The sequence below is a fragment of the Rattus norvegicus genome, chromosome 17 (genome assembly GCF_036323735.1).
Source record: "Rattus norvegicus strain BN/NHsdMcwi chromosome 17, GRCr8, whole genome shotgun sequence".
NCBI lineage: Eukaryota > Metazoa > Chordata > Mammalia > Rodentia > Muridae > Rattus > Rattus norvegicus.
Genome location: NC_086035.1, coordinates 7,836,489 through 7,905,387, shown reverse-complemented (window position 1 = coordinate 7,905,387; position 68,899 = coordinate 7,836,489). Strand labels below are relative to the sequence as shown.

Here is a 68,899-nt window from a genome sequence, read left to right as displayed (position 1 = left end):
CTTGGGTATCTATATTCCCTAATCACTTCTCACCCTATTTTTTTTTAGGTGGGGGTTCACTCACTGAACTTGGAGCTGTCCATCCAGTTAGACTGCCTGCCCTGAAAGCCCAAGGGGTCTTCCTGTCTTCAGCCCCTTCGTGCTGGGATTCCAGGCACAAACTGCTATGCCGAGTTCTTTCCATGGGTACCGGGGATGTGCACTTGGGTCTTAAAGATTGTGTGGAAAATACTTTCTGGACAGGCCATCTCCTAACCCTTTTGCACATATACTCTTATATTGCACACATGCATGCATAAATGAATGAATGAATGAATGCTAAATCTAAAGGTTGATTTTTCTGTCCCAGGAAGAAGGGAGTCACACCTTAGTACATAGTAATTGAGGGCCTGCATTTAGTCGTGAAGCAGAACTTAATTACAGTGGGGTATGCAGACTTTGATCAAGTCCTGACCTGTGAGACACGAATCCCAGCAAGGCAGGAACTGGATGTTCTCTGAGCATGGAAGGGAGAGCCACAACGCAGACATGGTAGAGAGGGAGGGAGGGAACACAGAGGTGGCAAGGGACAGCCTTTGTGAGAAACACATATTTAAGAAGAGATGTTGGTTGATAAGTAACAAGAGAGTTCTCTGGTACCTGGCGTGGCATTCCAGAAGTTTCCACGGTGGAGGGACAGGGGGCCATGTGCACAAAGGCTCTGATTTGCTAAGAGCGAGTGGCACCTGAGGGTGGGAAGGTACCTTCTGGACAGGCTGTGGGAGGGGTTCTGGATTTGATCTTAAATCCAGTGAGAGGCCTTGAAGGGCTAACATTTCCGCCTAAATTTTTGAGGCTAGAAGCAGCAGACAGCTCACAGGTACGTAATAGTGAGCTAAGCTTGGATCTAGGGCTGATTGACGTCAGACATGAGGACAAGAGGGTGAATCTGAGGTAGTTTCCAAGTAGGAGCTCCAAGTCTCGATGCTGGATTGAGAGCGGGGGGGGGGGGGGGGGCGGGCTGCCCTCTGGAACCAACCCCAGCCACACGGCAGCCACACGGCAGCCACACGGCAGCCACACGGCAGCCACACGGCAGCCACACGGCAGCCACACGGCAGCCACACGGCAGCCACACAGCAGCCACAGGCTCTCTGCAGCCCCTTGATTTTTCTCCTAGCCTCCCTCTGAGGTTCTAGATTCCTGCCAGGTCCCTACTACCGTGTTACATATTCAGAGTTATCTGCTTTTCTACTTCAAAAAGAATGACCCGGAGATGGCTTAACAGCTAACAGTGCTTCCTGCTCTCTCAGTACCTTGTCGGCAGCCCACAACCCCCTGTAACTCCAGCGTGCATCGGGCCTCCTTGGGCAACTACACTTATGTGCATAAATCCACCCACCCCACCACAACTGCTGAAGGGACAATAATAGATCTTTTAAAATGACACACAGACACCATAATCACTTAGATTTTTATCTATACCTTATCCTTGATGTCTAACGAATGCTCAATACCTGATAGGTGGTCAGTACATGTTTACCTTCCTCTTGACTTTAGGGCTAAGTAATTAAATAACAGCAAAGGGTCTGGTTGACCACCGCCACAGAGCGAACCACAGTCTCTGTGCGCTGTAGAGCGAGATGAGTTTTCCCTCACGTGGCTGTGAATCTGCTCGGACAGCTTGTCGAGTGGCTCCATGTAAGGAGCTGTTGATGTCAACTCCATCGTATGTGTGAGGATGTGCACTAGGGGACCCATGCTGTCCTCAAACTTGACATCTCCCTGCTTCAACCTCCAGACTATTGAAATTCTAAGTAAGCGTCACTATGTCTGGCTCTGGGCTTGATCTAAAGGTAGGTAGCAAAGACCTCTCCCTGGAAGCATCAAACACGTTGAACAACTGTATCCCACCATGTTCTCTGCCCAAGTCACCACAGCAAGTTCCCCTAAGAGGCAAGGAAGCAAATCCCACCATCCACAGTATAAGATACCTCGTGCCATCCATAGCAAGGACGGACAGAAGACTCGTACATGTCAACACATTCTATCATCACGGCTGGACGTGGAGAATCGCCATCTCCTGCTGCAGGGAGGATTGGGGCAGGGTCAGGCAGCGGGGGTAGGGTGTCAAACATCAGAAGTTCGAATCTGTGCCTAACAAACCCAGTGAGCCTGCCATGGTGGTAGATGTCCCAAGAGGTGGAAGTTTATCTTGCAGAAACAAAAGCAGATTGTAGGAGGCTGGTGGGGAGGGGGTAGCTGGTGGGTCAAAGTGCTTGCTGCTCAAAGCTGATGACCTGGGCTCAGAGTCCCAGGGTACACAGAGCACTGCAACAGCAACAGACATTGAACCCTGCGCGCTCACACATGCACTTGAGCAGAGCACATACGGAAACACACATGCACATGCATACACACATGTATGCACACACAAACACATATGCATGCACATGCACACACATGTATGAACACATGTGTACATACACACGTGTGCACACAAACACATGCACACATGCAGAAACACATGTACAAACACATGTGTGCATGCACATGTGTGCACACACACAAACACACATGCACACATGCAGAAACACACACATCATACACATCACACACACACACACACACACACACACACACACACACAAAACACACGCAGGAATAGACCCAAGTGGCTAAAGTATTTGGAAAGGGAAAGTCTAAGGAGCATCTCTGAAGCCTCAGGTGAAGCTGGATCCAGAAACTCAGACTCTGGCAGGATTTGTTACCTTGGCTCTGATTCTCTGTGTTGGCTTCGTTTCCAAACAGATTTCCTCCATATGGTATCAAGATGGTCACTGTTAGCCTCAGAACCAGCACAAACAGTGAGAGGGAAGACTTTTTTCTCTCTTGACATCCTGACATCTCTCATCTGCCTAAGGGATGGTATGTGTCTGTTAGCTTACTGTCCATATGTGAGCTAATCACAGTAGCCTAGAAGATGCTATGCTAACCTCCTGAGCCCTGGGCCCCACCTCTTGGCTAGGCAGTATGCACTGGGGTTAAAGTAGGAAGGGAATGGTGTCCCAGAGGAGAAAGGAGAATGAGCATCAGGAGGTAAGAGGGCAGAAAATAATTCTGCAACTACTGCCCTATGGTAGGGAAGCTGTGGGTGAAGGTGGATTTAAGTGTCTGGAGTTCATTAGCCACCTTTGAATTAAACACACCCATTTAGAAATTGTATAGCTTAATGGTAGGTACAGCACTTGCCTAGCATATGCAGGCCCCAAGAATACACACCTCTCTGTTTCTCTGTCTTTCTCTTTCTCTCTCATCTCTCAGTCTGTCTCAATGTCTCTCTGTCTCTGTCTGCCCTGTCTCTGTCTCTGTTTATCTCTCTCTCTAGATCTATCTATCTATCTATCTATCTATCTATCTATCTATCTACTTACTTTGCAACAGATGATATCAGAGACCTTTCAGATGAATGAATCACCTATTACAATGTTGAGAAACAATAATCTAATATCCTGTAAAGTGAATACATTTCATGTAACTAATGCATTTGCTAAGAGTATATGGGATTTCTGGCATATCAGCAGGAGGCAGAACACCATTTAGCCTTTGCCATGTGTCAGCCACTATTCTGGGTGCCTTGAAGGCTCCAGGCATTTAATACTCAGGCTAATTCTATTGTGTTGATATTCCGGTTGTCTCTGTTTTATAGGCCATGGGACAGAAGTAGGAATTGGCTAAGTAGCCCTCTCAAGGTCACACTATAGAAGTTATATGGCCGGACCTGTTTCAAACCAGCAGTCTGGCTTCAGAACTCTTGTGATTTAACACTGCAGACAGCGGAAGCCTTCCTGGAGACACTCGTCTTTTGTCTCCTTCCTCCCTCTCTTCAGTTCCTTCACACTCCCAGATTTTCACCTGCTGTTCTGGATTTGAAGTGCGGTGCACATATGGTTTGACTCCTCTGAGATGCAGTCTCTGAGGATGTAAGCTGAGAAGACAGAGAGCCTTGGGAGTTAGTGGAGTTAACTGGGAGGTGCTCGCCAGCAGGAGAGAACAGATGCCGCTTAAACCAGAGAGAGATGAATGTTCCCTCCAAGCCCGGCTGTGGAGAGCCTCTTTGTTTTACGACTCTGGGTGCAAGCAACCCTTTTAATTTCATGTTTTGGATTCCAGCCACAGGAAGTCTTCTTTAATGTAGCAGATGGCTGCAGACAGGCGAGTCAGGTTCTTGCCTTCTACATTAAGCTGCCTTCCCCAGAGAGGAGTCTCCTAATTACAATGATGTGGGGCGGGTGTGTGTGTGGGGGGGGGATGGGATAAAAAGAGGAACAGTAATGTGACATAGGCACACTAGTTGTTTACCATGTGTAAACAACTACCGCCTTAAGTGTCTATAAGTCCGTGCAAGTCAGACCATTTGGGAATCCAATGAAAGCCATGAACTTTCTCTTTAGAAAATTCATCCATCGGTATACACATAAAGTGTGCTCATTAATTGTGGGGGCTCATGGATTCTCTGCTGTCATTCCTGAAACTTCAAAGACTTTCCCGGGCTTTGAGAAGACACAGCTGTCATTTCTTAGTTGGTATCATCGTCGTTGTCGTCGTCCTCTTCTTCTCCTTCTCCTTGTTCTTCTTGTTGCTATTGTTGTTGTTGTTCTTCTTCTCCTCCTCCTCCTCCCCCTCCTCCACTTCCTGTTCTTGTTCCTCCTCCTCCTCCTCTTCTTTTCCTCCTTCTCTTTTTCTTAGTGTGTGTTATTATTTCTGCTTCCAAGTTATGAATTTTACCTTTCCATACTTTCCTTTTGATTTTTTGAAACTGTGCAGTCCAGGCTGGCCTTGAACTCACTACCGTCCCATTTCAGCCTATCCAGCGCTGGGGTTACAGGTGTGTGCCGCCACACTGGGCTTACTGATTAGTGCGGAAGCCTTCGCGTTAGAGTTTTACTGGAAAATACTTTCAATTCTATTTTTAAAAAAATCACTTTAGCGTAATTGCCAGTTGGTGCGGGCCTTTGGTTTATTCTCTATACTTTTTAAGATTTATTTTTATGTGGGCATGCACATTTAAGTGCAATTGCCCACAGAGGCCAGAAGAGGGAGTTGGTTCTCTTGGAGCTGTAGTTTTAGGTGGTTGTGAACCATCCCACATGGGTTCTGGAGTGTAACTAAGGTCCTCTGGGAGAGCAGTTTCAGCTCTTACTTGCTGGGCCGCCTCTCCAGCCCTGGTTTATTCTCCTAACTAACATGAAACTAACATGAAACTTCTAACTAGCCAGGCTATAGATGCTCTCTTCTCCCTGGCCTGTGTGTGGTCTTCAGGAGTGGAGTCTCTGTAGCTTGCTGGCTTTGGAGACCTGCTTGCTGTAGCTGTGCTTCTTACACTGTTTCCAGTACAATGGATAGAGGCTGGACGTGGTCTGCCAGCGCAAGAACACACAGAAAGCTCTCACAGTTTGAAATGGAGGTTTTCTTCTACCTAAGGATCCTGTCTGCAGAACATATTTAAACTGGGGTGTTTCTCCCTCTGTTCCATAACTGTTTGAGGATGGCAGGTGTCTCTTGGGGGCTGTGAAGGTCTGGATGCCTGTGACAATGTCACTCCCTGATGCTTCTGTTGGGTGATACCGCCAAACCCTGAATTCTTCCACTGTATGTAGGTATATTAGGGAGAGTCTTCTGAGTTACCGCAGAAGCGCGGATTTGAAATATTTATTAACAAATTTCCAGCCAAACCCCAACTTGCCTCAATTGTTTTGCATTTAGAAATAAAGTGTAAGAGAAGATGATACGTGTGGTTTTCCAATTTTCCTGAAAATTGCTTGCTTCTTGGGTAGGGAAACATGTAAGGTGGGAGTGAGCCATGGATAAACCCTTTAGGCTAATTCTGTTTATCAGGTGACTAACTTAACCAGTTATTGAAAAGAGTTGGGGAGAAAGGACCCGATTTCTTCTTAAAATGTATGTCATCAAATTAAAGCATCTGGGGGCTGAGGTTTCTTGCTTCTTCACTTCAACACTGAGGCCGTGTAGTCCTTAGCAGAAGGAGGTCACTGTATACACTTAGGACAGTGGTTCTCATCCTGTGGGTCAGGATCCCACGGGGGTTTGAACAAACTCACAGGGGCTGCCTAAGGCCATTAGAAAACACAGATATTTGCATTACAATTCACAACAGCAGTAAAATTCCAGTTATGCAGTAGCAAGAAAAATAATTTTATGGTTGGGGGGGTCACCACACCGGAGGAACTATATTAATGGGTCACAGCATTAGGAAGGTTGAGAACCACTGATTTAGGGTGTTTATTCGTCCCTGGCATCTACCTGCCAGGGTCTCATGGCCATGCTGCCTGGGACGACGGAGAAAGTCTTCAAACTGCAAGTAGGGGCTACCTTCCTTGGTTGACAGCTGCAGGGCTTAATGATCCACAAATAGATTTCTCTATCGATTAAAAAAAAAGTCAGGCTCCAGAAGCTGGTGACAGTCCAACCTCAAATATATATATTTACATATATTTGTAAATATTTCTATATTTATTTACAAATCTCGATGTCCCACTGCATGTGTCACGCACCATCTGTTCAGATCACACTGTGCCACCCTTGTCCCTAGATCCAGTTGACTATCCTAAGCACGACTTCCTTATGCCTCTGGCAAGCCCGACAGATTTCTACATCCTGTGAAGTTTAGGCTGCTTCTCGGTTCCCTGGAAGAATCCTATTGGCTGAGAGTCCCCATCCTTCCTTTCTGCGTCATTATCTCTTGTAACTGAAGGCTGGTCTGAATGTACAAAGCCACCTGAGAGCCTGGAATCTCACGTTGATTTGATCAGCACACAGATACACAGTTGAAGTGAAAACAGTCGCTTTGAGGGTCATACCCACGATTCTGGGCAGGACCCCGGTGCTCACAAAGCGCCCTTACAAATATGCACACGATTTGTTTATAGGATGATATTTACTAGTTTTTCGAAGTGAGGAGTGGTATACACAATAGTAAACAAAGGCCTCTGCAAACATCAATTCTGAGAAACGGGCATTCTTTTGGTAGGGTTATAGGTACTTCTGGGAGTTGTAAATCCATGCCAGGCTCCACAATCCATGCCTTCCAAGAGCCGGTAATAGCAAAGAATCAACAGCAACGAATCAGTAAGCACGATAGAGTCGACACACACAGAGTCCTCGTTCACAAAGTTTATGGTGTAGTAAAGATGTTTAAGATGGAGACCTGAGATTGCACGTTGATGGCCCGCAGGCTATATTGGGACCGTGGGTTTGTTTTGTTTGGCTTGTACTAGGGTGAGTCTTCTTAGTGTCAAAAGGAAAAAAGGGGGGGGGCGGAGATCAGGGAGCCCAGGAAAGAGACAAAGAGGAAGCTGATCAGATAAATGTGTGACTTCCTTTTTGTATAAAAAGATAAATTTCCAACACTCTCTGAAAAGCCAGAAGGTCTGCCAATACTGGGCCCACATTCCCGCATTTCGCCCTGCAGATGGTGGGCTACAGTCTACAGCTGCTGCCTTCCCTTGGTAGGAGTCCATGTTCTTTAGTTCCCCAGCTCTGAGATTCTCTCCTATCATCATTTGACATGGCTGCTTCGTTGCATGCTTCCTCACAGCATTTATTTACTCTTTCAAACAGAAACAAGCCGTTGGAGTTTGGAACAACATAGAAACTGCCCCATTTATGCATCAAGTGAGGTGACCCCGGCTCAGGCCGTGGCAATAAAAGTGACGAGAGACTGTTTAATTGGGGCATACAGAATTGGTATTAGAGCATGGGATTGACGGGAAGAGGTTTAAAACAGTTCCAATTTATTTAAAAAAGAAAACAGGGCGATCAGTTTTGAAGACTTTAAAAAAAATAAACACAAAACTATTTAAAAAGCTTTCCCTTGCTGTCCAAATCCGGTACCCTAGTACAGATACCACACATATTTCTGGGAATGCTGACCCTTTGGAGGGAAAGAGAAGCCAGACAGCCAGATTAGGGCAGAGCTACCCTGTGGACAGAGCGTGCACCTCCACGCCTCCACTTGCTAAAGCTTGAGATGAGAAGATCCTGCTTCCAGATGTGGGGCAGTGTCCCGTGAACAGCTGGGACTGTGTCCTCAGAAATGGACACTCGTCCTCAGCTCCGGGTTCAGCACAGTCTCCACCTGCGGAGGATTTTCCCCCCTTTGGGCGGGATGTTATGGCTGCATCTAGTAAGCTGTGCAGTATCTGATGCCCAGCAAGAGGTCTCTATTACGATTTTAAAAACGGCCAAGTTGTGGATGGAGATACTTTGTAACGCTTTATACTGGCCAGAAAGTCCTCCCTCCAGCTCTGTAGAGCGAGGGTGACCGTTTTGCTAAAAGGCTTGCCGTGGACCGCAGAGGCCAGGCCTCGGCCGCTCCCGCCGCGCATGCGCCAGCCGCCCCCTCCGCCCGCCCCCCCCCCCCCCCATCATCCGGGTCCCCGGCGAGCGGGCGCCGAGCGCTTGTCCGGCAGCCGAGCTGCTAATAAAGTTGCGGCGCGTGCACAGCGCGGCGACGGCGTGAGGAGAGCGCGCCCGGGCGGCTGGGAGGTGAGTGAGGGGCCCCGGGGCGGGCGCTCCGGGCCGGGCGGAGGGACACGCGCGGCTGAAGCGGCCGGCGTGCGGGCGGAGGCCTAGCGGGTCCCCGCGCGGGACGGGACGGGGCGCCGCGCGAGGCCCGGGTGCTGAGGAGGCCCCGCGAGGCGGACGAGGCCGCTGCCACCTCGGCGCGCCACCGACGCCCCAGCCCACGGAGCCGCGCAGGCGGCCTAGGCCGAGTGCGCGCCCCGCCGCTTTGTGTCTGCGAGATAAGGATCGGCGCTTATCGGTGGGAATTACACTCCGGCCCGCGGCGACCCGCCCCTGCGCCCGCCGGTCCGACCCACCGCCGTTCTGGGGACGCCGCCGAGGCTCTGGCGCTGCGCTAAACTTAGTGTGAGGAGCCGAAGCAGCTTTTGTCTCTCGCCGGGTCCCTGTGGTTCACTTGGGCATGCGTGCCCAAGTTCATACTCCACTCCCTCCCCCTACCCTTTCTCCTCTGCGCTGGTGGCAGCGCTGAGCCGGGAGCCTGAGCTTTGAGAACTCCCCTGTGACGGCCGTCTTCGGTCAGAGCATGCTCACTGGCCCGGACTTTGAGTTTTGCAGAAAGAGCTGGCCGAGGATGGTCGAGGTATTTGGAGGTGTGCCAGCTATCCGGAGCGTGTGTCCGGACTCCGGGGGTGATGGCACCGGCGTAAGGAGTCCCCGGCCAACCTGGATGGCCGAGCGCTCTAGGCTAGATCTTTATCGCGATTGTAAAAGACGATGTTTCCTGAGCAGCTGGAGGTGGGGGGCGTAGCGTATTCCTGGCTGCTTTTGCAGTTTAAATGGGTGTGGTGCTAAGTATATCTTGTTTATCTTTCTGTGGAAAAAGTTTTCAAGTCTGGTGGAGTTTGTCACCTCATGCCGGTTGCCTAGCACTATCAAGTGGATCCCTACCTAGCAACAGAGAGTGGGTGATCGCGGGAGCTTGTTGGTTGCTTTTACAGAAGCTAAGAGGAAAGGGTGCATGCGATTTTTCTTTTCTTTCTGACAGAGTCTTGCTATGCAGACCTTGAATTTAGGCCAATCCTCCTGCCTCAGCTTCCAAGTGCTTGGGATTACAGGAGTGAACCATCACCAAGTATGGCTGTGTTTTTCTTTTTTTAAACAAAGAGCGCTGGGATTTTCTTAGTGTATGCGAGTTACCGTTAAAGTTGAAAACCCAGTAGGTTTTGAAACGCTTTTAGAGTAGTTCAGTGTTTCGGCTAGAGGCCAACCCATAATGCCTGCCGAATGTCAACAGTTCCTGTATGAGAACAGGACAGTCTCACACTCAGCTGCTCTGTCAGAGGTTATGGGCCAGATTTTGTAGGGAAGGAGTTAGTGGTCAGTAGTAACAAATCACATTATTCGGTTTACCCTTTTTGGTAGCATTTTTTTCCCCTCTAAAACGAACGGTGAAATTATAAAAGTCCAAAACAACTCAAAAGACACAGTTTATCAAAATCTAACCTATTGAAAGCTTGTATATATTATGCTTAGAGGAAAAATAATTTTGTAGTCAGGCATGATGGCCCACACCTTTAATTCCAGGCCCGTAGATATATGTGTGAATTCTAGGCTATCTGGGGGGGGGGCTACATAATGAGGCCTTGATCGAAAGACATTTCATTTTGTGTATGATTGATAGGTGGTGACTTCCGTGGCACCTCTTTTCTCTGCGCTTCCCCACTCAGTCTTTAGATAACTGCATTACCACTTCAGCTTCTGCTGTGTCTTTGTCGAAAATGCCATTCATTTTGTCACTTCCTGTAGGTCATAGATGAATCTTCTCAACTGACCCACCCACGCTTGCTTGTTTCCTTCTTTCCTTCCTTCCTTCTTTCCTTCCTTCCTTCCTTCCTTCCTTCCTTCCTTCCTTCCTTCCTTCCTTCCTTCCCAGACAGGAGCTCAGGTAGCCCAGGCTGGCCTCAGACTTGCTATGTAGTTCAGGATGCCCTCCTGAACTGCTACCTCTGCCTCCACAGGGATTACAAGCCTGTGCCATCACCTCTGGTTATCTGTTTTGGTTGGGTTGCTCTTTTAGCTGCTGGAACCTGTATACCCTACTGCACCAAACATTCTGACTTTTCTGTGTCCATATGATAGGATAGCACCATAGTGAAAAGAAGGAAGAGAGCAGGGAGCCTGGGAGGAGTGAGACCCTTGTGTACAGTCTAGCTGGAGCTGCTCAGCTGGTTCTTTGTGGTGGTCGCCACAGAACTGGGGAAATGATGTGTCCCCCCCCCCACCCCCCGCAAAGTTATCCATTGAGTGCAGTGTGAAACAGTGGCAGACTATGGCTAATGAGGTTTGAATCAGATTGTTGTGTGCTGTTGGTTATGTAACATGGTGAGAGTATTATGAAAAGTTGCAGTCTGTGGCGAGGTAGAGAGAGGCAAGTAAATTCTGCTGACCCTCCTTCTTGGGCTTTAATTTCTGGCTGAACCTGAAGGCACTTTAGGCTGCAACTATAATTATACCTGGGCAGTCTGTTTCCTGTTTGCATGATGGACTCAAACGTCGTGATTTCATGTGGTGATCTCTTGCCCTTCGTGTTAGAGGCAGATTGTTTTCCCTGGTGAAAACATTTGTAACTCAGGTGAACAAATGTCTTTCAATGTTTTGAAGATCAGGTAGTAAAATTACAATTTTTTCTTCTTAGTAACATTGAAATTTAACTTAACATTCTTTCCACATGCATATTCTTTGATGGTAGGTTTTAATCTACCAGGGACTTGTGCAGTGTGGATCATGACAGCTCTTGTTGATAACTCACCAGTGTTTGCTCTTTCCTGATGTACATGGTTTGGCAGTGAGAGCCACATCAGAGCCAATCTCAAGCCTTCATTCCTCTGCTTACTGTCTCTGTGTTACATTTATTTCTGTCCTATGTTCTTAACCTCCTAGTGCTCTGTAGGAGGGACATTGTATTTCTTCAGGTGTTGAAGGCACCTTACTTAGATCCTGTGGTGTGTCAGCATGCCTCCAAGGGGTCAGGTACTGGCCAAGTTTTCCCTTCTGTAATAGACAGTTTTAGCCTGAGGTTTGATTCTTATCTTCAGGAGGGGGCCTTCTGGAAAAGTTAAAGCTAGCAAAGTTGGATCTACGGAAGCTGTGGTGCACAGATTCAAGAGTCTTCCTCACTAAAACATGACGAAGGCTGGTTCTTCAAGCCCTGGAAGTTGACCTGTGCCTTTTTACACCTTGTTTTTCCACTTCTGAATATTAGCGATTGGAATTCTCAGGGCAGGGGCCATCCACTTATTACCACCACCGTACATCTTTTACCTCCAACCAAAGCGTGAATGCCATGTGTATGATTACTGAATGGAACATTTAGAAGTCTTTCAGAAGAATTGTTAAAAAACTAGATTGTTAGGATTCTCTAATTCCCCAATCTTTTATTTTTATTTATTTTATTTTTTTAAGATAAGGTCTCTCTGTATAGCTCTGGATGTCCAGGAACTCACTGTGTAGGCCAGGCTGGTCTCAAACTCACAAAGATCCACCTGCCTCTGCCTCCCTAGTGCTGGGACTAACAGCGTGTGCCACTGTCTAATTTCCAAACCTCACAGGTCACATATTTTAAACCTTTATTGTTTCACAACTTAGGATGATGTAATTACAGAGCATTAAGGTTCTTCAAAATTAATCAGCTAGTTTGGGTTCTTTATGTAGCTTTGATAAATGTGTGGATGTGCCCACACATGTATACAAACACCTTCTTTCTAGCCAAGTCGGAGGTTTTGGTTCAATTCTAACAGAGGTCATTCCAGTAGTTACTCTCTCTGCCTTTGTTTACTATGTCTTAATTTTGTTGGGATTATGTTTTGGGGGGAGGGGGGAAGGAGAATTTGTTATTAGGACAGTTCTCTTATGTGATCCTATAATTTTATTTCATTAGTTATTAATATTAATGTGCATCTTTGTAAATAGATTATGTTCTTGAATCTTTTGTGACTACAACCTTTGTCTGAATTGTAACTGATTTCTAGCTTGGTATTCCATAGACATTTGGAAAAAGGTTGATCTTTTGTGAGATTTCTGACTGTAGCTTTACCTTCTGATCTGCTGTGTGCTGTTTTGTTTAACTGAAACTAGTGAGAGCAGTGGCACCCACAGCCACCCAGGCCCCCTCAGAGCAGGTGCTTCAGGAGAGCCCACATTTGGCACGGTTAACTTAGCTCTCAGAAGATAAGTGCTTTCACAGAGGATTTTGTTCTTCCCAAAGTACTGGGGTCTGCCTTTTTTCCTAGATGGTGGGCTCATAACTTGAGGTTTGATCATCCTGGCATGTACTCCACGGAAGACAGGACAAGTAGAAATACTTAAGTCTGCTAACTTCCCTTATTTGCATCTTCCTATTCCCTGAGGTGAGAATCTTAACTTATCCTCTGTTTCCACTCTTTACAGTTGAATCCAAATTAAATGATGGCCAGAACAGAAAAGCTAGCTAGACTGGTGTGTGTTTGTGTTTCCTTGTGCTCTCAGGTGCACACAGGGTGCTGGAGAACAGCATTGCAGGACATTGGAATGGATGCTACAGACACAGCTGTCTGTGCTCCAGAGATTGTGTTGTGTTGAAAGGAGAGCTCTGTGAAGTAGACTGGCCAGCTCTGTGTCTGGCTGTGTGCCTGCAAGCCCGTACAAGCACAGTCTACTTCTGGTGGCAAGGCAGGGCATCTTAGACTCTGTGGGGGTGAGTGATACGTCTAGATCAGGCTCTGCTTAATTAGAGGACTGACAGAAGCTGATTAAGCTTAAAGAGTGGTTAAAAACTGGGAAACAGAAATCTGGATGTGGGGGATAAAAAGTTATAGACAACTGGACACAAAGAGAATGAACATGATTTTGCTTTGGGAAATGTCAGGACACTGTTTTCATCATTCAGAGGACTTTGAGAGCTTTACAGAACTTTGGGTGTCCTCTTTTAAATTTAATTTTTATGTGCTCGAGTATTTTACCTGCATGTGCATGCCCGGTTTCCAAGTTGTTCAGAAGAGAATGTTAGTCCTGGGAATTGAACCTTGTTCCTCTGCAAGAGCAGCAACTACTGAACCACCTCTCCAGCTCATCTTGATGGTTTTGAAATTGGGAGTCAGAATTGGGGAAAATAGTGAAGTTTTCTTTGTTCCTTTCTCTAGGAAGACAGTGTAAGTGCTCATGTGACTGTCACCTCTCTCCCTTACAGAGTTGTGTGAAGAGTTAGATCTGTGACTCTAGAGGAGCTGTGGGCACCTGCTCTGTTGGAGCTTTCCTGCCGACAGTCCTAGGTGCGGCCTGTGCATCTGTCCAGCCTATGTGTCTGTCCCGTGTGATTGTTGGTAACTGGCTACTGGTTTTTAGGACCAGAAGGGTAGGAGCTTTTTGACACTGCATCCTGAGTAGCCTAGAAAGTTAACTTGGTTGTATATCTGCAGCTAGCTTGCTTCAAGTAACTTGATTCCCAAACTTTTTGATTCCCAAACTTGCTGCCTAACCTGGGATTCCTGATTAAAATGTGGGAAGGTTTTGTTTTGTTGTTGAGATGGGTGTCCCTGTCTATGGAACTCAGTGTGTAGACCATGCTAGCTGACCGCAAGCTCACAAAGATCACCCTGTTTTCGCTTTCTGAGTGCAGGGATTAAAGGCATGCACCACTGTACCTGGCTATTGTTTTTTAAGTTTTATTTTTAATTCTCTCTCTCTCTCTCTCTTTCTCTCTCTCTCTCTCTGTGTGTGTGTGTGTGTGTGTGTACGTGTGTGTACATGATTATAGGTGCCTGTGGAGGAGGACAGAGACGTCTGCCATATCTTCAGGAGCTGGAGGAGTTTGTGACCCATCTGATTTGGGTGTCGGAATCCTGGGCAAGGGCACCTTCGAGTCATCTTTTTTAACCTCTGAGCTGTCATTCCCATCCTAAGATGCCTGTGAAGAATTTTGGAGAAAAAATGGTATTGTAATTTGCCTCTCATAAGAGAATTCATATATGTGCAAAATGTCTGTGTATTTAAGGATATAGAAAAGCTTGTTAAACTTCATTTGACATCTGAATGTATATGCTGGTGAGTGACTCTGAATGTGAAGAATACAGGAAAGTTATGTCCCACAGTGAGCCATCCCTTCACAGCTAACTCATTTACTTGGAGGAATGCAGGAAAGGGAAGTGCCTAGAAAACCTTGAAATAGACGTCAGGCCTTCCTCTGCATTGGAAGCATATGGTACACATGGGCACTGGGTAGGGTAAATTAGCCATGTACAGACACACATGCTTTCATTCACAATCCATTTGTACTCTGATGATGCACATTCTTTGGGGTGGGTGGAAGGCTAGCCTGACCGCACAGTTACCTGGCAAGACAACCAAAAGCAATTCAGCCTTACCTGGGCCTTTGGTAACATCTGTGTAAAACTGAGGTTGACGCTCACATGGCGTCAGAAATCCAGGAGAGAAGATGAAGCAGGAGAGGGCTGGGGGGATGAGGGGGATTCTGTCCCTCTCATCAGAGCGGGGGCTCAGGAGGAGCTCCCCATTCTCACCCCCCACTCCCCAGTACAGGCATGGAATCACTTATGGGCCTGAGAACCAGGCTGATGAAAGACTGGGTTTTGGGAATCAGCTCATGGGCCGTGTGCCTGTGAAGCTTGTCTTGTGTGTGCATTTAACACTTAGATGCTGTCTTTATGAGCATGTAGTTATGTTCATGGATCAGTTGTTGGTGAATAGACTTGATTGTGGAAAACCGAAGCAAACTGAGAGCACTTTAAAAATGTAGGAGGCAGGATTCTACCTCTGAGTCTGGCTAATCTGATGTTTTACCCTTGGTTCTGAGAGATTGATTCCTTTAAACTCCTAGCTGTAATTTTTCTTCAAAGGTTTGGCTTAGGTGCTGGTGAGTTGTGGGTCATTGTTTGCATTGATTTGCATGGGGTAATATTGTCAGAGTTTGCTTTGATTGAAAGCTTTGGGGGAAATTTGAGGAATGTTTTTGCTTGTCTTTGATTTTGGGTTGAAGCAGTAGGAAGAGTTTGAGCAGACAGTGGGGGAGATGCGATTTCTAGGGATTTAAAAGTCTGAGCATGGACCATGTGCTTTTTCTCTTGGGAAGAGTGTTGGAGAGTAGGTTCTGTGTTGGTCAAGGTAGGGAAGTGCTAGACTCTTGAGTTACTAACCTATGTTACTATGTTATGATAGTGAAGTCTTGAAAGCTTAGCAACATTTTATATACATTTAATGTGTGTACCATTAAAGTCCTCCTCTTTGTTTAGACCCCTTATCAGCCTTTCTAAGTCAGCTGGTGACAAACCCCAATCTTCCTCAGTCTTGCTCAGGGTGACACCTTGGAGTCATTATTGACTCCTGTTCTCACAGCCCGTATCTCTTCATCAGGAGTCCTGTTGTCTGCTTCTCACCACCGCAGCAGTAGCACCCTGCTGTCAGGCTCCTGCTCTGCTCACTTAGATGACTCCAGCCTAAGCCCAGTAGCCAGAGCAATCTTTGTATTGTGCGGTCTTGTTTTTGAGATGCCTCCTCAGCTCTCTGCTACAGCTCTCTTAGTCCTGACCTCTTGTTGCTCCCATGGCTGCTCTACTTCTCTTCCCTCTTTGACTGAGTCCTTGCTTTCTCCCCGTTCACTTTTATGCCCAGGCAGTGCTGAGCTCCTTGAGTGCACCTCCCCTGAGGAGCTTTGTTCTGCCTTAGGATGGCATCCGCTTGTTTCCTGAAACCGTTGGTTTATTTGCTACCTTCTCAGTGAGGCCCAGCCAAGTCATCTTATTCAGAATAACACCTCTTTCAACACTTGCCATCAACCCTTCTCGAACCCTCAACCCACCTTGTGATTTCCCCCCACTCGTAGCAGTTTTGGATTTTCTGATACAAGGTCTGATATGTAGCCCTGGCTGTCCTGGAGATCACTGTGTAGGTCTGAGCAACTTTGAATCTGTGGGTAATCCTGCTGGGGGACAAGCCTTCCAGCACTCTGCCAGCCGCTGCCTAAGCTTGTCACTAACTACATTTGCTGCTACCACCACTGCAGCCTAAGCCAGTGATGGCCAAAGCTGAAATCTGAGGTGAGAGATGTAATTTAGTGCTTGATGCTTGAGCAGAAAGTAGAAAACTCCATTTGTAAAATCAGAGAACAAGATAGTCCAGAAAGAAGCATGTGTTTGGGATCGGGGATATTGGTTCTGGAGTTTACTATCTGGAGATAGAGCCTCATCTGTGGTAAGGGCACACTGGGAAGTGCCTGGGAAGTGCCGTGTGTTTCTTGATACCTCAGGTATATCTCATAACTGCAAGATAGCACTCTTCACAGTTCATGTGTAGATTGGTGTCTCTTCTGAGAGGAGGCTGTGACCTCTGCACCAGTCACTATTATGACAGTGCCTTTGCAAACGACGTTTTCTCCTTTACCTGACGTCATAGTCTCATCTGTTGAGTGGTGATAGCTCATTGATAAGACACACAGTCAATGCTTAGATTGATCTCTGATACTTTCTGTTTTTCTATTTTCTCCTGAAATATTTTCCATTCTCTTCTGGTCAATTTTTAAATTAAAAATTTAAATTACAATTTTAATTTTTAAATTAGAAATTTATGTGTCTCCAAATGAATTAGATGAAATCATTTTGAAATAGGAATGTTTTCTTTTCTTTTTTTTTTTTTTTTTTTTCTTTTTTTCGGAGCTGGGGACCGAACCCAGGGCCTTGTGCTCGCTAGGCAAGCGCTCTACCGCTGAGCTAAATCCCCAACCCCAGGAATGTTTTCTAAAAAATGTAATTCTACTTAGTGAAGATTTTAGTATGGCTGAAGCATGTCTGTACTTAGGTTTCAAAAATTTGGATTTTTCCCTTCCTCTAAGAAATATATGTTAGTTTCATTAAATTATTTACTTACTTTTTGTGGTGCTTTGAATTGAGCCCAGTGCCTTGTTCTAATGTCCAGCTATGTCTCCAGCCCTGAAATGTTCTCTTTCTTTTCTTTTTATTTTAACTTTCTATTAGTTCTTTGTGAATTTTACATCATGCACCCGTACCCACTTATCTCTCCCTCCCCTTATATGCACCCTTGCAATCTCTCCCTCCAACAAAGAAGGAAAAAAATTGTCATTGTGGAAGCTGTATTGTGTAACAGTGGTCCCACAGCACACCCTTTTGTCTACACTTCTTTGCTTGTAAATGTTGGTTGCAATGACTTGGTTGGTCTGGTATGAGGCCTCTGGCTTCTGCTCCTCTGTTAATGCTGGAACCTCACCAGGATTCCTCTTAGATGTTCTTCTTTTGTCATGGAGACTCTGCAATTTTGGATATGTAGGACTAGCTCCTCCATGCACTCCAGTTCATCAGTCTTGAGGACAGCACCCATGTTATCAGGGCTAGGAGAGGTGCAAGGCCTGTTCTCCTGAGTACTGCAGCAGGTGAGGGGCAGCGGCAGCTCTCCTGCCTGCTGTTGGTGGCAAGGGCAAAAATCAAAAAACTCATCCTCTTAGACTGATGTAGGAACTAAGTATGAGTGAAGTCAGTGTGTACCTCATTAGCATGCTGCGGGTATATTGCTAAAGCAAGCTCTCTCCTGCCCAGCCCCGGCTCTCAGCAAACATAGAGAAATGACTGTGCACTGGATACACTGAGCACTGTGTTGATGCTGTTAGGTGAGAGCTTTGCTTCATGTAGTCAGCTACTACAGAACTTTTCACCCAAACGCAGCAGCTCAGAGCTCATCAGCAGTGGTGGCTCTTATATCAGCTTTGCTCCTTCCACAACAGCAGGTGTTGTTACAGGTCAGACTTGCTGGTGGCAAAGGCCAAGTCATTGTGCCCAGTAAGTTACAGGCAGTTGTGAGCCTCTAGATGTGCTGGGAACAAAACTGGGGTCTTCTACAAGAGCAGCAACTGCTTTTAACTGAGCCATCTTTCCAGCCCCGGCAACTACATTCTTAGAAAGAAGTAGTGAGATTCTTGAAATAGCTGTGTTCTTTTCAAAAAATTGAAAGCGTAACCTTTGTCAGTAACAAGATCCCCTTGGTTGCCAATAGAGCCATCCTCACTCCATGGCTTCTAACAGAAGCAACAGTGGCAGTCAGCCGTGGACAGAAGCTCTGCCACATTGTTGATCTCTCGGGGACAGTGGTGGTGGGGGCTCAGGAAAGTGTTCATTCACAGTAAAGGCACTGCTGAGGGATTGTTTGTTCTAAGAATTATAGTCCATACCTTCAGTGGTTCACCTTTTTACATTTATTTATTTGTATTTTATGTGCATTGGTATTTTATCTGTGAGGGTGTCAGGTCTCCTGGAACTAGAGTTACAGACAGTTGTGGGCTACCATATGAGTGTTTGGAATTGAACCCAGGTCCTCTGGGAGAGTGGCCAGTGTTCTTAGCCACTGAACCATCTCTCCCTCCCCCAGTTCTTGAATTTTGTTGTGAGAAGGAAATGCTCAATTTTAAATTATGAACATGCATTAATTGTTAAGATAAACAGTGAATGAGTGAATGTGAATGAGAACATTCAATTTTCCTTATACAATAGGTAACAGCATCCTTCCACAAGCATCAATAGCATTAACAGTAACTTACTTTTCAGAAATATGTGTAACATCTGTATCAGGACTCAGGTGTGCTGGCTTGTGCTTGTAATCTCAGCACTCGGGGCAGAGGCAAGGGAATCCAGACTTCAGGGTTAGGCTGGGCTACAGAGTAAGACCTGGAATCAAAAACATCCCAAATGTCTATATTTTATGTCTTTCTGTCATCTTTATGTGTGTTCATGTATATTTGTGTGTGTGTGTGTGTGTGTGTGTGTGTGTGAGAGAGAGAGAGAGAGAGAGAAAGAGAGAGAGAGAGGGGAGAGAGAGTCTGCCTATGTGTGTATGTATATATATTTCTCTCAAAGGTTTCTGTTAATCTTTTCATAGTCAAATTGCTCATGAATTCTTGGAAAGACTATGTTGTTTGCATATGACCATAAAAGTAGCAGACTCAAAAGCCTCAGTATTCATGGGCCGACCCCTGGGAGCAAGTCCACTGGGCCTGGTGCGTTACTTATGTGCGCCTTGAAGGCAAAGGAAACCTGGAGTCATGTTGATGCTTGCACTGCTGCTCTGCTGTGAATGACTGTGTCTTTATTTCTGATGGGGGGGGGCACTTAGGTCCCTTGTTGGCATGCAGAGGGTGAACTTGGAATAACCTAATTGACAGTAAGTAGGACATAGAGTATGTCATATGGTGAGGCATACTGATCTTACAGGTATCCATCTGTAACCTCATGTCGTTACCCAGGTTAAGATACAATTTCAAGCTCCACAGAAGGCTTTTGGGATTCCTTCTTAGGACCAGTTGAAGTCAAAAAAAGCACTCCAGTAGTTTTGCCTATTTTGAATATCATAAAATAGAATGATATATAATGTTTTTCATTTTTATATCTGAAGTTCAGTCATATTTTGTGTCTGGAGTGATATATTCTATTGTATCAATTCCATTTCCATGATTTGGGACTTTTACATACAGTGGACATGTACTTGTCTTTTGGGTTCACAGCATTCATTTATGTCAGACATATATGGGAATAGAATTAGTGGGCCATAGGGATGGCTGTTCAGCATTAGTGGATGCTGTCAAGCATTTTCTAAGGTGACTGGGCTGCAGTGTGTGAGAATTCTGTTTGGTCTGTGTTATCATGAATGTTTAATTGCTTCCTCCTACTTCTTGGGCATATAAAGAGTCCCTTGGACACAGAGCCTGTGGTGGTATGGCTGCATCAAGTGGCAGTTTAATGTTTAGTTCCTTAGGAACCATTGAAGTGATTCCCATGTGGCTGTGCCAGTCTGCAGCGAGCAAGAGTTCTTTCTTCCGCAGGATTTGCTGTTTTCTTTTTCTTTTTTTTTTTTTTTGGTTCTTTTTTTTTTCCGGAGCTGGGGACCGAACCCAGGGCCTTGCACTTCCTAGGTAAGCGCTCTACTACTGAGCTAAATCCCCAGCCCCGATTTGCTGTTTTCTTGATGACAGTTCTTCTCTCTGAGTAAGCTAGAATCTCTAAGTAATTTTAGTTTGTATTTCCCTGATAGCTAAAGATGTTGGATACTTAAACATTTGCTGGCCATTTGTATTTCTTCTTTTGAAAACTGTCAGTTCATTAGCCCACTTTTTGATTGGGTGACCTTTTTAGTGTTACTATTTATGGCTCATTATCCTAGGTGTCAATCCCATCTGCTGTGCACTTGCTGAAGAGTTTTCCCCCAGTTCTGTCTCTCCACTGTGCTAATTGTTACCTTTTCTGTTTAGAGCCCTTTAGTTTCCTATCATTCCATTTGTCCATTTCCTGTGTTGTTGGAGTCATTTTAAGATAGTCGTTGCGTGTATTTATCTTCATGGGGTTTATCTATGGTTTCCTCTAGCAGTCTGAAGAGTTTCAGGTCTTACTATTAAGATCTTTAATCCATTTGGAATTGATTCTTCTGCATGTTCAATGTAAATTTCATGTACCATTTAGTGAAGAGCCTTTCTTTTTTCTAGTATATTTTTGGTTATTGCTGTGTGGGCTTATTTCTGAGTCCTGTATTCTACTCCATTGGCCCACATGTCTCCTTTCCTGATAGTAGCGTAGAGATTTAGCTCTATGGAATAAACTGGGACTAAGTGTCGTGGGGTTTCTAGCATTCCTTTTTCTCCTCAGGGTTGCTTTGATCATTTGGAATCTTTGGCAGGACTATTGTTTTTTCTATTTCTGTGAAGAATGTGATTAGAATTTTGATAAGGATTGTGCTTCCTCTGTAGATCTCTTAGGGCAGTAGGGCCACGTTTGCAGTGTTAATCCTGACACTATGACCATGACTTCAGTGTCCTTATAGTTGTGTTTTAGAGATTTGTCACCTCCTTAGTAGATTGAGTCCTCCCTTTTTAAAGCTGTTGAGAATGGTTTCTTTCTTGGAAGTTTACTGTTGATACAAAGGATAGCTGCTGTTTCGTGGGTTGATTCTGGATTCTGCTGCTTTACTGGTTGTTTAGCAGATGTAAGAATTATTCTGGTGGGACTCTCAGCATTTTATAATTATAGGACTGTGTTGTCTGGAAGTTGGGACAATTTGACTCCTTTCTATTTGTATCCTTTTCATTTCTTTCTCTTGTCTTTTTGCTCTAGCAAAGATATTGAACATTGTATTTATTAAGAGTGTGCAAAGCACACCCCCTTACCTTGTCATCAGCTTGAAAGGATGCTCCCAGATTTCCTAACTTTATAGACTGATGGCTACAGATTTGCTATTTAGGGTCCTTATCACGTTCAGGCTTTTATTCCGGTGCATCACCAGGGGATTTCTGTTCATCTCTTGAGATGCTGGTGTGATTTGTGTCCTTAAGTATGTTTGAATGTTGTATTACATCCAACACTGATGGTGTGTGTGTGTGTGTGTTGTGTGTGTGTGTGTGTGTGTGTGTGTGTGTGTGTGTTGTTGTTGTTGATTCACGCATTCATGGAATGATACCAAAATGGTACAGGTGTCAGGTTCGTAATGTATTCTTGAATTAGGTTTGCAAGAATTTTACCGAGAAGTTTGGTCTGATGTTCAGGGAAGTTGGTCAGTATAGCTTTCTTGCTTCTTGTGTCAGGCTCTCACCTGGCTTTGGTATCAGGCAATGCTTCATATCGAGTCTGCTAGTATTCCTTGCCTTTCTTGATTAAACAGTTTTTATTTGGAGTTCATTTTCTAAACATTGACCTGCTATTTCACAGTCTTTTTAATTGCAGTTGGTGCTCCAGTGATGTAAAAGTACAAACTGCCATTTTGAGGAATTGAATAACATTTGTGTTCTAAATCTCCTCACTATTTTTAGTTTTAAAAATAGATAGTTGACCCTCTCCTGGTAGTGATATGTGTTAGGCTGTGTTTGACAGGTTGGTACATCGTATGACAACTCTTATTCTGTGTCTGCTCATCTTAGATGGCCCTGTGAACCTCTGCTTTGCCACTGAACTGTTTGGCTCTGAAGAAGGGAGTGGGTGGCTGCAGGAACTTGAGAGACATTTTTGGTTTTTGGTTTTCCGCTTTCTGTTTTACTTTGAATGCTTTTCTACTTCTGTTCTGATAAAAAGTTCATCACTTGGCTGACAAGTCTTCTTAGACTGAATTAGGCTCCTTTTGCCTTCTCTTTCAGGACTTGTCCTAATGAAGAAGCATATGGGATCCTTAAAGTTAAATGTCACTCCCCCTCCACTGGGACCTTGTGCTTGAGGCCTGCATGTGACTCTTCTCCTGTGATTCTGCTTTTCGTGTCTACTGACTTTGATTACAGGAAAGGCTCTGACGATTCGTATCAAATGACGTCAATGGCCAGCCTGTTTTCTTTCACTAGTCCAGCCGTGAAGCGATTGTTGGGCTGGAAACAAGGTGATGAGGAAGAGAAATGGGCAGAAAAGGCCGTGGATGCTTTAGTGAAAAAGCTGAAGAAGAAGAAGGGCGCCATGGAGGAGTTGGAGAAAGCCTTGAGCAGCCCAGGACAGCCAAGCAAGTGTGTCACTATCCCCAGGTCCTTGGACGGCCGTTTGCAAGTCTCTCACAGGAAAGGCTTGCCCCACGTTATATATTGCCGTGTTTGGCGCTGGCCGGATTTGCAGAGCCATCATGAGCTAAAGCCTTTGGATATTTGTGAGTTTCCTTTTGGATCGAAGCAAAAAGAAGTTTGTATCAATCCATACCACTATAAGAGAGTGGAGAGTCCAGGTAAGTTTCAGTGTACTGAGAATTAAAACAAAACATTAACATGTCTCTCACCAATTTGCATATAGCTAGACTTATTAGCTAAAAGGCTGTGTTAAAGAATCCATCTTAGAAGGGATTTTAGCTCTTAAATTTAGCTTTTGTGACATTTAACTCTTGACTGCTGTTGATCCTCACTTTCTCTAATAACACCCATTTCCTTTCTGTGGTTTACATGTCTCTGTCATGCTAAACACAGGTTCCACGTTTGCACTAGATCCTTCTCTCCTGTTTGAGAACTTTGTTGTCACACATTGCCGACTTTTCTGGCTTTACATTTTCTCTCTCTACATGTCTTTTTCACCAAATTATTTTTACTTTGTTTTTGTGTCTGTGTGTGTCTGTGTGTGTCTGTGTGTTTATGTTTATGTCATGGCACATGGTAAGATCAGAGGACAACCCTTGGGAGTCACGAGGGAGGTCTTTCCTTAACCATTTCTCATTCTTCGATGTCTAGAATAATACGCTTTACTAGGTACAGTGGTCAGTATTTTTTTTTTGCAGTGAATTACATAAACTGATATCTTAGTCCTTTGATTGCTTCTGTAGCAGATTATCACACAGTCTGGATAAATTCACTCTCCTGAAAAGAATTAAAAACAAAGCCAACATGTATCTCCCCAGTTTGCATGTAATTAGCTTTGCAAGCTAAAAGGTTACTTTAGCCTTTGTTAAATAGTAACAATAGAAATTGGAAGGTAGAGAGCCAGGGATTAGGAGACCATATGGTGAGGGTCTTGTAATGAACTCTACCCTAGAACAGAAGGATGGCATGGGTGTGAGTGAGCCGGAGAGGACGGAGGGGAACGGAGATGTGTAAAGAAACCTACTTTAGTTTTCCTTTGGTGCCAGCATCAAAGCCAGGGTCTTGTGCATTTTAAGCACGTACTCTACTATGGAGCTACAGCCCAGCCTGAGCAACCCGTTCATGTATCAGAGAGACATCCACAGTGAGGACATCTCGGTACTTCTGTGAGACCACCTCCCCATATTGAGGACATCTCGGTACTTCTGTGAGACCACCTCCCCACATTGCCACATTGGGAATTACGTTTCCAGCCCAGGAACTTTGCAAGATAGATTCCCCACAGCTGAGACACAAGTTGGGTTCTTGGTTATTTTAGTTGCTACATGATAAATAGCCACACATGTGGGAGTTTAAACACAACACACATGCATTACCTTATATTTTCTGGGGGTCTGGTTTTAGTCACCTTAGCAGCATCTTTTGTGAGTTTGTAATCAAGGTGTTGGTCAGGGCTGAACTCTACTGTGGAGCTACACCCCAGCCTGAAGTTCAGATAGGTGAGGGGTCACTTCCAAGCTCGCAGAGGTAGTGACAAGATTTGGTTCCTGAACAGTCCAGTGGACGCTTTGCTGGTTATTGGCTGAAGACTACCTTCATTCACTTTACTGCATGGCTTCTTCTCAGTACTTCACCTCAGTTATGTTTGTTCCTGTGCTGCCACTCTCTCTTACAGTAGTAGGTTTTCTCTCTACCCGACTGTGCTGACATGCACGCATGTGATGATGCTCTGTCTTCTCCAGAGCCAGGAATGAGAATTTTCCTGTGAGAGGGCATTGAATTCTTAAACACTTCCCCGTCACTTTGCCCATAATTCTGTTGGTTAGAAGCAAGTCATAGGCCATATGCTGAAGGGATTTATCCAATTACATGTCATGTGTTTGCCTGGTGGGGAAGAAGCTAGCCACATCTACTCCAATAGGGCTACCTTCTAATAGTGCCACTCCTTTGGCCCAGCATACATAAACCATCACATCAACTAAAGAAAGTTGTAAAGGAGATGAACTGGTATGCTTAGGTTCCTGTAGGGGAAGATAATCAGCTACTAGTGATGGAGTTAGAGAAAGCGGACAATTGAATAATGGAAAACAAACTCATTTAAATGCTGAGAGATTGTAACACGTCCTCCAGAGGGATCCAGATAGAGCATGTGGGGAGTGGCCAGAGAGGAGAAATGTTCAAGCAGACAGCTACTTAGAGCTCCAAACTTCAAAAATCCAATGGCCAAGTCATTAGAATAAACAATCAGAAAGGACTACAGATGAAGTTGTACTTAGAGGACTGATTTTGAAGGGAAGGCCTTTTTACTCTGGAGAATTGTTGCTTCATTGAGGAGACCTTAACCAGTTCTCTAAATGCTAAACACGAGCCCTGACTGACTCTGAAAGTGTTCAGCATTGGGAATGCAGAGTTCTCATGGATCCACATACTGACTTCAGCTCCCTCTGTAATCTTACATCTGTCTAGATCAGTGACTGTGTCTTCCCCTCCTGTCTGCCTCTCTGCTCCTAGTATCCACGGGTGTTATTATTTTCACAGTATTTGGTACTCTGCTGGCTGGACGTGGGTATTTCTTTAATTCTCATTAATTGCATTAAATGCTTATTATGGTTGTTTTTGGATGGAAAATGCCTTCCTTGTGGACTCTCTGTTTCCAGAGTCCTTCACACAGGCTGAATGCTAAAGGTTTTTGGGTTTGGTTATGATGTAAATACAAATCCAGATTCTGTCCCTCCTACCAGTAAACTTTAATCACTGCCCCTAAAAGGTTCCTGATTGGCTGTGACTTGTTTTCCTGATTGATTCTTGTTTTTCTTTCAGTCTTACCTCCAGTGTTAGTGCCTCGTCACAACGAATTCAATCCCCAGCACAGCCTTCTGGTTCAGTTCAGGAACCTGAGCCACAATGAGCCGCACATGCCCCAGAATGCCACGTTTCCTGATTCCTTCCACCAGCCCAACAGCACTCCTTTCCCCTTATCTCCTAACAGCCCCTATCCTCCTTCCCCTGCTAGCAGCACATATCCCAACTCCCCTGCAAGCTCCGGACCAGGAAGTCCATTTCAACTCCCAGGTAAGACTGCACTGAAGAAAAAAACTACCTCCAGAACTGGGCAGTTGTTTTAAGTGCCAGTCTTCTGAGTCAACTGTTACACAATATCTTGCTGTTGATGACATATTCTTGATGAATTTATTTCCACAAAAATAAGATTTTATTTTTCAAATTCCATTATGTTTAAAAGTCTGGAAATTGGGGCATTAAGTGCAAGTGTTTAATTTGCTGTTAAGAGTTGTCTCAAAAACAAATTTGAATACTTCATCTTCCATTCAGTGCCCTATGTAGCTCTGTCTCAAGATATCCCATATAAACCTTGGGGCAAAAGAGAACTTCTCTTCAGTCTTATAGTTCCTGAGGAAAGTTAGTCTAGCTCTATCATTTGCAAAAATTCACAATTCTGAATATTGGAAGCCCAAAGATTTTTATTAACATGCAGTTTCCTAAGCTAATTACCCAGCCATTTAATAGGGCATGATGGCTATTGGGGGTGTTACAGTAGAGTAGAGTAACTGTTGTCACTGTAAAGAGCTTTGAATGTCTCAGTGTATGGTGCTGACAGTACTGTAACGTCACCTGTGGCGTGTGCACTCGGTGATGTGGTGTCTCAAACTGCTGTGAAGGAGCTGCAGGTTCCTTGAACATACATTACTATAAAGAAGAAAAGTCTTGTCCTTGGGCTCCATTTTATTGTTAATCCTGGTGTCCTGGCTTACCGAGGTGTGAGTTAATAGACGGCTGTGATGGTGGTGGCCTGCAGGGGATGCGGTGTGCAGTCTTCTGCTCTGAGCAGTGTGAGTCCTCCGTCTGTGTGTGCTCAGTAATGACTCCTGATGATAACCCTGTAAATTAAGAAATACTTTTAGAGTAATAGCTCTGGGCAGAATGAAGACCTTAGTCTTCGTGGGAATTAACGTGTCTCATTCTCTTCCCTCAGCTGATACCCCTCCCCCTGCCTATATGCCACCTGACGATCAGATGGGTCAGGATAACTCCCAGCCTATGGACACAAGCAACAACATGATTCCTCAGATCATGCCCAGCATATCTAGCAGAGGTAACTTCTTGGCCACTTTACTTTTGTGCAGTGCTGGGAATACAACCCAGGGCGTCATTCGCTGGGTAAATGAGTAATCTCCCACTGGGTTTTTCCAAATCTTGCTTGCTTGTGAAAGCACCTGGACTATAACATCAGTGTGAACCTTACAGTTTTTGCTGGTGTGAACTAAGACTCTGGGGGTTTGGGAGGTGGGATTTACATGTGACGGGTGTGTGTGTGTGTGTGTGTGTGTGTGTGTGTGTGTGTGTGTGTGAAATGTAATGGACCTAATTGTTAGTCTCTCTGATTATGTTGAAACCTAACCTTCAGTACAATGCTACTTAGAGATAGGGCCGTTTAAGAGGCAATTAGGTTTAAATAAATTCCTGAGATTAGGGTCTTTGAGATAAAATTGTCTCTACGTGATTAGATGCGGAAGCCAAGGAGTGGCTCCGTGTATGAAAAGTACTTGCTTAGACAATCTGATAACCTGAGTTCTGATCCCTGGAACCACCACACAGAAAACTAGTGCATAGCTCTGTAATCACAGTACTTGTACAATGAGATGGGAGTGGGTACAGGAGAATTTCCTAAATTTCAAAGGTCAGCTAACATAGAGTATGTGGCAAAGCAGAAACAAGAAACTGACTCAAAACATCAAAGGCAAGAACCACCTTCTAAAGGTTGACCTCTGATCTCTACATGCACACATCTGCACACTTGCATTCATACACGAGTGCGAGTGCACTCACTTGTGTGCGCGCACACACACACACACACAGGCATAAATGCACACATACTCCACTAGACGGCACATCTGCTAATACCTTGATATCTGAGCCTCTAGAACAAACTGAGAAACAATTGCAGTAGTTTTGCTATTGTTATTTTGTCTTGAATTTAAGCCACTCAGTCAGTGATATTTTATTACAGCGGTCTGAGCAGGCCAAGATAATTGCCTTGGACTCTAAGCCATGAATGTCAGTGAAGTTTAAATGAAGTGTCTCATTCTCTTTGTCATATAACGCTCAGTTAGGACAGATGGTAAATTTGCAAAGGACTTGGTGTTTCAGATAGTCAGTTATTAAAGCTCTCTTCTGTTTTCAGATGTTCAGCCTGTTGCCTATGAAGAGCCCAAACACTGGTGTTCGATTGTGTACTATGAACTGAACAACCGTGTCGGGGAAGCTTTCCATGCGTCTTCCACCAGTGTGTTAGTAGACGGGTTTACAGACCCTGCCAATAACAAGAGCCGCTTCTGCTTGGGGCTGCTGTCCAACGTTAATCGCAACTCAACCATCGAGAACACCAGGCGGCACATCGGGAAAGGTGACCTCGCCATTTCCTTTCATTCCTTTGAATCCAGTCATTGCTTGTACTGGCGGGACATAGTTCATTGCAGCAGGTGACAGAAACATCCAAAAAATCTTAAGGCATGGCATTTACCTTAAGTTGTAAATGTTAAAGAATGTGATCAAAGAAAGATACAACTAGTCCTCTCCTTTTTATTCTGCTTAGGTTTTGTTTCTAGTACTAAAAATCTGAATAGAATCCTATTGTTCACTTCTTGAGTGTTTACCCTACCAATTAGGGCGAATTAAGTTAGGGCCTAACTGGAATGTAAGGGGTAGGAATTGACACTGTTCACAGCAATATGTATCCTCAGTAACTAGGACATTGCAATGCCTCTGTCTGTCTGTCTGTCTGTCTGTCTGTCTGTCTGTCTGTGTATATATGTGTGTATGTATATAAAATCTTGGAAAAATATGTGCATATTAATGAGGGATTAGTAATTTAGAATTATTGCACTTGGAGCAATCTCTACTGTAAGATTAGCGGGATGGGGGAAGTGAGTTTGGGGTGTAAACGCAAGTGAGGCTATCCAGAAACCTCACGCATCTGTTTCCTGTAAAGCACTGTAGATCTTAGTCGGCCGTACTGTACGTGTGGGATGCAGTACACACATCAGAGCGTCCGCCCCAGGAGCGAGCGTGCTGTCTCCAGAGCGGCTTTGCTTTTAGACCCTGCTGTTGTGGCTCCTTTGTTTGAGTCTTAGAGACGGTAACCATGGCAGATAACAATAATTGTGTTAGCTTTCCTTGTAGGCAGATTCAGGAAAATAGCCTGAAGCCAGGTGCAGTGGCTCACGCCTGTAGTCCCAGCACTTGGGAGGGAGGCTAAGGCAGGCGGATCCCAAGATCAAGTCCAGCCTGGGCTGCATAGCAAGACTGTCTTTTAAAAAAACAAACAAAAACACCACCCTAAACAAACCAAAAAAAAAATCAGTTTTTATTGATTTTATTGTCAACTTGCCCTGACCTTTTTTGTGAAATATGTCTCCTTTATCTGTTGATCTGTCAGTTCCCTACTACAGTGACGATAACCTAAGGGACATCTCTTTGGTAAATGCTAGGACCAGTTTTTACTTACTTGCCAGTATCCCCATTCTGGAGTCTTTTGATCTTAGTCCATTTCTGTTTACTCAGAAGCAAGCCACAGGTTTTAAATGCCGTATCTTGACATAATTCTGTGACTTACATTTGAACAGACTTTGCATTTATGGAGATCCTGCTAAAGCTGACATTGTGTGGTCACAGACAGTAATGGGGATCTGCCCATCGAGGGCAGTATTCTTCCTTGTCAGGGTGGCAGCATGCTATCCTGTGAGTGAGGCAAGACTGCTTCTGAAACAGACTAACTGACACCAGTTCCATTTATAAAAAACAACCAACCAAACAAACAGCTAAGCCCTTGCTCCCGGAAGCACATAAATATATTCTATAGGAGCCTATATGTAACTGTCTTAGTTAGGGTTTCGTTTCTGTCAACAGACACCATGACCAACGCAACTCTTATAAGGCTACACCTCTTGGGGCTGGCTTACAGATTCAGAAGTTCAGTCCATTATCATCAAGGCAGGAAGATGGCAGCATCCATGCAGTCATGGGGCTGGAGGAGCTGAGAGTTCTACATCTTTGTCCAAAAGAAGCCAGGAACAGACTGTCCTCAGGCAGTTAGGAGGAGGGTCTCAAAGCCCACTCCCACAAAGACAAACTTCAACAAGGCCACATCTCCTAAATTGCTGCTTCCTGGGCCAAGCATATTCAGACCACCACAGTAACTTCATGTGTGCTGCATGTGAAAAGGTTTAAAGGATATACACCAAATTGGTAGCCCTGTCTACCTGTGGGGAAGAAAATCTTGAGATAATTCTTAGATGTATTGGAAAAGTATTTTGTGAGTCAGTTTTTTAGTAATAAAGCTTAAATTTTGAGAGCTGGTTTCTCATAAGTATATTTCTAGAAAACTTTAAAAAGTTATATTATTTTATGTGTACAGATTTTTACCTACAGGTGTGTCTGAGTATTGCATTAGAGGCCAGAAGAGGGGCATCTCCTGGGACTGGAGGTAGATGGTCATGAGCCTCTATGTGGGTGTTGGGATTCTAATATGGGTCCTCTGTAAGAGCAGCCAGTGCTCTTAACTTTTGAGCCATTGCTCTAGTTCCATTTTTGGAAAAAAAAAAAAAAAAAAAAAGGAAAGAAGGCTTTTAAAGGGAAAGTAAAATGAGCCTGCTGTTTTAAAGCTAGCTGTAATCTGAAGTCACATATGTATGTCTGGGTTTCTGTAGGTGATGGTTAAAATGCTGTGGTCGCTTTTTGTTAGCAAGCAGGATGGAAAATGTTGCTAAATAACATTTATTATGATTTTTTTTAAAGTACTCATTAAAAGAAATGTTAAAGAGCATCTTTTCTTTTCTAGAGAAACAAAAGGTGGTTGGGAAAGGGAACCAAACCCTGGGGTCAGACAGTGTAATAACCCTGCCAGCTCCTGCAAGAGGCTCGGCTGACTGTTTCTGGCTGCGGAAGGCCATCTAGTGGCAGCTGTGATCTGAACACTGTTGGCGTGTGCTGTGCATTCTGGGTGCCTTGTTTGCACTGCGCGATGTCTGGCTTCTCACAGTTGTTTGCTAAGCCGTCTCCCTTGTTGCCTGTCTCTTTAAGGTGTCCATCTATACTACGTTGGTGGGGAGGTGTATGCCGAGTGTCTTAGTGACAGCAGCATCTTTGTTCAGAGTAGGAACTGCAACTTTCACCATGGCTTCCACCCCACCACCGTCTGTAAGATTCCCAGCAGCTGCAGCCTCAAAATTTTTAACAATCAGGAGTTTGCTCAGCTTCTGGCTCAGTCAGTCAACCATGGGTTTGAGGCTGTGTATGAGCTCACCAAGATGTGTACCATTCGAATGAGTTTTGTCAAGGTGAGTAGTTATGATCTCTAATGTGACTTCAGTCATTGTAAGCATGTATGCGTTATAGAAATTATTAGATGAAGATAACCAGTGCTTTTGACTCAATTTCATACATTTAAGTGAAATTTTTGAATTTATCATTTTTACCATATGACAGGTTATTTCATTTTGTAGTCTACACATAAAATTCATGATTAATTTTAATAATGGGTAAGGATTGGGTTTACAAAGTATTTCATCTAGTAGACTAAATTATTGGAAAATGTTTATATTAAAATTACATTTTGACTGGCTCAGACTCCATTACAGTGACACGGGAAATTTATAATATTTTATCACTTTACTTGTGTCTCAGACCTGTTGCAAAGGATTTATAAAGCCTATCACTTCCATGGCCTGATTTTACTAACATTATAAAGATTGTGTCTCATTAACAAAATGTTGAGAGAATCCTAGTGGTGAGTTTCACCAGTTACAGCTGCTCCCTCCTAGTTGGCATTTGAGCCCAGTCCAGTTTCCTTGCTGTTTATCAGTGATCTGAATCTAATTTCTCTCCATCTTTTGAAATGTGGCTTTTTTATTGTCCAGTTCCCTTTTCTGCCCCATTTCTCTTTCCTCCATCCCTGTAGTTTCCCTGGAGCAGAGCTAGTATAATGAGAAAGACCGAGAACTTGATAAATCAGGAAAATAAAAGTTAAAAAAACAACATGTTTTTCAGTTTTTATCTGAAGCTTACTTTATCTGGTTGACCCCTCACCCTTAGGCCTATGGCTCGATGTGACTGATACACTAAACTACATGGTAGGATTGGTCAGTGTCCACACTGTCTCATCGGATGAAAACTAACAGCCTGTCCCTTGAGGGCCTGAGGCTTGATTTACTCAGTGAGCGTGTGTCGCAGCAGGACATAGCAGATCATAGTCTGGGGCCTTTGCCACATTTAAATGCTTAGCCCTGTGGGTCTGTATCAGAGAGATTCTGTGATTTGTTGAAGTGTAGCTTTGAATAATGCAACTGTGTCTTTTAATGCCATGTTGAACGCTTACTGGTTTTCTGTAGTTATTCAGTGTGAGTACAGTTTCTGTGTTTCTACAGTTAAGCTTTTTATGGTTAAAGTTGGTGTGGACTGGTGGCTGTTCAAGAGGGATTTGCTCTGCTGTCTGTTCATTTCCAGGGCTGGGGAGCAGAGTACCACCGACAGGATGTAACCAGTACTCCATGCTGGATTGAGATTCACCTCCATGGGCCTCTGCAGTGGCTGGATAAAGTCCTGACCCAGATGGGCTCTCCGCTGAACCCCATTTCTTCTGTTTCATAGTGCAGAAGTATTCTTTTCAATTATATTTTTAGTGGACTTGTTTTAATTTTAGAGGAATTTCCAGCACAGATACTGTGAGCTGACATGGAAAAACAGATATTATGGCTTATTTTTTCTACGTAATTGTGACCAACACATTTGTATTTTATGATATTACATTTGTTTGTATTCGTGTTCATTGTGATTAACTTTCAAAAGTATTGTAAACGACATAGAGTGTTTTGCCCCTGTTGAAAAGTTCAGCAATGATCTTAAACTGGAGAGTGGTTCCTGTCCCAACAGTGTGTAACTTGTTAACTTTTACACGGTAGTGCCTCACAGAATGGAGTCGTATCCTTTAGAGAGCATGTATTGTGGGAAGGAGTAGACGACGTTGCTCTGGTAATCTCTTTACCCTACCACCTTTGAAAAAGCATATGTTGTTTTACAAAAACTTAAAGTAGGGACTTACAGGAAACTATTGAATCTTATTTGAAGGACACTGCAGTCCTAACATGGTGTTCAGTGAAAGCAAGGTGGTAGATTTCTGGACGTCATACATTTACATTTAATATTGCTAAGTGTTCGTCAGTGTAATGTGACTTCATGCTATATATCTTTTGTAAAACATTTCCTTTTAAAAAAATCTCCAGTATTTGTCTTTACTCAAATTTGTCATAAGTTCCACGTAACATGAGTCACCGTGGCTCTGCGGCCTTGTTCAGCTTCGTCTGCTGCTTTGGGCCGGTGTTTCAAGAGCTCCACTGTGCACCAGCCTTTTCACTTTGCACTTTTGTGGGTGACTGACTGTCTTAGTGTAACCATGGGTGACTGACTGTCTTAATGTAAAAGACTGTCGGGTGGCCTGGTCTTCCTTCCCCTTTGCTTCCTAGGCTCTCCTTTGTACCATACTACCATTCAGAGTTGGCAGCTGTAGGTGGTGCTGCCTTCTCAAGCTGTAGTTATAATCTAGTTAGAATGCTGTCACTCTGTAGTTATAATCTAGTTAGAATGCTGTCACTCTGTAGTTATAATCTAGTTAGAATGCTGTCACTCTGTAGTTACAATCTAGTTAGAATGCTGTCACTCTGTAGTTACAATCTAGTTAGAATGCTGTCACTCTGTAGCTCCAGCTGAGGTGCCTGTTAACTCCCTAGTGGTATGGGTGTTGTTGCTATTGAAAGATGGTGTGTGGACACCTTTGCTCTCTACCAAGCTTGTCATACAAGGGCCGGCAACATAGCCATCAGAGCTCTTCAGTGGGCCCAGGAGTCAGGCTGTTGGTGTAAATGAGTCACAGCAGGGCTGGGACGGTTTGTGTCACATGTCAGAGAGCAGAGTGTCTCTGCGTCAGCGCTCTGCCTCTTTCTTTTATCCTTTTAGAACTACATGGGTGCTAATCTCCAGAACACTGTCAGGCGTGAACACTCTTAAGACACCCATTTAGTTCACTGTGCCTTGGCCATAGGACTTGTAACCACTTTCTAGGGAGCGGTTGGATGAACAGTTATGGCCTGAGAACGGAGACACTACTTTGACAAAGAAAAGGGCCTACCTTGCCCATCAGAGTGAGAGAATTTATTTCCTGGTGCCTTTTGAAGATATGCAGAAGATATTCTCACTCTGCTGAGAATGCTATCTTGGCTTGACTTTCATAGTGCCCTTCCTGCCTCTGTGAGGAAAACAGCTTCTTTGGAGGGTGGGGGTTCCTTTTGTTTTCTGTGTCATTATGTATTGACTTTCAGAGTGTAGCCGTGGGGCGGCTTTGCTCCTTCCGAGGGGTGCCTTGCTGGCCTTCAGTAGCTTGGGCTGTAAGCATAACTCTTCCACAGTGTGAGTGTGTCAGCCCCAGGAAAGAGATGGCCACTTCACACTGGAGCACAGAGGCTGTTCCTTGTTCCTGTACTTTGCAGGCTCTTGGCAGCCTTTAAGAACAAGCTGGTAGGAATGTGTCTTGTTGAATGGCAGGGGATCCTTGTCTGTGATTTCTGCTGAGGTCTGGAAACAGGTGCCTTGCTTGTTCCTTTGCCAACAGTGGGCTACATGTCGCTTCTGCACAGTCATCACATCACAGGCCTCAGGCTTGCAGATCCTGTGTGATTGGCCGTCTGTGCAAGTGGCAGGACTGAAGCTCTTAGCTGTTCTGAGTTTCATGGAGAAACCCCAGCCTGTTCTGCGGTCTGTAAATGGGAGACTGTAGTGCCTGCTCCTGTACTGTCTAAGGATATACAGACGTCTGTGGGTAGGAGAGTGTTGGGGAGAGAAAGACAGCAAGTGCGGATTCTTCCGCAGAGCAGAGAACAGGGAGTAGGACCTCTGAAGAAGCTTCCCACCACACCAGACCCAGTGCTGGTTCAGTCTCTGTCCTGAGATGGCTCTCGTGGAGCCCAGGCTGGCCCTGAGCATGCTGAGTTGCAGATGGCGGCCATCAGTTCCCCACCTCTGAAGTGCTAGGGTGACGGCCATGCACCATCATAGCCAGCTCCTGTGGTGCTGAGACCCAGCCTCAGACTTCGTGTGTGCTGGGCAAGTACTCTGCCAGCCCACCGACGTCCCTAGGTCAGCACTCACACTTTTAGCAGACAAAATAAATTAATACCTGCCAGGGAAAAAGATAGGTTTGCAAATAATAATAAAGTTTGCCCTCAGTTGGATAAATGGAAGAAACAAATCTCAGCCATGAATTACAGCAACAAGGTGCTGCCTAGAGAGAGCAGAACCAAGAGGTGCGTTTGCTGATGTCACCAAACTGGATTTAAGGGCTGTAAGTAGGCATGCTGTGGGCCTCCCAGAATTAGAGAAAATTGGAGGAGGAAATCAGTTTTAAACAAGCAAAACCTGGGTAATGGTGGCGCCTGCCTTCAGTTCAGCACTCTGGAGGCAGAGGCAGGCAGGTTTCTGAGGGCGACCTGGTCTGCAGAGCGACTTCTACACAGAGGAACTCTGTCTTGGAGGAAAAAAAGAAAAGCAAAACAGTAAACAAACAGAACAGGATATGAATCGCACACACAATAACTTTCTATGTTCCATGGTTGCTGGTAAGAAGTAGTCAGGCGTGGCTGAGTCGCTAAGGTGAGTCCAGGAGTAAGGTTGCTTAGGAGAACACTCGACAGTCCACACCAATGGTGCAGGGAGGAAGTGTGCTGTTCTCGGGACGTTTGGCAGGTTAGACACCCTTCGGGGACGAGAATGGCAGTAACATTGCAATGGGAAGTGAACTGTAAAAGTTGGGGGTTACCTCAGTCTCCCTGTTGCCTGAGAGGACTGTGGGAAGCGTTTCCATCCCTGCCCATGGTGCCCATCGGAAGAGAGAGTGGATGAAGAAGTGAAGTCTGGTTCAGGATACGCCTGTCAACGGTGTCATTTGTGCTCCTGCTGCGGAGAGCACCGAGTGGCTCAGCTCTGTATCCTCCCATCTTGTTTGGTCACTTCCCTGGCAGCACTTGAGTCCCTGTCACTGGTCTCTCTTAAAGTCCTGTCTCTTTGCTTCGAAGACTCTTAAAAGTTACTATTCTTTATTTCTTTTTAAAAGTTGGTTGTTGTCTGGAGACACGGTCTCTCTGTACAGTCCTGGCTGGCCTGGAAGTTACTGTGTAGGCTAGCCTTGAGCTTGAAGTGATTCTCTTGCCGCTGCCTCTGGGTTCTGGGATCACAGGCGTACACCACCACGTACAGTGCCCTCTCATGACTTTTAGAATCCAGCCCCTGGTGACGGTTTGGTTTTAGATCTGTTAGCTTTGTCTGAATTCCTCTTTGTCCTGCCGAGTAAATCCTCTGCTCTCCTCAGCAGAAATGCGTGTTCTCGATACACACACAGCTAAATAGTGATGGTTTATAGGTGGCCTCTGCTATTATGTAGAGCATCTTTTTTGAAAGTAATCTCCAGTTAGGTGGGCATTTCCCTCACAGCAGTAGGATTTTCCCCTTTGGGAGAAACCAGTTATTAGAAGTTTTTCTTGTTAAAATAATGCTCTTATGAGAAGAAAAATTAAGGCATTTGTTCTGCACTAACAGACTTCTATTTGATGGACACCTTGGACAGGTCTGTGGACTTGGGTGGGTTCCAGCGTGCTGATAAGAAGGGTAACAGGATTTAATAGTGTCCTCAGGCCTTGCGTTCCTGGGGCACTCAAGAAAGAGTTCATCACCCTGTCTAGGGCTGTAGGTCAGCGGTAGAGACTTAGCAGGCATGAAGTCCAGTGTGCAGTGCCCAGCACTGTACAAAACTCGGGACACACCTACAACTGGATGGTATGCCAGACGCACAGAGGAAATGCACAGCGATGTGTTTAAAACGCAAGAATGAATACACGTTAGAACATTGAGCTGGTGATGGTGGCTGTTTAGTAATGACCTCTTCCCCAGCAAAGAGCGTCCAAGAGCAGAGTGTCCCCAGCAGAGAGAAGGCATTGGTGTACTTGTCCAGGTAACTTAGGTTTTAAATCAGCATAAGTAGTTATTCTTTAAGGATTTGTTTGAAGTTGCTCTTTTTGAGAAGTTGAGAGTTTTGTGTGCAGCTGGGCACATGCTTGCCCCGCCCTGCCTTAAACCATGACTTTCCTACTGTGAACCGGTGTCAGCCACACCAACACTCCAGGTAGGCCTGAGAGTCCCGAGCCCTTTCGAAGAAGGAAGGTCTTGAAGAGCGGCTGTGCTCTTGCGCTACCGTTGGCTGAGCTGCTGCTTGGCCGAGTCGTAGGCATGGCGGTTGGGCACTGTGCTCTCTACGCGGCCAGCTGCAGTGTGCCCTCCCCGAGGACGATACTTCACATGAGGATGTGGAGCCGAGGGATGGCCGCACCGCAAGTCTGCTCACAAGTACTGGTTCTGCTTTCTTCACGTCCTAGAAGACTAAACTAGCAGTGTGCTTCAGCCCTGCTACCTTTTGATACATATAAAAATGTACTAGGTTTTACTATATACTGTGCTTCTCAAAGCCATAACTCTTAAGAAACTTGTTTTTGCATATTGTTTGCTAATACTTTGTTTTAATAAACTTCAAAGGCTGCTCATGGTGTTGCCGTTGTTTATTTTCCTGTACTTTGCCCTCCTCCATGGTTCATGTAGTGGCGATCTGAGGAGGCTGAGACCAAGGCAGAACCCCCAGTGCTGTTGGCAGAGGTGTGTGGACCCGGCGTGCATGCCTCACCACTCGTGGGAGCTCTGCTCAGGAAGATCCTGCTCTGCCCTTTCCACATCTATGGCGCTTGCTGGTCTTTTCCTTTTTGTGTATTTTGTTTCGAAGAAAGATTGAGGCCAATCCTGGGGTGTTTTATTTAATCACGAACTCTTCTAGGTCTTATCTGGAAGTAAGGGGCTTGCTTAGCAAGGCTGGCTACACACTGCAGTATCGAGCGCCAGGCGGTACTTGAGTTCCAGCCCGTATGGCTCTGTGCTCTTAGGCGGGCTTGACCACTCTCTGCCTCAGGTTTTGCATTTATAAAATAAAGATCTCCTTCATAGGGAAATAAAATGAAACATCCCAAAGAAAGTATTTAGATTATTGCTTCGCATGAATATCTTGATAAAATGACCTATTAAATTATGTTACTTTGACGTAAAGCAATTCTTTCTGCTGTCTGACCTTGACAGTGGTTGGTAAACTATCAGTTGATGATCTACATTTTTTTTTTTAAGTTCTTGATTTTGTGTATCCATGTGTACTGGCTGCCATGTCATGTTGTACTTGTCTAGGTCCAAAAATGTCTAGGGCTTCTCTCTTTTACGATGTGGAGCCCAGGGACCAAGCTCAGACCTGCAGACACAGCAGCATGTGCCCTAACCCACTGGCCCAGCTAGGCTCTTCTCTTCCCTTTTATCCACTCTTCTTTTCTGTGGTAACTGAAGTCGGAGTAGCTTCTGCGAGCCTCCTCCGGTGCGCACCTCCCCTGAGCAAATGCATGCCTGTCCTGCTAGGATGTTCAGGCAAGCACCATGGCCAGGAGGAGGAAACTTTAGTTAACTCCTTACCCCAGGAGAAGAGATGAACAAACACCTTACTGTAGAGGAATTTCTGCAAACAAGACCTTAGTGTTTTATTTGGTAGGCGTTTGCTGAGGTGTTCTGTGGCAGTCTCTGGTTAATTTAGCGCAGCGTGTACTGTGATGTTGGCTTCTCTAAGCCTAACGTTAGCTCTCCAGTTGCTGGGATCCAAGCAGTTGGGATGTCGCAGTGGCAGGGCTCAGCAGCAGCTGCGGCCGGCCGGTCTGTGAGACAGCAGTTTTCATGATGTTTGTTTCATAAGCATGTCTGGGGAGGCCATTAGCAAACTGGCAGTCCTCTTAAGAATGTTTTATTTAAAACTCTGCATGAGTATATGGTAGAAAGAGGAGTTTCCAAAATGGCTCTTCCTCCATTTAAAATATGACTATTTTTGTCGAGTCAGCAATCCTCTTTATTTTCTCTTATCCTAAATCTCTCCACTTCCATTTTGCTGCCTTAAAGGTATTGGGGTGGTAGGGAAACCTTAAAGATGAGCTGTTGGCATCCTGAATTCTTGTGTTTGTACATACATGTATTCTCCCAAACAACCTGCTCACTCAGCCTGGACAAGGCCACCTGCAGGCCTGCCTTCCGGGCTGGCCACCTGGCCCTACACAGCCATTCCGTGTGCTCCTCCCCAGTAAGACCCCCTCTCCTAACCTCAGTATTGCCAGGTTTTCTTTGTGGGGCTAAGGCCTTGTGGTCTTTCCTCTGTCCTCTTGGGCGTGTCTGCTGCCCTTGTTCAGCTCATCTTTAGGCAATCATTTTGGTGAGACTTTACGAATGTAGCGGTTGGCACAATAACTAAGGAAATCAGCGAGGAGAATCCTCACACAAGAAATAAATCTACCATATAACCCGGCTAGACCACTCCCCGGTGTGTGCCCCAAAGACTCAGTACATTCAGTGGTGCTGTTGAGCTGTCCCGGGTTGTCCAAGAGACTCCCAAAACTTACAGGCTGTTGCTGTTACCCAGCTCGCTGTGACAGCCCTTGGGATTGCTGCGAAGAGCAGTTCCCAAATGTTGGAAGTCTGCTGTCTGACATGTTGACAGAACACTGATGCCTAATGTGGTTATAATACTAGAGCTCACCTCGTAAGTTACGTAATGAGGCAATTTTTAGTTAGATTGATTCTAGTTCAACATGATCGGATCTCATCACCATATCCCAAAGGAAATTCAGGTAAGAAATTATAGCACTTAGATCTCTCCTCTCTCACGGAACCCTTGGACTGTGATGTGATGGGTACCTTCGACTGTTGCCTCAGAGGACCCCACCGTTGCTCAGCTGACCTCTAAAGTCAGCAGTGCAGCTGGTGCTTCTGCCCGTTGGCAGTTGGCGTTCTCTCAGAGAACGTGAAAGGGACCCACTTGGCTTGATGTGTCTGAGGACAGAAAACCAGAAGAGATGTGGGAACTACTGTCGAGGCTAGAGGTGAATGCGCTCTGAGCTGTGTAATGCGGCTTACACCGTGAAGTTCCTTCCCCAACTGTTGCGTGGAGAAGGCCTTTCATGGCACTCGGGTGGGCTGCCGCAGAGGACACCTCTGAGACCTAGAAGGTTTAGATGGAAGTGACGTGGATGATAAAGGCCGAGAGGACTTGGATCGCTTTTGTGCAGCTTTCAGTGTGTCAACATTAGTTCCAAAGAGTAATTAACAGCAGACATTCCGCAATTAATCTCACACGTCTGTGAAATTTTTCATTAACTTAGAACTGGTTAGACCACCTGGGCGATGCCAGCAAATGTGGAGACAAACGCAGACACAGATATAAACCAGACTCCAGAGAGAGTGCTTCAGTGACACTATCCTGCATCGTCGGCTCACGACTTCACCTCTGCCCAGTGTACACCTTGTCTTTCCCCAGCCTGTCTTTCCTTCTGACCTCGAGCAATGTAACTCAGCTAATATTTGAGAACTGTCAAGTGCCATGCTGTGGATAAACAGATAAAAAAATTCCCGGTACATCTTCATTCTCAATGCAGGCAGCAGACAAGGGAAATAAAGTATCTGTTTCCTGGTAAATTCTGAGGAGGAAACGGTGAGAAGAGAGTGCAGGGGGGAGGAGGAAATAGTGGGAAGAGTGCAGGGAGGAAGGCATTGCCGCTGTAAAGGAAGGGAAGATCTCCGTGGAACAGGGAAGATCTCGGTGGGAAGCGATGTTTGGGTTCAAGTCTAGGAAAACGTGAGGAAGTCAGTTGAATGGTCCTGCTCCAGGCAGTTGAGAAGGCAGGGGAGCGAGATCGCTAAGATCTGGTTTTCCTGCAGGAAGTGGAGTGTTGTAAGCAAAAAATGTAAGTAGTACATTAGGACATGTACCAATGTAAAAGTTCTGTTCTCAGTCTCCGAAGGAGATGATGATGATAGTAATAAATAATAATAGTAATAATAATAATAATAATAATAATAATAATAATAACTCAAGTGTTATACACACAGAGACAAAAAATGCTAGTTAACACTGGATTACCATCGTTGGGAAACAGGCCGCTTGGAGGTCTGTAAGCAAGAGTTTCAACTCAGTATTTTGTCAGATACAGGTTTAAGGCGAAAGTCGTGATGATGCACAGGCAGAACTCACCTTAAACCCTGGCTGTTTCCCCAGTATAATTAGCAAATGCCCACTGGGTGCCTGTCTTGTGTCTTTAAAACTGCTAGGCATCTAGAGGCAGTGGTGAGCAGGGCAAATGTCTTCTCTCTCATAGGACAGCACGCAGTTATGGGGAAGAGACAGGCTAATTACAGTCATGCCATAGCTCTCACTGGGGACATAAGAAAGGTGGAAACACTTGAGTCTGGAGTCAAGGTCAAAGACACTGAGTTTGAAATGACCATCCTTTCAGAATGTAGAATGAGGTAAGAAGCCCCAAGCGTCTTACAGTGGGGAAATGGGCTGTCTGGGCTTTCTGCGTGCGGATCGCTCTGTTCAGCTGAGTTCATCTCCCGATGGCTGGGCTAGCCAAGAATATAACTCATCAGTTTAGGGAGCTCAAGCAAGTTTTGACAAAGATTAGAAATCAGACGGATGAGAAGGCATTAGCCAGAGGGAAGAGAAAGCAGCTTAATGCGGAAGGTTCTTGGGGATTAAACAGTTTCAAGTTCAAGAAGAATATGAGGACATGAAGCTGGTTGTGGGCCAGAAGGTTCTAGGCCTTGTAGGCAAAGTTGAGATCTTTGCTTTTAATCAGGAGACAAAGGAGAAGCCGTTAGTGTAAGTAAGCACTGAAAGCAAGCATTGCGATCAGATAGGTATTCTGGCTGGAGGTAAACAAAAGGCTGTAGGGCAATGGAAGTGGGATTTGACAGGGTGGAAGGGCCTATGGCAGATTTACCTCTGCATGTGAGCAAATGAAATAGCCACCTCGCTTTTTTATAACCTTGGGCAATCATATGCTGATGCATATTGAAGATACTGAAGAAACCTTAAGATAGAAAGGTGATAGTTTTCGACTTCTTGGGTTTTTTGCCTGTAAGTTGCCCAGCTACGGTGGAGAGAGCCCTCTGAGGAGCACTAGAAGCTGTGAGAATAGATGAGGTTCCGCTGCTCCTGACGTAGGCAGGCATGCTGGGAAGTGAAGACCGTTGCCATCTTGTCCCATGTGAGTGAGAAAACTGCAAGTCTCTCATGGAAAGCCATCTCTGTCCTACTGTAAGCACTTCTGGGGCCAGCATCCTAACTAAACCCACGTCGGACATACCCGACATGAATGGAGCACTGGACCTGAAATGTCTGTGTAGTGCTGTTATCTCCACTTGGTAGCTGAGGAAACAGGCGTCAGAGAGTCATAGAGTGTAGAGTGTAGGGTCGAACTCAGGTCCCCATTGCTGTCTCTCCCTAGTTCCTATCTACCGTTCCCACACTCCCATCCCTCCTCACACTGTTGGGATGTCTTGCTAACACCCTCTTCTGCTTCCAGAGGTTGTTTTAGAGAGGAAGCACGATATGCCATGACATGGTCTCTTCCTATTTTTAGCCCACCACACCCAACACTTCTAAGGTGTTTCCGTTACAGCTTGGGCTCAGGATAGCAAAGGCAGGAAAGTTCCCGTGGTTGTTTCTAGCCTCCGAAGAGCCATCTGTCTTAAGCTTGGGCTGGTGAAACAAAATACCATACATTTGATAGGTTAGACAACAAAAATTTATTTTCCCATAGTTCTGGAAGCTGTAAGTCCAGTCTCAAGGCTCTGGTTAATTTGGTGTCTGATGAGGGTTTATAGATGGCCAGCATCTCTGTGTATGCTCATGTAGCCTTCTCAGCTACAGGGAACAAAAAGTGGGTCGGGCTTCAGCCATGACCTCAGGAAGCTCCAATTCCATAGTTTGAATGTAGCCACTCTGGGACTCAGGACCTTCAAGTACAAATTTGGGAAGAACATACGTATTCAGTCCACAATACTATCTAAACTGTAATCATCACACTGTGATCCATCGCTTACATATTAGCAGAGGACAGATAGATCGTATTTTCCTGCTCTGGGGGAATCCAGGTCCAATACGAAGAAGAAATATTACTGCTCAGCCAGCCCAATGCTACCCTAGAAAACGGAATGGAGTTATTCAGAATAGCAGCTGAGGCACACGGTGCTCTTACTGACTTGGCTCTAGATTCTAGCCCTGTGTAGGCCCAGTTATCTGAGAGTTTATTCCAGAAGCAAGCACCTCTTGTCACCTTGCTCCATATTTTATAAGGGATCCTAATAGTGCTGGATCTCTGTGGCTATAGTCAGCCAGTAGTCCCCTAGGAACCACAGGTGACTTCTAGCCAGTTACTCGGGCATGCTCTTCTTTGAGGGGACAGGCCCTTGCTTTTTCTTGCGGCCACAGAAGATGGAGCTGTAAGTGAGCACATCCTGTCTGGGAGGCAGCGTCTTCTCTTGGCCTCAGATCTGTCCCTCGGTGACAAGAACAGCTAACCTTTGAGAACTCATTCTATGCCTGTGTTGTTCAGGCTGTGACAGTGGTGTAGTATATTTCCTGGCAGATCAGAAACGACCTGATAGCCATTTCATGGACGAGGTCACAGGACATAGGCTAAATGCTTCATACATGGTCATAGGGAGTTTAAGCCAGAGGGTTAGAGCAGAGCCTGAATTGGGACTCCTCAGCACAACACCTTCAAAGTCGACCATCAGGATGGAAGTCCTGTTCCTACATACCCTACCTCTCCCAGTCCCCAGCCCTGAGCTTGTGATTTTGGTGTGCTACCGGGACTCATGGTTTACCTATTTACACTCTCAGACCGTCTCTGCAATCAGGGTATGTGTGGATTAGCTGGACTATCCTTCTAGAAGACTTGAAGATGTTTGGCTCCATTTCTGAATAATAATCTAAGATGCTGGGAGGAGATGGCACAGAGGAGGCGTCCCAACAAGGACCCAAGGCTGTGGGAATTCAGAGCTCTAGAGCCTTGCTGTGTAACCAAGTCGTCCTGCCACCTCCTTCCTCTAGGGTAAGGGTAGGAGCAGTGGGGGAGAGCCCTGCTTAGTCTCACGGAGCCTCCTGCTTGGCCACCTGAACATGTCCAAAACCCCTTATGAATGTTGCAGAATTCTGCATGTGTGCACTTGGGTGGGGGCAAATGTGCTTTTCCTGCTTCTGGTCCACAAAGCTTTCCTAACTCCAGCACAGTCCAAGATTAATATGTCAAATTCTTTCTCAGCAAAAAAAATGTCTCTTAAGCTCAAGTGAAATGAACTTCTTTAAGCCCAGCAGCTCCTGGAAGTATTCTACTCGCCCATTAAAATAACTCCCTGGCAGGGCATGGGGTGGGGGGTGGCAGTGTGTGTGTGGGGTCAGGTAGTCTATGCCCATAATCCCAACATTCAAGAGGCAGAGGCAGGCAGACCTCTGTGAGTTCCTGGCCTGTTTCTGACCAGGCCTATGAGACCCTGTGTCAAAACAAAACCCACCTCCCGGGAATCAGGCTAACTTAGAAAATAGTCAAGGCTGTCACAAATCTGCCTCTCACAGGTCTAGTTCTTTGCCTTATCCCCATGCAGTCGTCCTGTGGGGAATCTGAGGGCTGGCTTTTGTCTGCTTTGGAGGCAATGCTACCCCACTCCCTCCCTTTCCAGGACCTACCTTCTATAAGCCCTGGCTCTGCCTTGGGACCTCTGAAAGCTTCAAGCCCAAGAAAGCGCTGAGAGCAGAGGAGTGAGAGAAAGATCTGCCTCTCAGAGAGGGCCCCTATGGGGTCCAGTTAACAGGAATGTATTCAGCAGACCAGGTAGTAGTTATCCCTGGAGTCTACCAGCAAACAAAACCCGAAAGCAAACACTTTCCAGAGCAAGCAAAAAGCTAAAGGAAACCAAAGAGCAGATATGCTCAGACTGACCTGACCCTCGCAGGGGAGGTAGGCCTATTCCTCCTGGGGACGGGCCCTCTCCTATTCCCTTTCCAAAACGGTGCGACCAATGATCAGTGCTTTCTGTGCTGGATCTAATTTGGTGAGCTTTTATTGTAGAAATGTGCTCCATGATGGCCTGAGGTGCAGACTCTCCGGTGCAGCACCCCGCGGCGGCTGTAATCACTTGTCCCTCCACCGGTCCCTTAGCCGCTGCTCTCAGGGGAAACTGGGTACTGGGACCCAAGTGGGATACACTGAAACCTTTCTCTGTCAGATCCCCAGTGTCAAGGAGCGAGAAAGGCGTTAGCAGCTGCAGAGGACAGCCATCAGGCTTGGGAGTCCAGACCGGACAGTCAGCTCCTGATTAGTCTTGCGCTCACGGTGCCTGCTGCCCCTCTGCGAGCAAAGTCAGGAACTCACCAGGCAAGCAAGTCTCCGGTGCCTGGGTGGGTCTTTCCGGGTTGTTTCCTGACAGGACCGGCTGTAGGGAGGGGGTGGAGGAGAGACTGGCCTAGGGAGTACTTTTAGGCTCTGGGACCAGGACCCCATGCAACCTGCTAACACCCCTTATTCTCCAGATCCGAAAGGGTCCTTGGGCGACTCCAGGTCCCACCCTACTCTGCTTCTGCTGGAGGTTTCCCGCAAGGCCAAGACCAAGCTCCCCGCGGCCCTAATTCCTTTAGCCCTATACCGGTCGCGTCTTCCAGGGCGCACGGGCGTCGCGCAGCGAGCGATCGTGGGGCAGCGCAGCAAAGGCCGAGTGGCGCAGCTGGCAGCCGATAAAGAGGACAACGAGCGCCACCGACAGCAGCAGGAGGAAGAAGAGCAGCAGGTAGGTGGGCAGGTCGGGCTTGGTGGCCGAGCCGTCCCGCACTCCACGCGCGGTGGCCAGCTCCAGCGGCAAAGCGCCCTCTGCCTTGACCGTGGCTCCGGGGGCCAGCGCGCCACTTCCCGCCGCCTCCGGCCCGCTGGTGGCGTTGAACACGTCGCCGTACATGATCCGCGGGACCCGCCGACTCCAGCAGAATCTCCTCACTTCTGATGATGCAAACCGGCGCTGCTAAGAGCCTCCATGGCGCTCCCCTCCCGCCCAGAGGCGCGCACCTGCGGAGGAATCAGTGCCCGCGGGTGGCGAGGTCACCCGGACCTGGGGGCGTCGGCCGCTCTATATGTAAGCCGCCGCAGATCCCGGCACCTCAGGAGTTCCCACTTCTGGCTGTCCCGAGCCCCGGGCCTGTTTTACGGTTTTCCAGCCGCTCTTCAGCTCGAGCAAGCTCCAGAGCACCCCTGGGCTGCAGCAGCTGCGAAGGGTGCAGGTGAATGCAGCAGCAGCTTGTGGGGCTCTCTGCTCTGGGCGCGGGTGCTCGCTGATCCTCCGCTCTCCCGGGTGCAGTGGGTTTTTTTTTTTTTTTTTTTTTTAGCGGTCCGGCAGCCTCGGGTCGTTGTCCAGACCCCCGGTATAGCGCGAGCCTGTCCTCACGCGTTCCCACCGCTGCGCTCCTGCCTGAGCTGGAGACTGAGCTCTTCTGTCCTGGTCGGGAGGCGGGGAGGTGACAGGATTTGCAGCACTGCCCTGGGAGAGGCTGCGAACCAATGACTGAGGATCAGAACGGACGCGGACGGAGCTGTGACTGCCTTTCATCACTCACCCATGAGGATTCTGAGGAAGGGAGAGGGAGAAAGAGGAAGACAACAGGGAAAGATGCTAGGGCAGTGAGGTTCCTCATTCCTCCTCCCATCTGCAAAACCTGGTGTTGAAGGAGCTGGTACTTGAACCTGGTCTCCTGGCCGGGAGTCTATATGCTTGGCCTCTACAGTGGCCGAGGGTTTCTGGTAGCTGCTGTTCATGTCTCTAACCATACATTGAATATAGGGCACGGGCTTCAGGCTTCACGTCCCACACTGTCATAGCGCTGTGGTGGCTTTGTTGCAGTGGGGTACCTGAGTACCTTACCTCAGGTGGGACCTGGAACCCATTAAGCATCTCACCTACCAAGGTTACACAACCACAAAGGAGCCTCACACTCCAGTCCGGGCTCAGTACCAGTCTGCCTTTAGAGATGGGGTGGGGGTGGTTTATGAGCAGTTACCAGCCAACAGGCAGAACATTTAATTAAGGGGGCGAGCTGATTGATTATTTACTTATTTATTTATTATGGTCAATTTGACGTACGCTAGAGTCATGGGAACCTCAGTGGGGAACCTCAACCGGGAATATTGACCATGGGCACGCCTGCCTGTGGGGCATTTTTGTGAACAACGATTTTGTGTGAGGTGCACTATGCCTCCCTGAGGAGGTGGTCCTGGGTTGCCTGAGAATTCAGGCTGTGGGAGGCAAGCCAGCAGAAGAGCTCCTCTGTGGCTCTTGCTTCCCTTCCTGCCTTCCAGGCTGAGTTCCTGCCCTGACTTCCCTCGGTTGATGGGCTGTGACCAAGGAAGCGAGTGGAAATAAGCCCCTTCCTTCTCTAAGCTGGTCTTGGTCAGAGCCCTCACACCTGCCTTTCCCCAATTCTTTTACCACCCCCTGCCAGGTGTAGCCAACTTGCGTAGAACCCCAGTGACTGCCTGCCCATTGCTCAGACAGACTACACCTGGTAAAATGGCCTGAAGGTCCCTTGTTGGCACCAGGCCTGTGGTTACTCGGCAACCCTTGCCTGCTCCGCTCTCCCATAAAGAGGCACGAAGAGAGCATCAGTCGGTCATGGTCTGCTCAAGTGGATAGGCCTGGGAACGGCTTGGTGGTCGGAACTGAAGTGGGCAGTCAGCCGGACTGGCGGTGGGGCCGTGGGAGGTTGCAAATCCTTGTTTCCTGCAGGAGGCAAACAGCAGCTGCCACACTCCTCAGCAGTCATGGGCTGCCTTAGAAGGTACTGGTAGACCTGGGGCCGCAGGTAAGAAGACCAAGGCACGGGGCCGAAATAGACAGTGGCTCTCAGGGTGTCCAAGGGCAGGTGCTGCACTCAGTCTCTTCGTCTAGATGTCTCTCTCCACTCCTCGCCCTGGTGCCAGCTTCGTTACATCACCCATTGTGGGAGAGCTTTACACAGCGGGCCAAGTGCATGTCTGTGCCCTCCCCCCTCCCATATGAAGCAGCAAGTACCTCAGGAAAACCTGGGGTGTCTGCTGAACAAGCCGATGGAAGGAGGAGTTAGCTCGTCCTCATTCCCCACTGCACACTGGGCTTGGCCACGGACAGTATTACAATAGTGGCCAAGGTGTGCCTGGCCAGAGGCCATCCTCACAAGCCTCTTCTAGGTGCTGTAGGCACATCCCTGTGCACTCTCACTTGAAACAGTGTCCCCGAGTGTGGCGATGGATGAGTGACGTGCCAAGTGCCCCCAAGAGCTTCTGCACTTGGTTGTACGGGACTCTGCAGAGCCTCTTTGGGCCAAGAGGGGGCCCCCTTTAAGTTAGGGCACAACCATACTCAGCACTGCCCACATCCCTCAGTTGCCTACCTTGTCAGCCTTGGTCCTGGCAAATAGTCCTTGTGCTTAAAGGACACAGGTCCCTGGGCCACTGCATTTGGCTACCATTTAGATTAACAACTCCCTTATCAGATGGGAAAGCTGGCTCTGAGAGGTGCCAGAATTTATCCATGTTGGCACAGGACACTACCACATAACCAGCTCAGGGTCGCTTTCTCTGTAGGCCTGACCTATTTCCTATAGCATGTGCACAGAGGTGAGCCTGCAGACCCGCCAAACCAGAACAGGCCTCAGTGGCACCTTAGCCACACCATGATCCGCGTGGGGTAGGACCTGGATGGAGATTTAATTTCTGGGTCCTTGTGTGGCTTGAATGAAAGGCTTGGCTTGCTTGGTTTGGGACTTGGGCTGGAATTCCCTTCTGAGCTCTGGATGGGACATGGTGAGGAACGTGGCACACTCAAGCTGGGCACCAGTCTGACGAGATGAGAGCCGGGGTGGAGGACTCCCTGCCGCTGTGTGGGCAGCTCCGGTGGGAAGTGGCGTCTTGGGCTGGACCATGCCTTTGGGTTATATAGGGAGGCTTGGGAGCAGACAGATTTCCCTGCTCTGGAAGCAGGTTGTGCTTCTAGGACATGGCTGTGGAACATGGGTACATGGAGAGGAGTTGGTGCAAAGGGAGGGTCCCTGAAGCACCACAGGCTCATGGTGGGGAGGGACAAAGGTCATCTCTGATCCTGGGGTCCACTCACTCCTCCCGCCTGTCGTTGAAGGAGCTGGGCTACAGAGGCCAGGCTGGTGACTTCACCTGAGCTATCTATTCACGGTAAACTGCTTCTCATTTCTCATCACCGAGATTCATGCCCCTGACCCAAATGGAGCAAAGGACGAGCTTCAGGGTGGTTCGTCTCCCATACTGCAGCCTCTGATGGTGCTGCCATCCCTGTGTGGACCCCAGGCAAGAGGTGGAACCCAGGAAAGGGGTCACTTGTCGAGGTCACGCTGGTGGGTTGTGGTGTAAGGGAGCCTCCAATGCTACAGTCTGGGGGTGTCCACACAGTCTATAAAGGAGCACGTTGCCAAGCTGCCTTTTCTTTTGACAGACTTGGAGGGGGTATATCGCCCTTTCGGGAGAGCCCTCTGGTATCGATGGGGAAGCCACAGTTTATTTTCTGAAAGATATTCAGAGCCCTGAGAGGGTTGATCACGAACGTTCCCTGCACATCCCCGGGCAGGAAATTAAACAAGGCTGGCGCTGAGTAAATGCAGAGATGAGGTTTACACAGCTTTTTATACAAACCGGAGCGACCTTCCATTAAGGGCGCTTTGTGTACTCACACATTTAAGTCTTGGGAAAGATTATAAGAGGGGGCCTTTGACAGGCAGAGGTCCCAGAACTGTGAACTCACGAAGACCTCACTCCCATTACATAGTTGTTAAGTGGCACGTGCGCCTGCGGAGGCCGGAGGGAGGGGAGGGAAGGACACCCTTCTGCTATGTCAGCCGTTTGCTTGAGGTTGAGTGGAAACTTGGGAGATGGGGAGCACTGAGCCCCAGGATTTTGTAAACTTGCTGAAACGGTGGCGTGGTGCTGGGTGAAGCCATCTCTGTTTCTTCTAAATGCTTGGGGAGCCATTATGAAGTCACTGGGGGTGAAGGTCAGAGACGGAGAAATTTGCTGTGGGGGGACTCATACCTCCTCTCCATAAGCTCTGAAGATCTCCTCCTTGCAGAACAGTTTGGGGTTGGGAGTTGGTTTTTATTCTGATTTTTTAACGGTTCCCACCCCAGCATCTGATTCTACCAGAAACACGTGGATTGCAGGGACCCAAGGACAAAGAGGAGGTGCTGTTGGTTCCTGGTATAGCAAACCCCGCCTTCTCTGAGACTCCTCCCTCTTATCTGGGTTATCTGTCCATTCCCCAAGCCCCTTGCCTATTCTCACTTGGAAAATGGCTTCATTCAGGAGTCTAATCTTGGGAGTATTTGTTGTTACTTCTTAAATGACTACAACTGGGTCATCACCGACTACAGTTGCCGAGACTATCTTTTTCTTTGGGTTATGCTGAGGAAACACTAATGTTACCCTGCTAGTGGGCAACCTCCGAGAGGCACACGGGAACACCTATGATGAATGGGATTGTGTAGGTGCAAGAAGTCACCGGGCAGTCACAGTGCTAGGGAGATTCTGGAAAAGGGGGGGGGGGGTATAGAAAGGGCTTCAGACTAAAACTCTATCAGCCAGGCCTGTGAGAGGTTCCCAAGCAAATGTCGCCCATTGGAGCCTCTTGTGAGGCAGGGTAGTTCTGAACGTGCTGATTCAGCAGAAGATTATCTTTCTTTTGCTGGGGCTCGGGCAGGGGCAGGGGCAGGGGCAGGGACTGGAACTGAAGACCCTTTGTGGCGTGTTGAATTCTGGGAGAAGAGATAGGTGGCAGGGGTTCACCCTTCCCCAGAAGCCCACTCTCTGGGCTCTGGCCCCAGCAGACAGTTCCTCTCTTCTGAATCTTCCCAGTCTTGGAGCGAACCATAGCTTTTGCCTATGTCTGGACTGGAGCGAGTGCCCCCTTGTGGTCAGTGTCTCTTCCGTTTTTGTTTTTTTTAAAATAGGTCTCACTGTAGCCAAGCTGTCGTTGAACCTGTGACAGTCCTCTTGCCTCAGCCTCCCAAATGCTGGGAAGTTACAGGGTGACGCCTCACTGGCTCAGTGTGTCACTTCTGTAGCCAGTAGTTTCAGGCCCATTCGAATCCCAGGCTTCAGGCCCTTGTTGGGCTGATTATCTTTTTCTAGGTTTTACATGTCTGCTGTGGTTGCTTCCGCCCAGGCCGAGCCTCAGTTGCTGGGAGCAGAGATCACAGCAGCTTCCTGCCTTTGCTCTTCCGAGGTCCTTTCTCAGGTCTAGGTTGAATGAAGCCTGGACTTTGTACATTTTTCAGGGCCCTCTCTGAGAAAAAAACTCGGAACTTGGTTGTTAAGTGAGCATTGACTTAGTACAGGAAACAGAATCAAAGCAAACGTTCTTTTAAAAATCTGATGAAGAGTCCACGTGTGAAAAGAAAACCAATCATGCCAACGTAGCTTTAGGCCTGTGGTAGTTTATATGAAAACTGGCCCCAGAGGTTCATAGAGACTGGCACTAGTAGGAGGTGTGCTCTTGCTGGAGTAGGTGTGGTCTCCTTGGAAGAAATATGTCCCTTGGGGGTAGGTTTTGAGGTTGCTACTAACACTCAAGCCAGGCCAGTGGCTCAGTCTGTCTTCCTGCTCCTTGGTGACACAGTCGTAGAACTCTTAGCTACTGCTCCAGCACCGCGTCTGCCTGTGCGCCGCCACGCTCCCCACCATGGTGATCCACCACTGAGCCTCTGAACTGTAAAGCTGCCCCCAATTAAGTATTTCCCTTTATAAAAGTTGCTTTGGTCACAGGGTTTCTTCACAGCAATAGAAACTCCAAGACAGGGCTCCAGAGGACAGACCTGAAGGGATCGTGCTTTGTTCTGCATAGACAGCCCTAGGAGGGAGGTACTGGGATGGCCCCCACGACCTACAGTCAGCCCACCCTGTAGCTGAGGCAGCATCATCTGGAAAGACACTTGGTCTGCTCATTGGAAGGCTGAGGAACTCACTATCCGTCCATACCACACTTGGGCCAGCTGGTGTTGCTCCAAGCCACAGGAGGACAGGCTGGAGCTTTGGGCTACCAGCTGTCCTCAGGGATCAGTCGCCATGAGGCAGAGACAGGGGCCTCTGCCTCATATCCTGTCCAGAAGACAAGGCCACACATCCAAGCCCTGGCTTTTAGAGCAAAGTCTTCAGTAGGAACCCCTGGTAGCTGGGGCTGGCTTGCACAGGGCTCGACTCTATGGATACCAGTCTGGAATTACTTGGTCAGACTCTCACAGTGTCCACTTTTGACACCAGCCCCTCCCGGTCCATCAAACACAGATTTGGCAAAAAGAGGGAGAGAGCCCCATTTGCAGGAGGGTATTCATTTAAGAGCTGAAACTATGGTTTTCCCAGCAACTTGGTTTGTCTCCCCGTGAAACGACAGCCAGCCCTCCCTGTCTCTATGGGCAGATTCGACTGGTTGTGGGTAGAAAGTATTCAGAAAAACAAAATGCTCTTTCTGTGTTGAACAAGTTTGGCTTTTTTTTTTCTTCCCGCTGTTGCTTCGTGAACAATGCAGTGTAATAACTACTTAGAAAGCATTGACACTGAATTAGGCTTATAAATAAACTACAGGACAGTGTGCTGTAAATTACATGCTAACAGTGTCTCCTTTTAGTCAAGGACTTGGGTATTCACAAACCTGAGTATCTGAGACCCCTTGGAGCTTGTCCCCCTGGCACGGTGAGGGTGACTGGATAAGAATTTAGATTCTTCTGTTTCATAAGTCCCTCCCCGTGGCCAGTGACCCTCTGTTCCAGCCAACCCTTTCCTGTCACAGTAGTCTGAGAAGGGCAGCTCTCTCTTAGGTCTCTTTTTTCTTCTCCTCTGCCACGGGGCCAGTAGTGTCTTTTCCCAAGGAGAAGGTGCAGGTTATAGTGAGCTGCTCTGGTCGCCGTGGCTATGGGTAGGGACAGAAAAAGGCCCCCTGACCAAGGCAACCATGCAGGAGACCGGAGGAATGCTTTTCCTGTTAGCCTTGGCAGGGAGGGAGAGAGGGACGCACGGGCCCATGGTCTGACTCGTGACAAAGTGTGGAGATGTTTGAGTGAGAAGCTGTCCTTTAAGTGGCATTTCAAATCTAAATCCGAAGCTCCATCAGCAGTGCCATTTTGTGATGAGGGCATCTTGTCCTTCCTTTTCTCAGCTCCCAGGGAGGACACTTAGGCGTCTTCATCCTGGGAGCTCTTCTCTGGGAGTCACATTTGGTCCCCTGTGTCCCTGCTCGGCTGGGGAGAGAGCTTCTCCCATTTGTGTCCAGAGTAGGATGGGGAATGCATAGCCCTGTTTGGGGGATGGATGATGTGGGTTGTGTCACCCAGTCAGAGAGAGGGCTGCTTCTTGGAAAAGCCTTTCAGGTGGCACTCCCTTGTAGAGATGGTGCTGAGATTCGTCAGAGAGCTGTAGGACCCAAGCAGATACTTGGGCAAGCGAAGGGCATTCAAGATATGACAAGCCACCATCCAGCCTGAGTCTTTTGTTCCTGATCACCCACCCGGGGGAGGGGGCGGGGGGTAGCAGTGTTCTGCAGGTCCTCAGAGCAACCCAAAGGGCCGGGGCAGCATTCATCAGCTTGGTCTCAGTGTCTCCTCCTGGGACCCCCTTCTGATTCATATCAGAACCACTTGTGCTTTTAAAAGCTAACGGTCTCTGTCTTAGTTTGCTTTCTGTGGCTGTGATTCACAACTGACCCCAAACAGGAAAAGGTTTATTTGGCCTTCGGATCATGATTCATTGAGGGACGCTAAAGCCGGGACTGAAGCAGTACCAGTGGTGGCATGCCGCTTACTGGCCGGCTCTTCGTGGCTTGCTCAGCCTGCTTTATTAAACAGCTCAGGCCAAGCTGCCAAGGTGTGGACACCACTGAGAGTGGGCTGAACCTGCCCACATCAATCATTAATCAAGAAGATGCCCCAAAGACACAGGCCAATCTTACAGAGGCAGTTCCTTAATGGAGGTTGCTTCTTTCCAGGTAACGGACAAAAGCTACCCTGCTAGTCCCACGCCTCGAGATTCAAACCTAACATTTGGAGCTATAGATGTGATATGCATGCATGTGTGCATGTATGTGTGCATGTGGGTGCATGTGTGCATGTATGTGTGTGCATGTGTGCATGTATGTGTGTGCGTGTATGTGTGTGTGCATGTGTGTGTGCATGTATGTGTGTGCGTGCGTGCGTGTGTGTTTTGAGGGTGCAGGGCATGTGCATGGATGGTACAGGATAAGTATGAAACAAGACATCCACTGTACTCACTGCATTTGCTGACACCTAAGACTCTTCCAAAAGGCAGTCAGACTGCTCAACGTCAGCTGCCCAAGAGAAGGGACAACATTGTAACACTGGACCAACAGAGAAGGTACAATGTTAGCTTTCATGTTTCAACTGTCTAGGGGAGGTTTACAGCACCAGAGCAGGGAAGGACCGGCTGTAACTAGTGGTCCTTCTTCTCTTTGGTGACTTGCTTCAACCCCGCCTCTTTGTAGGTTACTTTGTACTGTGCACACACTTGTTGTGGGACAGCCCTGAATGACAGCAACATTTCCCATCCCTTGAAGTTAGGAACTACCCCCATAGGGATACATAGAGGGGGTCACAGAAGATAGAGTTGGCTGGGAGATATAGGGACCTTACATATTGGTTGGTCTGTGAGGCGACTGAGGGTTCTCTGCCTTAGAATGAGAACAGAAACCCAGAGAGTGTGAGGACTACAGACACACACACACACACACACACACACACACACACACACACACACACACAGAGAGAGAGAGAGAGAGAGAGAGAGAGAGAGAGAGAGAGAGAGAGAGAGTGTGTGTTTCTTTGATCTGTAAGGGGTACAGAAGTCCTCAGAATATGGCTGGCACCTCCCTCCCCCAGCCCCTGACCCTGTGAGGTGTCGGAATATTCCATGTATTTACCTCAGTACTCAGAGGCTTTAGTTGAAGCCTCTAGCTTCCAAGTGGTTGGAGTCTTCCAGGTCAGTGCCTGGAGTGGACAGCTGTGTGTTAAGTTACGTTTCCCGTGGGGCCCATGTAACAGTGGCTTGCAGGAGTGACCTCCAGGGAGCGTGTGAATGGAGATAGATACACTCGGAAGGGTTTGTGAGCAGGAAGTCCTCTGCCTGGTGTCCGGACTCCTGGCTGGTGCAGCTCCAGGATGGTGGGGGTGGACACTGTGAGCTGGGCTGTGATGTCTGCTCCTCAGAATGGAGTAGGGATTGGGGTTTCTGCCAGAGACTGGCTAATAGAAAGAAAAGAACCTTCCATCTCGTAGCCAATTGTTTCATGGATTAAGATTTATATAATATGCAAAGACAACCATGAGCAAATACCTCCAGAAAAAAAAAAAAAAAAAAAAAAGACCTCGGAGCAGGCGGATTCAGAGAGATTTCCTTTTTCTTTGAGTACTAGGGATTTTGGAAATCTCTCCAGTGTCTGTGGTTTGCTTTTTGATGAAAATAATATTTTAAGAAAACAGCACACACCCGAGCTGCTAAAGCGATTTGCTTTGCCACTTCCCTCCCGCCTCTGGGGTCCCCATTCCTTAATTGCCCCATCTGTGCCTCTTCCTCCTGGCCCTGCCAGCATGCAGAAGGCTGGCACGGGCTGGGGGCTGTGGGAAAGAGTCTCACTGATGATGAGGGTTGAACGTGAAGAACAGTCCTTTACCCTCTGCCCCCACTGAGAGGGCACAGGGGTGGTGGAACCTTGTCATTTAGTGTTGGGGAGAAGTTCTCTCTTATCTGGCCATTAAGAGTATTAGCCCAGGGGGTGGGGGTTTTCATACCTACCACAGTACCAAATAGCCTCTCTCTGGTCCCCTTCAAGCTCAGAGCTGTCCTTGCAAATGAGGAAAACAACAGAAGAGCTCACCATCAACCAACTCCAGGCCTGCTTGGAAAAGGGGGGGAAAAGTGAGGCAAAAGCTGCAGGGTTGCTTTAAGGAATTCTCACCTTGGAGGGTGGGCTTGAAAACAGAGGGGGGAACCGGGAGGGGAGGGGCTCAGTGGGCTGGAGGGAGAAACCGGCTAGTTATTAAAGAGTGAATTACCTGCTCTAATTATGGGTGCTCTTGAATGACACAGCTCTTGACGCAGTTTGGGAGTGGCTGTACTTCCCTCCCACATAGGAGGAGAGGGAGCAGGTAAGTCTCCAGTCTGAGGAACCAGCACCACCCCCCACCTCTCTTCCCTATTCATTGTATTGGGGAGGGGGAGGTGTAGACCCCACCCACCCAGCCTGCCACCTCAGTGGAAGTGATGAACACCCCGGCTCCCTCCCCGCACTGGTAGGTGCCAGGACAGGTTGGAAGTTTGCTTTCTTATCCTGGTGGGTTGCCTGTCTTGATTTTGCAGCCCTGATACCCTGGCTTGAAGATTATGTGGACCCTCCCTGTATCCTAGGGATCAATGACTTTTCTTCCCCTCCTGGCAAGGGGAGAGAAAACACACACACACACACACACACACAGAGCTACACCAGCCACATGTTGGTGACCATCATCCCTTTCCTATGACACTATCTTCGGTGTGGGGCTTCTTTCTGTTGTCTCTGGGGCTTCGTCCCGTTGGGTCTTCCCTGCATGCTCACTTCTTAAACCTATTTCTGAAACTACATCAATCCTACACTGGTCTTCAGAGAGCACGGGGCCAGCATCCCTGTCCAGTCCCTTCCTCACAGCCCTCCCCTCAGGCAACCCGATAACCATGGCATCTACTGAGCGTTCATCGTATAAGCCATCCCGCTCAAAGGGACCCTTGCCCTACTTAAGCTCCTTTTATAGAACGGGGACAACACATCTGGCCCTGCCTACTCCATTGCGCTGCTGTTTAGACCCAAGGAGATGAGCGATCAAAAAGCCCTCAGCCACAGAGGGCCAGACATCTAGGAAGGCGGCGTTTTGTCTCTTGGATTTCATGCTCGCCAGCATATAGCAACGCCTGAGACGGTTCTCTGATTTTTTAGAAAAGGTTTATTTTGGCTCGTGGTTCAAGCAGTTCCAGTCTATGAGTTTGCATTTTAGGAAGTGTGTCAAGGCAGTCGGCTAGGCCACGGTGGGAGCATGCGGTAGGGAAAGGCTGAGTTAGGAGGCAGAAGAGAAAGAGGCAGCAGCTAGGGGCCCACAAGGACATACCACAGTCACCTAAGGACCTCACACCAGGCTCTGGGTCCTACCACCCCTGAGAGTACCTTTGGGGGGCACTCAGTAAACCACAGCAAACAGCCATTCTTGTTTCCGTGTGCTTTTGGTCCTTGTGCTCTGTTAACAAGGCCACAGCTCTTGTGAACCTTCCCGGGATTGTTCTTACCTGTCATCTCCAGGCTTGGGGCTGTTCTTACCTGTCGTCTCCAGGTTCCTCTCGCTCTAGTGAGACAGAGCAGGAGCCCATGCGGTTCTTTTACACAGTGTGTGTGTGAGCCTTGGTGGAGAAGGAGTGAGCTATCTGTACCAGCCTGTTCAGCAAAGTGTGCATCCTCCTGTCTGAGAGCCAAAGCTGCTTGGGGTGTGCGTGCATGTTTGTGTGTGTGTGTTAGTTTTACTTATTGTATGTAAGTACACTGTAGCTAGCTTCAGACACACCAGAAGAGGGCGCCAGATCCCATTACAGATGGTTGTGAGCCACCATATGGTTGCTGGGATTTGAACTCAGGACCTCTGGAAGAGCAGTCAGTGCTCTTAACCGCTGAGCCATCTCTCCAGCCCAGTGTTAGTCTTACTAGTGTCCGGAAGTAGGTTTCTGACTGAAGCCTGGTTGGCTTGGGTAGGTTGGAAGCCCTGACTCCAGTTTCAGTAGCACCTGCTGACGTGAACTTGTTGGCTAACGTAGACGGAGGCAGCTGAGGTCCACGAGTACATCGGTGTGGATTTGGTAATGAGATTGCTTTTCCTCAGAGGAGCTGAGTAACACTGTGGAGACCGAGGATACAGCCCACTGCTTTGTATTTATGTTAAAAAGGATTTGTTTTACACCAGTGGTATAGCCTTTGCCACACAAACAGTTGGCCCTGAGTTCCTTCTGTACCGCTGAGAAGGTTCCTGGACCATCCTGCAGCCTCTTTGGTTTAATTATCTGTTACTGGGTACCAACTACCTTAAACACGAGTTCTTAAACCAGCAAACCCTAAGGATGGATGTATCACACGTGTGTCCTGTGCCTGCAGGAGTTTATATGCACCATGTGTGTGCAGGCACCTTTGGAGGCCAGAGGACAGTGAGTTCTCTAGAAGTGGAGTTGTAAGTGTCTGCAAGCCCTCTGATACGGGTGCTGGAAACTGACCTCTGGCCCTCTGTAAGAACGGTATGTACTGTAACCGCTGATGCATCTCTCCAGGCCCAGGCAACAAGCATGTGAACTTATTTCCAACACGGCACATGTCTTCTGGAAGGCAAGCCCCAGGGCCTTGAACTCATCGAAAGATTGCTCGGGCTATAATTACTAGTGTCTTACTGGCCAGTGCAGGTCACGTGGTTGGCCAGGCATGCATGTGCAAAGAGAGTCGTGGGGTTTGAGAAACGAGAGGCGTGTATCATTGGAACCATAAATGCAACAGTTCAGGCAGCACAGCCACTGTCCTCTTTCTTGAGAAGCCAACCTTACTTCATAGAACAGATAGTGCAGCACCCACAGGAGGGCTAGAGTTCACTCTGTAGAGCTGACCCAGAATAGTGTACAGATTTGTAAAAATATTTTTCATTTAATGAGTATACTATCGCTGTCTTCAGACCCACCAGAAGAGGGTGCCAGATCACGTTACAGATTGTGGTGAGCCACCCTGTGGTTGCTGCGACTTGAACTCAGGACCACTGGAAGTGGTCAGTGCTCTTAACCGCTGAGCCATCTCTCCAGCCCCAGTAAACAGTTTTTGTTTTTTTTTTTAAACTGGGACTCTGCACTGATGCCCACTCTTCACTCCCAGGGTAGGAATTGCCAGAGGTCACACAAACTCAGGCTCCTCTGTCTTGTGCCAGTCCTCCTCGTGCCCCTGACCTGGGTGCCCAGATTCTGTGTGGTACTGCCTCTTGCTCATTGGTTTTGGTTGAGACCTCCAATGAGGCCTTTCATGAAGATGAAACTCAGCGTCTATTCTGAACATCCTCGGGCTGCCCGTGGGCCCTCTGCTGGCCTCTGCCATGAGTTGGACCTGTATGGAAACACTTGTGCTGCCCGGCTCCCTCCTTTACTCCTCCCTCCTGGTTGTTTGCTGGGGCTCAGCAGTCACATAGTCACCCTCGATTACCTGTCCTTGTCTCTGCTGTGGTGAAGCAGCGTGGTGTCAGTTCCACGCCACGGGCTTGGATATACTTCCGGTCTCTTTGTAGAGCCCGGGGTGGGGGGTGGGGCGCACACTAACTCGGTGCAGATGGACGACTCTTAGTGTTGTGTTGGAATGAGAAATGTTTTCATAGGCTCCTATATTAGAACACACCCCCTGGAGGAGCTTTGGGGAAGTAATGGAAGCTTTAGGAGGTACAGCCTTACAGGTTCCTACCCAGTTCCACTTCCTATTCGTTGGACCGACGGGCCAACTTCCTGTTCCTTGCCTCTAGGCCACGCCTTCCCTGCTATCAAGGACTCTAGCCTTCTGAAACCAGAAGCTACAACAAACTCTTCCTTAAGTAGTTTTAGTCGTGCTGTCACAGCAACAAAAACTCGGTTTACTCGGTATTCCCTGATGCCTGTGCTCTGCTCCTGTTTCCCCGGAAGTGCACCCCTCCCCCACACCGGTGTTTCACCTCGCTGCTTTGGTTCGGGCAGGAGGCAGACTGTGTGGTCAGCATCTATACCCATTGTGCTCATCAATACCACCTGTGCTCAGTGGCTGGAAGCGCCATCCTTCTCTCCCTCTCCCTGCAGCCGTGAGGCGGCTCTGCACTGTGCTCAGAGACAGACCAGCTCAGGCGTCCCAGGACATCCGATTCATCTGCATCCCATGAACTACCATGAGATGCATAGCCTTTTCTAGAGCACAGAATATTCACGCTTTCTGGGGACAGACGGTGATGCCCGAGGAACCAGTAATAGATAGATACGCTCACCTTCAGCAAGGTTCCCAGGCTTGGGGATGGCTAATTTAGCTGTGCAGATTGGAAAGGCATTAAGGGATCCACTTTGCTGGTGCCTCTCTGTGATTGATTGGTACAGAGCTGAAACCCTGGGGTTCCGTTCTCTGTGATCATTAAAGTGATCCAAAGAGCCACTTCCTGCACTCACTCAGGTCTGGGCATATGAAGAATGGTGAGTCAGAGGAGGTATGGTGGCTGGAATTCTGCTCCCCGTGTTCTATGCACGTGGAGAGCCACAGATGTCCCTGGAATCCAATATTCTGTTGTATTTATGTAACTCCAGTAATTGTCGACTCTTCCAGCCTGTACTTACAAAGCGAGGCTACACAGGTCCTATTTATAGCAACAGCATCACCAGCCAGAAATTGATCACCTACAGAGTGTCTCCTGCTTATTTCTGGAACACCTACCGACTGACCCCAGGAATAAGGGTGAGAATGTGGTCACCGTGCAGGGAACATTTCCAGCCTCCCAGCTTTGTCACCTCCATTTCCAGCTCCATCCACAGAGCCAGAACTCTTCTCCAGATTCTGAGGGGCCGCGGAGCGACCCTGCCGGGCCCTGGGCCTTATACATTCTTCTGAGCAGTTGAACTTGGCTCTCCTTGTCTGCTCACAGTTCGGGAGCCCTCAGGAGAAACAGTATGTGTAGACAGTTTCTGGCCTTCACATCTCTAGCTTGAGACCTAACCCAGGGAAGGGAGGGTGGGGGGAAGGAATTAGGGTGTTAACTTCTATGTTCAGCCAGATTCTGAGGAGATAACTGTAGGAAGCCCACTGTAAGCTGAACAAAAGTGGCCATGTATAACAGGTCATCAGGAAAAAAGAGCTATAGGAGGAGGGTGGCAGAGGTAGGCTTCACCCAGGGACCCACTATACTGCACCCTCCTCCCTCCCATCTTCTGCCCCTTCTCTCCTCCCTCCCACAGCCCCCTTCCTTTTAGCTCATTTGCAGCCAGCCCCCTCTCCACATTCCCAGAGAGCTTGATGCACAGGGTCTCCTGTGCCTTCCTTGCCTTGCTTCAGTCAGCTGTTGATAGTAAGGGAGGGGCTGTGCCCTTGGTTGGCTGCACTGGGGTCAGGTACTGGATTCCGTGGGCTGAGGTGAGAATGGCTTACTGCCTGTGTAAGGTGGGTATCCCATCCCCAATGTCTGCTGTCCCCTTGATTTCTGCACCTGCCACATGTCTGCCTGATTCCTGCAAGGAAATGACATGTTTCTCCTATTTCCTGCCTACCATGAGAAGGTAGAAGCCACTGACACAAGCTGGTGGCCTAGTAGGTGCTTCTGTATGCCAATGGCCCCAAACGACACATGGGCCTTTGACCTGTTAATGTGGCTCGCGCCACACTAGTGGGCTGTGTTTGCCCCATCCCTTTCTGATTCAGACACATGGAGGACCCAAGAGCAACATGTATAAGGTGTGGGATAAGAGGCTGCTTCACAGCAGGTGATTGTGATTTGCCTCGTGCTCTAACTGAGGCATGATTTTTTTTCCAGTTGCAGATAGTTTAATTCTGGGTACTCTGAGGTGGGTATAAATGGGAGAGCCCTGAGAGGGTCTGGAAAGGAGGCTGCTGCTCCCCCTGATGCTCCCGGTTGCTGCTGCTTCAGTTTGTCAAATGTCCATGAGCAAAGAGACAAGGATAAGAAGTTGGAGAGATCCTATGAAGACTGGACTTGTCCCCCAAGGAACTCAACACCCCTAATCAGCAGGAAGAAGCCTAAAGAGGCTTTGCCCCCCATCCCCTCTAACCTTTCTCTCCTACCTAGTGTTAAAGGGTTAGAAAGGAGGGTGGAACAGGGTTGCAAGGGAGATAGAGATATAAGAACCCATTAGGTCGCTAAACAAATATTGCAACAGAGGCCCTTTCCCCTTCCTCCCCATTCTCTCGGGGGCAGAGCAAAGGCTAGATGCCCACAGGAAAGGCTGAGCTGTATCTGGCTGCTTCCAGTAGGCATAACCAGTCCAGCTAAGACCTTGATCTCTAAGGCACCAGAACATCCCTCTTCCAGCTGGGCCTCCCTGCCTTGGTCTCTCTGTGCTCCTCTGAGGCCTCCAGCTTCTTTCAAGTTGATGAGAAGGACTTGGGTGTGCAGCAGAGCCCAGAGATAGCCCATCAGCATCTGCCTGAGGCACTTGTACTTCTCTAAAGACTCAAGCTCTCCGGAACCCTTACCTTTAGTTTCTCTCTTGTGTCATTCCTTTTGTGGAGCACAGGTGCTTGCTGGGGGAAGAGGAGGACAACAGTCAGAACGGGGAGTGGGGTGGGTGGTGGTCCCTGGGACTCTTTCCTGGCACCAGTGAGGGTGGGTCAGCCTCTGGATCTTGCTGAGCTGCGGGAACCAGCTGGAAGCCATTCCACTGAATGCCAGGACAGAGTAAATTGGAATCTCTCCTCGCCTCCCTCCTCCCCCTCCCCCTCTCCCCTCCCCCTCCCCCTCTCCCCCCTCCCCTCCTCCCTCTCTCCTCCCTCTCCTCTCTCTCTCCTCTCCCTCTCCTCCCCCTCTACCCTTCCCTTTCCCTTCCCCCTCCCTCACCCTCTTGTCCCTCTTCCTCCCCTTCCCCTTCTCCCTTCCCCTCCCTCTCCTCTCCCCCTTCCCTTCCCCCTTCCTTTCCCCCTTTCCTCCCTCATCCTCCTCCCCTCCCTTTCACCCTCTCTTTCTCCTCTCCCTCCCCTCCACTCCTCTTCCCTTCCTTCCCCTCCCTCTCTCCTGTGCTTCCTTCTCTCTAGTACTTTCTCCCCACCGGCTGAAAGCACCCAGCAGCACCTTGGCCAGCTCTGCTTGTCAACCCCACCTTACTGCAAGCCACAAAGCATCAATGTCCCCTCAGGGGAGTGACAGTCCAAGAAGCTACTTGCTTTCAGAGTGTCACAGCCTTCCCAGGCCTGCCACCTTCATGTGAGGAACTTCCCTGGAGCCAGACCTGACAGAGACCTCGCTGGGAGGTAATCTTCCCCAGGCAGAGGAGTGCTGCCTTCTCAGGCATGAGAGTGCTTGCCTGTCAGCGGCTGCTGAGCTAGCTAGCGAGCACTAATTGGGGGGTTTTGTCTGGGAAGTGTCAGCAGGACTTGTTGAGTCCTATTAGAAGCCATCTGAGAGCGACAAACACTGAGGACCTCCTTGCTTAATCTCTGCCTACCACAGAGGCTTGATCAGGAGCCTCCCCATGGGCAGAAGGTAGTGTTGTGTTGTGGAAGGCATCAGGGCCACTCTCCAGATTAGGGGGAATGGGGCCACATAGCTCAGCTACAGCGGGACTGAAATACAGCCGGGGTGGCTTGCATTTTCTGCAAGCCGGATGGTAGTGCCTGCATGAACTTCAGAAATCCAGGCCTTGGAGGGCTACACTGGCTGCCCACTCTTTGGCCCTGGTCCCATATGCAGTCCTGGGTCCTTCCTTTTGGGCAGTAGCAACAGACAACAGATGCACACATTAAAGTTCCGTGGGACAGCAGGAGGACAAGTGGGCACTGCTGCTGATCGGACGAGCTTCAGGAAGTGGCTCTTGTTCCTCCGCTCCTGGGCTACACACATTTCCTTCTTCACTGTCCTTCCTAGGGGTCTCCACAAACAGCTTTCCCTGTCAGCACTGGCTAATTCTGTGAGGGTCAAGGCACCGGAGGGTCACAACATGGAGGGTCATGTTGATGAAGGAGCTTGCCGAGCTCCAGGCTGGTGAGCTCTGCCAAGCTTCAGTCCCAGGCTCTCCACTTCAGACTGTTTATAACCTCCCCATCCTCTGCCTCCTCCCACCCGCCCCTCCTCCTCTCCCTCCTCTCATCCCGCCCCCGCCTCCTCTCTTTCCCTCCCCTATCCCTCCCCGGCCTCCTCCCCTCCCCTGCCCCGCCCCCTGCCTCCTCCTCACTCCCTGCTCACCCATCTGGCAGCCACTCCTGGATGACCCTGAAGGCCTAATGAATGGTGCCAGTCTCCGTTCCAGTTTTAATTATGCAGCGGGGGTCGTTTCCCGCTCTCCTCTCTGAGAAGCAGATCTGAAGCTTAGGATTTTTAGGAAAAGGGTGTCATACAGTTTGAAAACAGGGCTGCCAAGCGCCTCTGGCGGAAGCAGTTAGGGAACGGAATGCTGCATCTCACGAGTGTTTGTCAGCAGTCTGAGGAAGATAAGTGGGGGGGATCTGAGAGGAAATCTTCCGGAAACATTGGTAATTTGGTCAGATTATTTGCTCTTCCAACCAAGCATGTACTCCTCTCTTCAGAGTCCAGGCTGGAACAGGGAACTGCTGGGTCCTAGCCTGAGACAGAGGAAGCTCTGCGGCTTGCATTCATTATCTTGTGCAGGCCTGGGAGCTTGGAGGACAGTATTAAAAAAAAAGGGGAAGACATTTTTCCCCCAGGGACAAGCACACAGCCTCAAAAGGCACCTATAGACTTGATAGTTCTAGTTTTTTTATTTTTATTTATTTTAATGTGTTTGGGGTGTTTTGCCGGCTTGTATGCTGGTATACCATGCAGTTCCCACAGAGGCCAGAAGAGGGCGTCAGAGGTCTGGAGTGGCAGAAGATTGTGAGCTGCCATGTGGGTGCTGGGAATTGAAAGCAGATTCTTTGGAAGAGCAGCCAGTGCTTGTAACCACTGAGTCATCTCTCCAGCCCCAGAGGTTCTTTGACATACAGCTCCAATCCCTCCAGTGACCCCAGGCTAACGACAGGAGTCTGTATTTGTGAAGTGTCGTGTTCATGTACCCAAGGTGCCCGTGGGTCAGAGTTGGCATCTTGCTCAAGCCCTGGTTTCGTGGTACAGGTAGGGTGAGGAAGACCCAGATAAGGAATATTTGTGGCCACATCATTTCTAGCTGTCTAGCTCTGCATAAAAGGGCCCAACAAATGTTGACTTCCTTTGCTGTTTGAAATGAGGCGGATGTGGCCAAACAGACTGTATTATCAAGAAGTAGGGATTCACCGTCTGTGAGTCACAGACACAGACACCAGTCACGTCTGGAATCTCCTATTATGACTCCAAGCTACCTTCACACAGCAGAGTTAAGCAGCTTTTTCAATTGGATATCTCAAAAAGCAAGTCTGATCTCTCTCTGCATATAAATTCCTGCATACTTCTGGACTTACAGGGAACACATATGCAACCCCACCGTGAGCTGAAACTACTCTGAGACAAACTGCATTTATTGGACCTTCTCTATGGACCGGCAGTATGGGCTAACCTATGCTCAGCAGTCTTAACGTGAGATAGAGTAGGCCAAAGATACCCAACAGAATAGCTCACTGGGTACCTGTGTCCGAAAATACTAGCCACCAAGTAGACTGTTGCCTGTTGGTACATGTAATCACATGACTGCCTAGGAACAGCTGCCACCTAGCTTGAGATGATGCCATACTGTGTGTTACAGAATCCAAATGGAGGGTATGGTTCTATGAATGCAGAATGTTGAAGCTTTTGTAAAGGTGGAAATCATCCGTCACATGGGTAACCATCTAACACATGCGCACACACGCGTGTGGGGATATGTATGTGCATAAACACCCATTCCTTTTCTCTTTCTCTTCCAGGGTTATCTTCTGGGTTTTTGAAATTGGAGCCCTGACCCTCCTTCCAGGGTCGCTGTGAAGACTGGGAAGACTGACTCTCAGGAAATCCTGAGCACAGCACACAGTAGGTACTCAGTTACAAGCTGATCTGCACCACCAGCTGTTTCCTCACTACCAGTGGGGTCTCCTTCAATCCCAGGGCCCATTGTTTGGGGCTGGGCGCCATCTGGTGGTAGCTCTTCCTACTCTCCGGTCCCTTCAGATGTGAGGCTCCATCCCTGGTACCCTGTCCTCTCCCCCTTCACACCCAGCAGGACAGGGATGCTCCGGGAGAGAACTAGAGGAAGTGAACCCGCCACTTCCCACCGTGCTTCCTTCACTTCCTGCCTGGCCTCCGAGAGGCTGGGGTCAGGGCTGGGAATGACAAGTGGGGTTTGACAGTGAGGGTAGAGACTGGGCTGTTCTTGGGGGCCATGACTATGGTTTGAGCCTGCCCTCCAGAGAGCTCTGATCTGGAGGGTTTCCAAAGCTGGGCCCGCCAGTCAGAGATGGCCCAGTAGCACATCCACACAGATCCTCCAGGCTCTTATGAGGTAATTTTATTTGTTTTCTCATTTTAGGTAAAAATAGTAAATACAAGATAATCTTAATAAAGGTAAAAATACATTATTTGGATTTTGTTGTTCTCTAAACAATGACAACTTTTCTCTACAGTACAATTTTTGATTTAGTGTTTTTAAACTTTTTTTTATATAAACAAATATAACTATTTAGCTATTATGCTATCTGGGTTCTCATCTGGCACTTAAGAGTAGGTCACAGGTCACCTCCCGGTTCTGGTTGTGTGTGTGTGTGTGTGTGTGTGTGTGTGTGTACGCACGCAAGCGCTTACGTGCACACACATGTGCGTATGTTGGGGAGGAATAAGACAGGACTCAGGTGCAGAGGGCGGGCTTCCCAGGACACAGCTGTCGTCCTGATTCCAGTGGGAGGGCACACATGTGCATCCAAGATGGCCTTTTCCTGCTTTGGCCTTGGAGGCTGGACAGGAGGTCTCGAATGTGTCTGATGGCATTTCTTCCCTCCTTGGGGTAGCTTGTCTCTCCCAACAGCCTAGTTTCCCAATCCTGGATCCAGGCAGTTTCTGGGCTACAGATATCAGCCCACGTGCCCAGGACGGAGCCAAAGGGACCCCTGCTCCCTGACAGGGTTGACACTGGGACATTTGGTCTGGCTTTGGAATGCTGTTAGAAGTCACGAGTGCCCCCAGGCCGCTAAATGTCCTTGCCCTTGTTCACCCTCAGGTGGTCTTTGTTCAAATTCTTTCCAAACTTCTCACTGAGCTGTTGGATCAGGTCTGCCAGCTCTCCGGTAGCTTGAGACTTCTCCTCCAGGAGCTCATAGCGAAGGCTTGAGATGTCTTGCTTGATCTCTTTGAGTTCACCTGTGTAAAGACAGAAAAGAGGGCTTGGTGGGGATGTGCCTGTAGCAGGAAGGAGGTTCTGTGCTGTGGGTGCAGGTCCAGCCCTGGGGTGGATGAGTTTTGGGGGAGTGTATTGGGAATCTTGAAGATCCTTGTGCCCACAGATGTCCTCGGAGGAGTGCCACCCAGCCTGTTTCCCACACACACTTACAGCCCCGCCTCCCATTCCTGGAAAGCCTCTCCCTTCACGGCTTGGAGAGGTGGAATTCAGGGCTGTGAATTTTCGGGCACCTGTTTCACACACTGCTGGCTCTGGTGTTGGCCTCAGAGCCAGTATACACAGATGTCAAGAGCAAGCAAGGTGCTCATTAGCTGGGACATCCATTTCATGATGCTCTGCTTGGTTCTGTGGATGTGTGCAGAGGAGAGAAACCCCAAGCTCTGGAGAACAGGGCTCTGGACAATGAATGTAGCCCCAGGGCTGGCCAGCTGCCGGCTGCAGCTTCCCTTAGTTCTTAGAAGCAGCCTGACCTCCCTAAGGTGAGCCCCCCTGATGCCTGCAGCTGCCTCCTCCCCTAATAGGGGACCACCAGACAGTCACTTTCATTTTCTGTTTCCATAGTGACCCCAGTGGTTAGAAGCCAGATGGGTCTGGACCTGTGGGAATCTATTAAGCACAAAGGGGAGTAGAAAGATTCTTTTCTCTTATGTTGGACACCAGGCTTAATTCTGGCAGGGGGCCACTGCTTGTGGGTATACATACTACTCCCATCTCTTATGCAGTGTGCTTAAATATATAAAGTGCAGAGATCTCATATACACAATTATACCCCCTGCTTTTATTAGGGTTCTTCACTAAGCCCCGGGCTCATGTCAATTACGTTAAAATGACATCTGGGTACCCACCCCCAGGCTGTATTAGTTACCTTCCTGTCCATCACAGCCCCACGCCGCCTGAGGCTGGCTGATGTGGCACCCCATGATCTCATAATTGGGGCTCACAAGGGGTGGTAGGGCTGCTGCTCTATGAGCTCAGCAGCTAGACTGGGTGTTGCCATTGTGAGGGCTCGATGCTAGGTACCCAAGATATGAAGCCAAGGGTCACTCAGTAGCTGAGCTCTTTTTTGTGGCCCCGTGGCCCAAGTGAGGGGAGACAGGTTACCCCCAGTTGTGGACAAGAGTCTTTCAAATATTTATCCTAGATGTTACATGATGAATGACCTGGTGTAAGGCATCTGAATCTAAAGATTCTTGCTTAAGTTAGACTGAAAACTAGCTCTCTCAGTGAGACTGAGGTAGACGGAACTCCAGTGAGCACGGGAAGCACCTAATGCTGTTCTCTAAAGTGTCAGCCACAGGCCTCGCCTCAGGCATGAGGCTGGGATCTGCACTTTCGCCAGCTGCCACTAAAGAGGGACACTTCAGAGTTCCTCAGAGAAACTGCCGTCGCCATAACCCCCAGACCTTGGAACAGAGATGCGATGCGCAGCTGGGTCCGAGCCAGTGGAAGATTCTGAAAATGGGACCCTTTTGTATATGTGCCCATATAAGGTGTGAATGGATTGATTCTAGGCCATCCTGAATCCAAAGGGCTTGAAGACAACTGTGGATGTCATCACTGTGAGAAGCAGACTAGCAATGTCCCATTTCTCTATGATGTCCACAGTGTCATTGTTAACGGTTGGCCTCAGGATGAGTTACATCACACAGCAAACAGGAACTAAGGTGACAGGTGG

General features: G+C 47.8%; 3 protein-coding genes and 1 long non-coding RNA gene across 12 annotated transcripts in view; 1 reads left to right on the top strand and 3 right to left on the bottom strand.

Moving 5' to 3' along the window:
• Positions 1 to 8,404: 8,404 nt before the first annotated feature.
• On the top strand, positions 8,405 to 37,748 carry Smad5 (SMAD family member 5). Of its 8 annotated transcripts, none has more exons than XM_039096036.2 (10): positions 8,438 to 8,547; positions 12,816 to 12,932; positions 13,751 to 13,832; positions 14,318 to 14,493; positions 22,691 to 23,256; positions 25,919 to 26,170; positions 27,090 to 27,209; positions 28,299 to 28,520; positions 31,196 to 31,452; positions 32,618 to 37,748. In XM_039096036.2, the coding sequence occupies exons 5-10, from the start codon at positions 22,854 to 22,856 to the stop codon at positions 32,759 to 32,761; spliced, it is 1,398 nt and encodes a 465-aa protein (XP_038951964.1). In that variant the 5' UTR covers positions 8,438 to 8,547; positions 12,816 to 12,932; positions 13,751 to 13,832; positions 14,318 to 14,493; positions 22,691 to 22,853; the 3' UTR covers positions 32,762 to 37,748.
• LOC134482807 (uncharacterized) lies at positions 20,405 to 26,137 on the bottom strand. Its single transcript, XR_010059370.1, has 2 exons — positions 24,316 to 26,137; positions 20,405 to 24,274 (listed from the first exon to the last, which is right to left on the bottom strand). It is a non-coding gene; the product is annotated as an uncharacterized LOC134482807 (long non-coding RNA).
• A 5,098-nt stretch (positions 37,749 to 42,846) lies between the features above and the next one.
• On the bottom strand, positions 42,847 to 46,590 carry Smim32 (small integral membrane protein 32). Its single transcript, NM_001400920.1, has one exon. The coding sequence runs from the start codon at positions 46,067 to 46,069 to the stop codon at positions 45,758 to 45,760; it is 312 nt and encodes a 103-aa protein (NP_001387849.1). The 5' UTR covers positions 46,070 to 46,590; the 3' UTR covers positions 42,847 to 45,757.
• A 19,733-nt stretch (positions 46,591 to 66,323) lies between these two features.
• Trpc7 (transient receptor potential cation channel, subfamily C, member 7) overlaps positions 66,324 to 68,899 on the bottom strand; it is a 131,111-nt gene continuing 128,535 nt past the window's right edge. Inside the window, exon 11 of one of the 2 annotated variants that reach the window (XM_017600463.3) lies at positions 66,324 to 67,184. In XM_017600463.3, coding sequence (XP_017455952.1) covers positions 67,015 to 67,184 — 170 coding nt within the window. In that variant the 3' untranslated portion in view covers positions 66,324 to 67,014. The remainder of the gene's footprint in view (positions 67,185 to 68,899) is intronic. The other variant, NM_001191691.3, reaches the window with a different exon arrangement.

Coding starts and splice junctions, on each gene's coding strand:
- Smad5 (XM_006253587.5), top strand. CDS start 22,854: ATGACGTCAATGGCCAGCCTGTTTTCTTTCACTAGTCCAGCCGTGAAG. Junction 26,171..27,089: donor AAGTCCATTTCAACTCCCAG/GTAAGACTGCAC, acceptor CTCTTCCCTCAG/CTGATACCCCTCCCCCTGCC. Junction 27,210..28,298: donor GCCCAGCATATCTAGCAGAG/GTAACTTCTTGG, acceptor TTCTGTTTTCAG/ATGTTCAGCCTGTTGCCTAT.
- Smim32 (NM_001400920.1), bottom strand. CDS start 46,069: ATGTACGGCGACGTGTTCAACGCCACCAGCGGGCCGGAGGCGGCGGGA.